The sequence below is a fragment of the Phragmites australis genome, chromosome 14, assembly GCF_958298935.1.
Source record: "Phragmites australis chromosome 14, lpPhrAust1.1, whole genome shotgun sequence".
Taxonomy (NCBI): Eukaryota; Viridiplantae; Streptophyta; class Magnoliopsida; order Poales; family Poaceae; genus Phragmites; species Phragmites australis.
In genome coordinates, this window is record NC_084934.1 from 6,417,469 (window position 1) to 6,489,557 (window position 72,089).

A 72,089-nucleotide genomic window follows, 5' to 3' on the forward strand; every position below is an offset into this window, starting at 1 on the left:
CGTCCACCCCTTCTCGCAGCACGAAATCTTGCTGTCGAGCCCTCTTTCTTCCTAGCAATTAATGGAGCTTTCGCTCGGGAACTACTAGGTTTGGATCTGTTCTTGTGCGTGTTCGTCCAGATCGCCCACACCTTCTGATTAGTTAGTGGGATGACCTTCGTTAGTGGGATCTACCCTAGACCTGCACTCTTCTCAAACTCCTGGTTCTCTCGGGGTGATCAAGGGGGAGACCTCGCACTCCTGCACTGATGAGTACTACTCCTCACCTCTGAAAACTAGAAGGCGCGATACTCAGTTGACACCCGGGGGTCAGAACAGTAGAGTTCCGAAGAAGCTCCTCAATGAGAAGAGCTCCGATCAGATGGTGCCCAGGAAGAGGAAACCTAGTAATCGCTCAATGGCTGGTGTCTCAGGCTCTGGTACGCCGGACCTGAATCTGCCGGCGGACGAGACACAAGATTTGGTCCCCGTGGGCCTGGTCACCTCGCGGATTAACCAACTGGTGGACTCTAATACTGGTAGGGAGATAAAGGAAGGCTCCAAGAAGCAGAAGATGATGACCCAAAACTTGAATGCGCAATCGGCGGAGGATGCCAGGGAGCAGCCCCGCCGGGCACAATGAATATCATATGTCTGAATGGCCGGGGCTACGGGAAGTTCGAGGCAGTTCGTGAGATCCGCAACTTGGTGGATCTATACAATCCCGTGATGTTATGTTCTTGTCAGAAACAAAGATGAGTGCAGTTAAATTGCAAGACTTGAGGTGGAGGTTATGTTTTCCTAACGCGGTGGGTGTGAACAAGCTCAGTGGGGGTCTAGCGCTGTTTTGGAAGAAAGAAATCTCAGTGACTCTCACAACCGGAAACGAGGTCTATGCTGAGTGCCTACGTGTATGCCGAGTGTATTATATCAGGTACTCGGCAAACAACCACCTACGCCGAGTTCCCAACGAAAGCACTCGGCAAATAATTAGGCACTTGGTAAATTCATCAAAAAACACTCGGCAAACAATAGCACTCGGCAAAAAGAGAAAAAATACTCGGCGAATTCGGGCACTCGGCAAACAACGCACCACGTGTCCCTCCGTTCGGCGGCTGACGGCGAGTCGCCCGAGTGTTGTCTAACGGCTGACGGCTAACGGACACTCGGTAAACATGTATGTTTGCCGAGTGCCCGATATTAGGCACTCGGCAAACTATTTTTTTTCTTTATTTTCTTTTTGGTTTCCTTTTATTCTCTTTTTTTTCTCGTATTAACAACCGACCAAGGGCCGCCACACATCGATTCCGGTATTACTGCAGTATGGTTTAAGGATGATATTGTTATGAACTTGGAGTTAGAATTCAGTCGTGCTTCAAGATTGAGATGCAGCAGATGTGGACTCCTGGGAGCTGCCCTTGGAATCAGTTGTGCTCTAAACATGTGTCAAAGATGCTACCGTATGATGATCTGAGCTCACAAACAAAGGAGAATGACAATTCTTCTTGCTTGCCTTAAAAAAGGAATTTCTCTGCTATATACTATCATTCCAGCTATCATCCAGACAAAGAAGGAATTTTCAATGCTTACCAAGTGGAAGAAGCAAAAGCTGTCGCGTACGATGCTTAGAAACCGAAGCATCTCCGAAAAAGAATCATGATTTCGAGAGGGAACGGATCAGGTTTGAAGCCAAAGTGACGGTTGAATCATCGTTTGACCTTGAAACTTTTTCTACACTCAACATACAACATAGAATATTCCATGTTAAACTTTGGTATTTTTCTGGGTCCGTTTACTATTTTTAATTTATTAAGTGCATTTTCTGGCTTTTAATGGATATAAGTCAAATTTGATATGCAAGTACATAAAATAATGAACAAAAATGGGTAGAAAAATCATATTCATGTTGTTGAGTCTATTTTTAGGCCTTACCCAAGAAATGAAAAGAAATTTGAAACATCTGGGCGGCAACACTCGACCACCAACATGTAGCTTATTGGTTTTCTAATTCTAAAAAAAACAAACGAAGTCTGAAAAACATGAGACTTGCCATAGTGTCATGATATGATACGTAGAGGCTGTGATAAAAATTTGAGAAGGTTTTGCAAAAGTTATCACGTACGATGCTTAGAAACTGAAGCATCTCCGAGGAAAATCGTTGTTTCGAGAGGGAACGGATCAGGTTTGAAGCCGAAGTGACGGTTCATTCGTCGTTTGACCTTGAAACTTTTTCTACACTCAACATACAGCATAGCATATTCGATGTTAAAATCTGGTATTTTTTTGGGTCCGTTTGCTATTTTTAATTCATTAAGTGCATTTGTAGCAAAAAAAAATTCAGGTGTTTGCCGAGTGTTCTTGCGTTTACACTCGGCAAAAACAGACACTTGGCAATTTCACGAATATAGGGTTTCCCATCCCCGGCCGCGCGCGGGGACAGATCTACTCCGATTTTATTTCCTTCTCCCCGGCCGCCGCCGCCTCCCGCGCCCCAATCCGCCGCTGCCGCCAGCGCCGCCCTCCCCCTCCTCCCAGATCCCCCTCCGCTGCTGCCGCCCCGCCTCGCGCCGCTGCCCGACGCCGCCTCGCGCCGGCCAGCACTGCCCCGCGCCGACCCGCGCCGACCCGCGCCGGCCAGGTCCCCCTCCTCCGCTGCCGCCCCGCCTCGCGCCGCCGCCCGACGCCGCCTGGCGCCGCCGCCCGACGCCGCCTCGCGCCGCCAAGCCCGCGCCGCCCCCCTCCGACCTCCTGCAAATCAGCAAGGTATGTGGCCTCTCCATGCACACCAATTGTTTGTTCAATTGCCAATTGTTTGTTCAATTGTTTGTTTGTTCAATTGCCAATTGTTTGTTCAATTGTTCAATTGTTTGTTCAATCTCCATGCACACCAATCGGACGGTGAGGCAGAGAAAGCCACAGTGGAGAAAAGGCAAGTGTGTTCGGTTAACTCAATGCATGCCTACCACGAGATATCATTGTATTATTTTCTTTAACTTTTTTGTTTGCCGTGAACCTTATCATTGTATTATTTTCTTTAACTTTTTTGTTTGCTAAATGTGGCTCCATATTATCTAATCTCCTCACACTTCACCCAGAACTATTAACAGTGTTGCAACGGGTGTGTTCATGCATGCTCATGAGTTAGAATGCGTGTGAATGATGACGATGAAAATAAACAATCCGATTAGCTATCATATTCTGATTAGGTAGCTAGCTGATGCCCGTGACTGATGTGGCAAAGGGGCTCGAGTACGAATTAATCAGGTGATCATTGAAAATAAGATAATATACTAAAAAGATTGGACTCATGTTTGTATTAAGCATACAAACAAGATAGTAATTTTGAGGTGGACTAAAGGGCACGTGCTTTCAACGATTGAGAAAACAGATGGGTGATGCAAATCTTAAACTACAGTACTAAGTTGGAGCAGTCTATATATTGTTTTATGTACTTGTATACCTTAATTAAAATTTTACTCCTAGCCAACTACATAAAATAAATTTTCAGCTAAAGTTCAATAAGATATGTCACTCTCGATGTTTCTGTTTGACTAGTATTGTAAATTTGAGAGGGGCCCGAGGTAGCTAGGAAGGAAGTTTCGTTAATTGGTCGGGAAGGAGAGGATCAGTCTGGGTTGTGGGTCATGCTAATCGAATAACTTTTCTATGTCAGTTTTGCTATTTATTACAAAAGAGGTGCCGCCGAAATTTTGAATTTTGGTTAATTTAGGGTTTAGGATGTGCATGTCGCGTAACCTATGCGTCTCCCGTTTGAAAGAGTTATGGTTATAAATATGCAAGTCTTTGCATATCTATAACCGTAACTGTTTCGAATTGTCCACATTTTTTGGACAGCCCGAGGATGTGTAGATTGGGTTCGTTTCAATGCTCTACTCCGATCCGAGACAGAGTTTCGGCAGCGTCTCCCCGTTGTTCTCCGGATACACATTGTCTTGGCTTGTTGCCGAGACGTGTATTTGGAGAACAGCGGGGAGGTGCTGCCGAAATTCTGTCTCGGATCGGAGTAGAGCATGGAAACGGCCCAATGTACACATCGTCGGGTGGGATTAGGACCTATCTTTACCTATTAGATAGTTTGATGCATGCCGATTCCCTCTTATGGTAAAACACAAATATTTGATGGAAATAATTAATTGTATAGGTAGATGAAATTGATTTTTATATTACTTGCTGAATAAAAAATATTATATGTGTATGTTTCCCAATATGTTAGAGGATGGATGATCGTGAGTGGATGTACACTGGCCGCTCTAGTCAGGGTTTTTTGACCGATCAATGGATCCAGAAGACCGATGCATTCTTGGAATTAGCATTTGCTAGGCCTAAGGGACCTCGTGGAACTTGGTGCCCCTGCAGTATTTGTGCAAACGCGCGTCAACAAACAAAGGAGGTCATGGGTCAACACCTTTGTAAGAATGGGTTTATGCCACACTATACCCGGTGGACCTACCATGGTGAGTCCGAACGTGCCAGAGAGGAGGTGGTGCGTCAACGCACCAACGACTATGATGTCGGGGTTGGAGACATGCTAGATGACTTTCATGACGCATATTTTAATGAAGCACGTATGGAGGAAGTGCCGGAGTCAACCGCAAAGGACTTTTATGATATGTTGTCTACGGTGCAGCAACCCCTTCACGGGCATTCCAAGGTTTCTCAATTGGATGCCATCGGACGCCTAATGGCTATCAAGTCCCAGTTTAGCTGCAGCCGAGAAACCTTCGACGCAATGCTGACAGTTGTTGGTAGCCTTCTCCCGGAAGGTCACATTCTGCCAAAGAGCATGTACGAGTCGAAGAAAGTCCTCCGTGCACTTAAGATGCCATATGAGTAGATACATGCTTGTCCAAAGGGATGCATCTTATTTAGGAAAGAACACGCGGACGCAAAGTACTGTGTGAAGTGCAATTCCTCTAGGTATCTTGAGGTAGACTCTGGTGATGGTCAGAAGAGGCAGCTCGCAATCCCCGTGAAGATCCTTCGGTATCTTCCATTCGTATCGAGAATCCAACGTCTGTATATGACTGTGGAATCTGCTAAACAGATGACATGGCACAAAGATGGGCGTCGATACAATCCTGACAAGCTGGTACATCCATCGAATGGTGAAGCATGGAAGAGGTTCGATCTGATTCATCGTGAAAAAGCTCTAGAGGCTTGTAATGTACGAATTGCGCTCGCAACTGATGGGTTCAATCCATATGGTATGACTTGTGCCTCATACAACTGTTGGCCCATGTTTGTTATTCCCCTCAATCTCCCCCCCCCCCGGCGTCATCTTTCAACGACAGAACATATTCCTGTTGCTGATAATTCCGGGGCCTGAATACCCGGGGAAGAATATGAGTGTGTACATGGAGCTGCTAATGGATGATTTGGTCCGTGCTTGGGAGGATGGGGTCTGGACATACGACCGAGCTACAAAGAAAAACTTCAAAATGCATGTTTGGTACCAGTACTCCCTGCATGACCTACCGGCGTATGGGATATTCTGTGGCTGGTGTGTGCATGGGAAGTTCCCATGCCCAGTATGCAGGGCGGCTCTGATGTTCATTTGGTTGACAAAGGGTGGCAAATATTCTTCCTTCGACAAGCATCGACAATTCCTTCCTCTTGACCATCCATTCAGACAAGCATGTTTTTTTTTAGTATGCTTCATTTATTTACATCAAGTCGTAACATCCGTACTAATTGGTTTACTCATTCTCATAGGAAGTGATTGAAGCATGGTGGGCGGTATGAGGAAGTTGACGTCGCTATACAAAAAGGCGACGGGGAAAGCCACGGATGCAGGTGACGGGTTCGGAAAGAGACCCCGGGGAAGACCTCCAGGAAGGCCGAGAGGCGGAGGCAGGGGTGGAGGAGGTCCTTCTATACCTGCTGTTGAGGAGGAGACTGAGTCGCCTCTAGGTGCGGCTGAGTCTGAGTCTGACTCGCCTATACCTACGGCTGCGACTCAGTCTGGGGATGAGGAGGAGCAGGTAGAGGAGGAGCAGGTTGACCAGGGGGGTACCTCTAGCTCTACTTCTTCTCGTGTGTGGCTGCGTGGTCCTTCTAGCCTCCCGAGGCGACCGGTGCCAATGGCTAGACGCCCGCTCATTCGACCAGATAGGGAGAAGTAAATGGCTCTCTCTACTCTCACTATTTTTTTGCCTTTGTATCTTCAATATTTCAACACATACTAATAAATTGCCTTTACACTTGTGCAGGAACTGGCTGAGGGTTGGAGAGGGTGACCACTCACGCCATGTAAACGACATCCTTGGACTTTTGATCAAGGAGAAGTTCCCTGGCATGGTTACTTTGGGCGGAGTAACCGAGCCGGCATACACATGGGCCCACTATGCAGCCGCGCCAGACGCCCGTGACCGGGAGGGAAGGGTGTTTCCCAATAGAGCCGAGCGGGTGAAGGCCGAGCTGTGGGTATGTTTCTTTCGCACTACATTAGTCAATACTAATCGCATGGAAATTATTTAACTAATGACTGGATCCGTCGCGTCTATATGCAGGATTTTTTTAGATGCGAGCCGGGCTTAGAGGCTAGGGCAGCTGCTGTCGTCGACAAAGCTGCTAAGAAGCTTGTTAAGGATATGCTGTCAGTGTATTCAGAACCAAGGGTCCCTAAGTCCCGAGACCAGGCCGGCCATCCGCCACATGTCACCACCCTGCAAGGTAAGAAGAAGCTAAGTCCCAGGAGAAGGTGCTCGGGGCCGCCGCCGCTGGTTCCCGAGCACCCGAGTTCCCCGATGATCCGCAGAGCCCAAATACCGGGAAGGAAGTGCTCGGGAGAGAGTGCTCGGGGCTGCACGTGGCAGCCCCCGAGGACTCGGTTCCCCGAAGGTCCCACCGAAGTGCTCGGGAGAGAGTGCTCGGGGCTGCACGTGGCAGCCCCCGAGGACTCGGTTCCCCGAAGGTCCCACCGAAGTGCTAGGGAGAGAGTGCTCGGGGCTGCACGTGGCAGCCCCCGAGGACTCGGTGTCCCGAAGGTCCCACCAAGTGCTCGGGAGAGAGTGCTCGGGGCTGCACGTGGCAGCCCCCGAGGACTCGGTGTCCCGAAGGTCCCACCAAGTGCTCGGGGCTGCACGTGGCAGCCCCCGAGGACTCGGTGCCCCGAAGGTCCCACCGAAGTGCTCGGGAGAGAGTGCTCGGGGCTGCACGTGGCAGCCCCCGAGGACTCGGTGCCCCGAAGGTCCCACCGAAGTGCCCGGGAGAGAGTGCTCGGGGCTGCACGTGGCAGCCCCCGAGGACTCGGTTCCCCGAAGGTTCGCGCAAGATCATTCGACGACCCGAAGGGTCCCGTCGTCAGGGTGTCATCCAGTCAAAGGCCCAATGCCGCATTTAATAGGCACGCGCGGCCTGACATCCTGACATCCTGACATTCTCAGCTGCCCACGCCCCAGTGTCAGACCCTGCCATGCACTGGCAGGGGGGGCGTGGGTCCATTAAATGCACGGGTCCCGTCCCGTTTCATCCGGGTGGCTCGGGATAACGTTGCCAGGATCGAAGCGCTCCGTCTGCCACCCTGCCATAGCAGAAGAACAAGACAGGGTGGGCACATCGGGCACCTCTGAGGCTGCTCGGTGGGCCCCTTTGATGGCACCCGGAGGCTTCCACAGCGGCTGGTGGTCGAATGCGCGCCGCATTTCTCCACCGCCCCTGTCACTTCGCCAAGATGAAATGATTACGCCTTTCTCCGTGGCACCTTGGCATTCGCATCCCCTCTTTCCCATTCAGGATATGTTGAGGTCGGCGCGCCTATAAAAGGAAAGGATGGAGAACACTAAAGAAGGGACCAAGGGAAAAGGGACAAAGGGACAAAGAGACCAGACAACCGACGATCCCCGAGGAACCAGACCGAAGACAGATCAACAGACATTCGAACCAGCTCAAGTCAAGCTAGAACACAAGAGCCTCAAGCTCTTTGTAAACAGTTCTCCCCTTAGAACCAGATACATCCTTGAAGAATTCCCTTCAAGGATAGATATAGCGCTCATACAGGAGTAGGGTGTTACGCCTCCGTGCGGCCCGAACCTGTCTAAACCCCTGTGCACCCACTTTTCTCGCATTAGGGCGAACGTCTCCCACCAGCCATCGCGTTTGTTTCCATTCCCGCTTATTTCCCAAACAAGCTTTTCCAGGATCATCCCCCCGGCCGAATCTCTAAAAAGGGGTCTCTCGGGATCCCTACGACAGGAGTTCACTCTCCGACAGCTGGCGCGCCAGGTAGGGGGGAATATCCCTGGATTGTTTGTTTCACTTTTTTCCACAGGAAAAGATGGCCGGTGGGCACCGTCTCCAGCGTTCCGGCTCCACTTCCAGTGACAGAGCGCTGCCCGACGACCAAGAAAGCCCCGTCGCTGCTGCGTGCCAGCGGCAGCCGCCATCCACGTGCGCGGTTTTTCCCGCCCAAGGGGATCAAGGCGCTGGGCCCATCAGGGCCGCCGCCACCGCTGCCGACGTACTTTCCAACCCCCAGCAGGTGGTCGGGACCCCGGCCGCTAGGTCCGCCTCTGGACCACGTCGGGTGCCGCCTCGGCGCAGGCTCGCTTTCAGCGAGGCCAGCCCAGGGAGCGCGCTGCTTGCAGCACATGCTCTCCTCAAGCACCCGCCCGTTCAGGCCACGCCAAACACTCCGGAAGGCCGGTGGATACAAGATGTCGTCGCTTTGGTCGGCACTGCTCGCCGCCAGGTGCAGGCCGGGAGTCCTCGCGCCACTTCTCAGCATGGTGCCGCCAGAGCCGGCTCCTCAACGGGCAACACCCGCACGGGCCGAGGGGTCTCCAGGCGGAGCGCCGTCCCCCTGGCCGTGTCTGAAGCCCGGGACCTTCGTTTGCACCTTGAGGAGCGGAGGGGCCACGAGGATGCCCGAGTTACTCTCGAACGTCAGCGGGAAACCCGGCAGGGGGTTGGGGCAGAGGACCAGGCTTCCTCTCTCCCAGCCCACGGCCACCGGGGATCCCCGGCTCGCCGCTTCTCGCCACCGAGGACCCCCGCTCGCGCTGCGGGATACGGCACCAGTTGCCGTGCCTTCACCTCCGAGCTCCGCCGGGTTAGGTGGCCTTCCAAGTTCCACCCCGAGCTGCCGGAGAAGTACGACGGGTCCATCGACCCCGTCGAGTTCCTCCAGATCTACACGACGGCCGTCCAAGCGGCCGGAGGCAGCGAAAAGGTGATGGTAAACTATTTTCATGTTGCCTTGAGGGGTTCCGCCCGCTCTTGGCTTATGAACTTACCCCCAGGGTCTATCGGCTCCTAGGATGACCTGTGCCACCAATTCGTGGCCAACTTTCAGGGCACGTTCACGCGTCCCGGTTTGGAGTGCGACTTCCACGCCATCCAACAGCAGGAAGGGGAGATGCTACGGCGATTTATACAGCGTTTCAGCCAGGTTCGTAACACTATTCCGCGAGTGGCCCCCCATGCTGTTATTGTTGCTTTCCGGCAGGGCATCCGTGATGAGCGGATGCTCGAGAAGCTAGGAACGCACGAGATCGAGACCACTGCGTAACTTTTCGCACTGGCCGATAAGTGCGCCAAGGCTGCGGAGGCCAGGGCGTGGCATGCTCCTCGCCCCGCTTCCGACCAGCCAAGTTCTTCCCGCTCTGATAAGCGGGAAAAGAAAAAGAGAAGGAAGCGCGAGGCCGCTCCCGTTGAGCCAGCCCAAGTCCCCGCTCACAGGGTGCCGCAAGAGCCCGATCACCGGCAAGAGCGTCGGCCGGGTGTCGATCGGCGCCCCGTCAGGGCCCCTGCTCGGGCTCCTCCTCGGGCCTCTGTGCCCGCGAGGGCCCCGGCACCGGCTAGGGCGCCAGCTCCAGCGAGAGCCCCGGCCCCTGGCCGAGCTCCTGTTCCAGCGAGGGCCCCCGCTCCCGCAGGGCCTGAGCCAGGTAAATGGTGTCCCATACACCTGACCAGATGGCACGACCTCACGGAGTGTCGTACGGTCAAAGGACTCGTGGAGCAGCGCCAGAGGGAGCGCGATGAGTCCCGCGGAGGAGGCGATACCGAGGTCGTCCCCAACAACACCGAGCTTGGCTTCCAGGAGCCCGAGCATGCCGTCACCTTCATCGACGGGGGCGCTTACACGCCCTGCTCGCGCCGTGGCATCAAGGTCATGCGACGCGAGGTGTGCTCGGCAACCCCGAGCGAGGAGGCCACAAGACCCCTGAGGTGGTCGGACGCTCTGATCACGTTCAGCATGGCTGATCACCCCGCCAGTACTGCAGCCGTGGGACGGCTACCTCTGGTAGTATCCCCCACTGTCTGCAATGTCAAGGTCGGCACAGTGCTGATCGATGGTGGTGCCGGCCTCAACCTCCTTTCCAAAGAGGCTTTTGAGAAGCTGCAAGTATCTTCCCGACGCCTAAAGCCGTCACTCCCCTTCTGTGGAGTAACCCCCGGGCACTCCCTGCCCCTCGGGCAGGTTGAGTTTCCTGTCACGTTCGGGAGCCGGGACAACTTCCGCACGGAGTGCGTCCTCTTCGATGTCGCGGAGCTCCCTTTCCCCTACAACGCCATCCTCGGGCGTCCGGCGCTTGCCAAGTTTATGATGGCCGTGCATTATGCATACCTTACGGTTAAGATGCCCGGCCCCGCAGGCTCTATCTCCGTGATCGCCGACTCCGGCGGCGCCGTCTCCTGCGCTGAACAATCATACATGGCTCTGGTCTCAGCGCAGGCCGAGGTTGATGGCTCTACAGGGGGCCCGGGACCCTCTTCATCCAGACCCCGACTCGCCGCCGACACCTCTGTTCCAACGAAGGAGGTCGAGGTGGGCGAAGACGCTACCCAGGTTGTCCGTATCGGCAGCGACCTGGGCAGCAAATAGGAAAGCGCGTTCGTCGCCTTCCTCCGGGCTAACGTAGATGTATTTGCCTGGCAACCGTCCGACATGCCCAGGATCCCTAGGGAGGTGATCGAGCATCACTTGGCCGTGCGTCCGGACGCCCGCCCGGTGAAGCAGAAGGTCCGGCGGCAGGCGCCAGAGCGCCAGGAGTTTATCCGCGAGCAGGTCAGCAAGCTCCTCGACGCCGGATTCATCCGAGAAATCCTCCACCCCGACTGGCTAGCAAACCCAGTCATCGTCCCGAAGGCCAACGGCAAGCTTCGCATGTGCGTGGACTACACCGACCTTAACAAGGCTTGTCCTAAAGATCACTTCCCCTTACCTCGCATTGATCAAATTATAGATTCAACTGCGGGATGTGATCTTTTATGCTTCCTAGATGCAAACTCTGGGTATCACCAGATTCGCATGGCCGTGGGGGACGAGGAAAAAACTGCTTTTACTACCCTGGTGGGGACTTATTGCTACATGTCGATGCCTTTCGGCCTGCGCAACGCTGGATCCTCTTTCCAGTGCGCTATCCGTATCACTCTTAACTCGCAGGTTGGCCGCAACGTCGAGGCTTACATCGACGATCTCGTGGTCAAAACCCGAGACCGCGCCACCCTGCTCGAGGACCTTGCCGAGACTTTCAACAGTCTCCGCTCTACCCGCCTCAAGCTCAACCCGGAGAAATGTGTCTTCGGGGTGCCGGCGGGCAAGCTCCTTGGTTTCTTGGTCTCGGGCCGAGGGATCGAGGTCAATCCAGAGAAGATCCGGGCCATCGAGCAGATGCGACCCCCGGTTCAACTCAAGGAAGTCCAGCGCCTCGCCGGCTGCATGGCAGCCCTCGGGCGCTTCATCTCTAAGCTCGGGGAGCGAGGGCTCCCCCTCTTCAAGCTTCTGAAGAAATCCGGTCATTTTGACTGGACACCGGAGGCCGAGCAGGCCTTCCGCGACTTAAAGAAGTACCTTACTTCGCCGCCCGTGTTGGTGGCTCCTTCTCAAGGTGAGCCCCTGCTGCTCTACGTTTCGGCCACTCCTCAGGTTGTGAGCGTAGTACTGGTGGTGGAGCGCGACGAGTGTTCGGGGCCAAGTGCTGGGTCCCAGCTCCCAGAGGCCCCCGACCACTCACCTGTCCTCGCGGCTCCCCCTGGGCATGGGGTCGAGCCCAAGCACACTGCTCTTCCCAGCCAAGGAATCGAGCCCGAGTGCCCGGCCAGCCCCGACCGTACTGCCGACCCTGGAGGCTGTGGCAGCCCCGCGGGTGGGGCCGCCATCCGAGCCCGCCGGGTACAGCGACCGGTGTACTTCGTCAGCGAGGTCCTCTGGGAGGCCAAGACAAGGTATCCCCAGGCGCAGAAGCTACTCTATGCCGTGCTCATCGCCTCCCGGAAGCTGCGCCACTACTTCCAGGCGCACAAGATCTCGGTGGTTACCACTTATCCACTGGGACCCATTCTCCGGAACCGGGAAGGCACCGGGCGCGTTGTCAAATGGGCGGTTGAGCTGGCGGAGTTCGACCTACACTTCGTCTGTCGCCAGGCAATCAAAAGCCAGGCGCTCTCCGACTTCTTGGCAGAGTGGACGCCCGTCCCCTGCGTCGTCCCAGAAGAGATCTCTGCCTATCCTAGGCACGACGCGCCCGGGTACTGGGTTATGCACTTCGATGGCTCCCTCTCGCTGAAAGGCGCAGGGGCCGGAGTGGTTCTCACCTCCCCAACGGGTGAAGAGCTCCGGTACGTCATACAGTTGCAGTTCCGCGCATCCAACAACATGGCGGAGTATGAAGGTCTCATCGCCGGCCTCCGGGCTGCGGTGGGGCTCGGGATTCGTCGCCTCCTGGTCAAAGGGGACTCCCAACTGGTCGTCAACCAGGTTTCCAAGGAATACCAGTGCACGGATCCTCAAATGGCGGCGTACATGGTTGCAGTCAGAAAGCTCGAGAGACGCTTCGACGGCCTCGAATTGCGGCATATCCCTCGCCGCGACAATGCTCCGGCCGACGAGCTCTCTCGCCTGGCCTCCTCACGTGCGCGCGTCCCTGCCGGAGTCTTTGAAGAAAGACTCGCACGGCCTTCCGTCCTGCCTGCCGAACAGGATGAAGGGGAAACCTCGAACTCAATTCAGGGGACCCCGGCGGTGCCCTCAGTGGGAAGCCCCGTCAGGGCGCTGCCGTTCGGCGAGTGCGCTGTGCTCGCCGAATGTTCTCAAGATGCCTCGTGGATGTCTGACATTCGAGGGTACTTGAAAGAAAAGTTCCTACCCGAGGATGAGGCGTCTGCCAAAAGAGTTGCTCGATAGTCCAGGCGTTATGCCATGGTAGATGGGGATCTCTACCGGCGTAGCGCAGGAGGTGTCCTCCTGAAATGCATCTCTCGGGCAGAAGGCGGCGATCTTCTCGCTGAGGTCCACGAGGGCGAGTGCGGTGGCCATTCATCGTTCCGCACGTTGGTCGGGAAAGCCTTCCGGCAAGGTTTCTACTGGCCTACAGCTCTCCAGGATGCTTCCGAGCTGGTTCGGCACTGCAGGGCGTGCCAGTTCCATGCAAAGCAGATTCACCAGCCAGCTCAAGCTCTCCATACCATTCCCCTGTCATGGCCTTTCGCGGTCTGGGGTTTGGACATTCTGGGTCCATTCCCCCGAGCAGTCGGGGGCTATGCGTACCTATATGTCACTATCGACAAATTCACCAAGTGGTCGGAGGCGGTCCCAGTTATCAAGGTGACCAAAAACACGGCGCTCCAGTTTATCCGCGGCATCACTAGCCGCTTTGGCGTCCCCAATCGGATCATCACCGATAACGGCACCCAGTTCACTAGTGCCTTGTTCGGGAACTATTGCAAAGATCTCGGCATCAAGCTTTGCTTCGCTTCCGTCGCTCATCCTCGGAGTAACGGGCAGGTCGAGCGCGCCAACGCGGAGATACTGAAGGGCCTCAAAACCCGGACCTATAACGTGCTCGCTAAGCACGGGAAGGGATGGGTAGACGAGCTGCCAGCCGTGCTGTGGGCCAATCGGACTACGCCAAGCCGCGCCACCGGGGAGACTCCGTTCTTCCTCGTCTATGGCGCCGAAGCAGTCCTCCCCTCCGAGCTCACTCTGGGCTCCCCTCGAGTGCATGCATACTCCGAGGGTGAGCAGGAGCATCAAAGGCGCGACGACGTGGACTACCTGGAAGAGCGCCGGCGGCGTGCTGCTGTCCGGGCGGCTCGGTACCAGCAGAGTCTGCGGCGTTATCATCTGCGCCATGTCCGGGCCCGGTCTCTCGAGGTGGGGGACCTAGTTCTCCGACGCATCCAGTCGCGCGAAGGAATGAATAAGTTGTCCCCTGTGTGGGAAGGTCCCTTCACCGTGATCGCGGTCCCCCGGGCAGGTTCTTTCAGGTTGGCGACGGAGGAAGGACAGCCACTCCCAAATCCGTGGAACATCGAGCATCTCCGACGCTTCTACCCGTAGAAGGTCGTGCTCGCGGCTCAGGTCAGCAAGGCCGGGGGCTTCTCCCCGCCCGAGCAGTCTGAAGGCTTCGCCCCGTGGGGTAAGTCGCTGTCGCCCAACCTTGTAAATATTGCACATTAAGTATTTCAATAAGCAATCGCTATGTCAAAATACTTTTTCTGGATTCCGTATGTTTAATCTGTCTGGTGAGGAGCTCGGTTGTGCGAGAAAAAGTTCGCTCTCTCTTTTTCCCCGCTGACAAAAGAATCCCGATCGGTATGCATGCAAGCAGTCGCCGCTGACTTACGTCCGCCATGGTAGGCTGTGGTGTTCGGTGTCGTGACAGGCTCCCGGGCACTACCGAGTTTCAGGGTGCTCCGGGTAATCCCATCGCTCGAGCTGCTCGAGTAGTCCGGAGCTCGGGCCCCCGGAGCGGGCTGTCGGTGCTCGGTCTGGTCTGTCATACCCGGGCGCCACCAAACCATAGGACCTCTGGGTTATGCCTCTGCCCACTCTTGTCCGCCGGTTTGGGTGTTCGAGAGGTCTCGGGTCGAAAACAAGAGTAGTCTATAACAAGTACCGCACTGGCAGAGCGCACCAGACAAAGAAATCCTATTTCTCTTTTAAAGTCACAGACTGACGATCACAAGCAGCTCGGCCGCAAAGGCTTCAATGCCCCGGTCTTTGGTTGGCCCCAAGGGTCCTCGGGTGGTCCTACCACTTAGGCATGGGTGGTCGAGATCACCCGACCCTAGGAGCCTCGTGCACCTCCAGGCGCTCGGGCGCCCCGTTAATAGAATTAAGTTCCCGACACCTGAACTCGGAAGCACATCCCTCCCGGATCGATGGGCCGGAAGGCCGACAGCTGTCCGGTGAGTGGTTATATTCAGACAAATCTACCTTCAGTAAATTTATGTTCCCGAGTCATTCTCGGGGGCTCTCGCGCCTTAATCTGTTCGGTGAGGTGGTTTCCTCGCACGCAAAAACCCTGCCGCGTGTCTACTTTTTCCCAGAACGACAGAGCGGTTTGCAGAAAAGAGTAGCGTACTTGCGATAATGTCTGACCGAAGCCCTTCGTGGTGGTCGTGGTGTTCGGTCCGCTTTTAAGGACCCCGAGCACTACCGAGTCCTCGGGTGCCCTGGGTAATCCTATCGCTCGAGCTACTCGGGTAGTCCGGAGCTCAGGTCTCGGGGGCGGGCTGTCAGTGCTCGGTCCGGCCCGTTTTAAGCCCGGGCACCACCGGACCGCGAGGACTCTTGGTCACATTCTCGCCCGCACGCGTCTCGCTTCTACTAACTGAGTGGTCGCAAAGTGAAAAAGTGTTCATTAGGCACGGCGTGTTCCGAGCGGGATCGATCTATCTCCCGGACAAGGGAGTCTGTGTCTTCATTTCTTAACCTAGGCAATGCGGACTCGCGAGAGCTCGAGGGCTAGCTGCGCCAACGTCAGCGATAGGAACAACTTCGTTTCTCGGGGATGGGAAGGTCAGGAACGGCCCGACTGAGTACTCCCCGGGACTTCCAGGCAGAACACCAGAAGAAACATCAAACACACAGAGAAATTGGAGTTGCGAGCCCAAGGAGAAGCTGCCATTATATTCACAAGACATATACAAGGCATTTTCTAAGGGTTCACTCCTAATATTTACATCCATTGAGACGGCAAAAGAAAGACAAAGGCTATAAAAGGTCTAGTCGGCGGCGGAGGCGTCGGCTGAATCCTCTGAGTCGTCCCCGGGGGCTGGCGGCGGCGGCACCTCTCGCCTGAAGCCGGCCGCCACCACGGAGGCGGTACTCCGGACCGCTGCCCGGGCGGCCTCCTCCTCAGCCTCGACCACTCCCTCCTGCGCCGGCTCCAATGGGAAGTTCGGGTCCCTGCTTCGGTAGCAGGCCAGGACGTGCTCGGCCACGGCACGTGCCAAGCCACGTCCCTCCCAGGCGGCAAGTTCCTGGACTGCCCAAGGCAGGGTCTCGAGCCGCTCGCAGACCTGCTGCAGCCCCAACACTTGTCGTGCGGGGCCGTCGCCCTTCTTGTCGTCAACAAGCCGTCCGAGACCACCCTTGTCCATGGCCCGTCGCATCCCCCGGAGTATGTCCTCCAGCATATGCTCGAGGTTGACCCGCGAGACAAAGGCGGTCTCGAGCTTCTCCTTGGCGGCCCGCAGCTGTGCCTCGAGTCCCTGGTCCCCGGCCGGACCGGAAGAACCGCCAGCTGCGGCGGGGGCGGCAGCCTGCTTCGCCTTGGCCACCATCTCAGACAAGGCGCGTTCACGGGCGGCCAATTCCGCCTCGTGCTTCGCATTCTCCTCCGCCCTGGTAGCCACGGCGGCCACCGCAGCAGCAGCTTCGCCCTCTCGGCGACTCAGTTCGCCTTCTCGGCGACTCAGCTCATTCTCCCGCCGGGCCAGCTCATCCTCCTGCTGGGCCACCGAATCCTCCCGGGCACCGAGATCCGACGCCGATAGCTCGTTATCCACTTCCCGGATGGAGACGTCCTCCTCCCAGCGCTTGATTTCTTCTCTAATCTTCCGGAGGTCGTCTTCCCAGCGCTGGAGGTCGGCGCGCGTCTTCTCGTCCGCGCCCTCCCGGCGGGCCAGCTCGGCTTGCCGCTCCTCCGCAGCCTGCTCCCGGGCTGCGACTGCCACCTCCCTCTCCTGTGCCTGCCCCATCCTGGCAAGGGCCTCGGCAGCTTGCTGCCTCGACGCCTCAGCCAAGCGGGCGGCGTCTTCTTGTTCCCGCGCGGCTTCTGCCCGCGCGGTCTTCAGAGTTTCTCGTTCCCGCGCGGCTTCGGCGCGGATGTCTTCTAGGAGCTTCTGCTCCCACGCGGCTGCCGCACGGGCCTCCTCCTGGGCGCCCGCCAGCTGCGCCTTCTCCAGTGCCAGGCGGGCGCGCTCGGCCTCGAGCTCCTCCGCCTTGGCGTCCACCACTGCACCCAGCCGCCCAACCGCTACTTGGACGCCTTCGATGGCGGCCAGGAAAGGATCGGCGGGCTGGCCGGGCACCGGTGGGGCCCAGGCTTCTCCGCAGAGTGCCTCCAGGGGGGCCGAGCTCTCCGCAGGGCCTTGCACCGCCATCCGCCCCGGGCTCTGCCTGCCGGGGGTAGGCTCCGCCGGAGCCAAGGTCTCGGACGGCGGCCGCATTCCTGCATCGGCCGCCCTGTCCGCCGGCCCCGGCAGAACATCCGCCTCCACCGTTATCCGCCCCGGGCTCTCCGCGCCCGGGGTAGGTTCCGTCGGTGCCCTTCTCTCGGCCGCCGCCTCCGCCTCTCTCCCAGGGGCCGCCACGTCAATTGGCGCCTCCGCCGTTCCTGTGCCGGCCTCCGTCGTCGCAGCGGGCGGGCTCGGCTCTGGCCCCGGCGCCTGTTCTCTCTCCGTCGCAGCAGCGCCTACGGCCGGCCTACGGGAGACAAGTGAAAATTGTCAAAACTTAGTTCGGGCCGAAAATACCCATGAAAAAGCAAGAAAGAAGACTCACCGATACCGCCATTTGGCCGCTGGGAGCCTGATGTCCGGGTCCGGCGCCGTTGGTCCGGACTCCTCCCGCCGCCTCTTCCGCTGGGGGCTCGGCTGAGCCGCTACGCGGGCCTCAGGCGCCGTCGCACGGGCCTCGGGTGCCGCCGCACGGGTCTTGGTCTCCGCCGTGCGGGTCGCGGGCGCCGATGCAGGCCCCATCCGCACCAGGCGCGGCTCCAGCACCGGAAAGGCCGCCGCTGCCGTCGGCGACGGCGGAGAGTCCGGCACTAGGATCAAGGCCCGGGGACACTTTCCCCGGTCTCCCGGCGCCAACTCCTCAACAACTTCAGTGGCGCCCTCCTCCCTGGCACGGCGGCTGCCGCCTGCGGCGACCCCTTCGCCAGCCTGCGCCGAACTGCGAGCAACCTCATCGCCAAGTAGTTCCTCCAGCCCGGGGAGTTCGGAGGCCTCAAGACTCCGGCTTCATGGCCGGTCCACGGGCCCCTGGGCATCGAACTCCGGCAGCCCCGCCATAATGGCCACCCGGCTGGGGTTGGCGCAGAGCGCCATCTCCGGCCACGGGAGCTCCGCCCGGCTCATGTCCTCCGTTCCGGTGATCACTCGGGTCATCCCCCGTAGCTCCGCCTGCCCCAGATCCCAGCTCGCGCCAATCTGGGTCCTAGTGATGTCCTCCGGCCCGGTGTAGAACCAGCTTGGTCGGGCCCGCTCTCGTAAGGGTACCAACCGACGGCGCAGAAAGTCCACAACCACCATGACTGAGGTCAGCCCGCCCTCACGCAATTCCAGGATGCGCTCCAGCACCGGCTTCAGTCTCGCATCTTCTGGTGGCGGCGCCTCCCACGTCGATCGCCGAGGTTCCGCCGCCTTCTCTGGCAATTCGAGGCGCTCGTGGGGGTCGATGTCGACGAAGAACCAGTCCCGTCGCCATTCCTCCCACTTGCTGCGCAGCACCTGGGGAATGTAGTGGTCCCCCAGGCCTTCCCGGAGCCGAAGGTTGCAGCACCCCGCGACGTCCGCCGTGGAGTGCCCCCTCTTCTTCCCCACCGGATGAAGGACGAAGAAATGGCGAAGCAGCGTCGCCGACGGCATCACCCCCACGAACATTTCGCAGAGATACGCGAAGACCGCCAACGCCACCACAGAATTGGGGCTTAGGTGCACCAGTTGAATGCCGTACGTCTCCAGCACTTGCAGGAAGAAGGCGGAGAACGGCGGCACCAACCCCGCCGCCACGAAGGAAGTAAATAGGACGGTACGCCCAGGGACGGTCGTCGCCGGCGTCAGAGTCGCCGGCCTCACCACCACAGCACCTTCCTGACCCTCCGGTACCAGCAGCTTCCTAATCTTATCCGCCGCCTCCTCGTTCCTCAGACGAGCCTCCGGCAAGATGCTGTCCGAAGTCTTGTCCCGGCGTCCTCCTCCGACCCTCGTCATCTCGACAGGATGGAGGGTGTTTTTGGTGGTGAAGAGAGAGAGAAGGGAGAACGCTCCGGTCGCCTGGGAGTTTCCTGAGGGCTTCGGAGCACAAAGAAGACAGGAGCGCAAGTGCGAGAGAGCGTAAAAAGGGGAACGGACCGATCTATTCCCCCTTTTATAGCTCAAAATTCAAAAACTGCCGCCCAAACGGTTCGCTCGGCGAAGCGTCGCTTTGATCGACGCAACTACCAGGCGAATCTCCCGCCGATCGCGCGATGTCAGCGGCTGCCAGGCGTATTTTCCTCGATTTGCGCGGCAACCACGCGTGCCGCCCGTATGGTCATCATACCCTTCGGAAGTTGTGTGGACACGCGTCCACTCATTTTCCCGTTGGGGCGTTCTTGAGGTCTAGGTCCGCAAGGGCCACCTCTCGAAAGCTTGCCACATGGCATCCGCACCAGCCTCGGCCTCGGTCGCGACGAAGGGCCCATTCGCAGTCTCCATCCCGTCGGCTACCAACGGGCCCGGGGGCTACTGTCGGTGTATTCAGAACCAGGGGTCCCTAAGTCCCGAGACCAGGCCGGCCATCCGCCACATGTCACCACCCTGCAAGGTAAGAAGAAGCTAAGTCCCAGGAGAAGGTGCTCGGGGCCGCCGCCGCTGGTTCCCGAGCACCCGAGTTCCCCGATGATCCGCAGAGCCCAAATACCGGGAAGGAAGTGCTCGGGAGAGAGTGCTCGGGGCTGCACGTGGCAGCCCCCGAGGACTCGGTTCCCCGAAGGTCCCACCGAAGTGCTCAGGAGAGAGTGCTCGGGGCTGCACGTGGCAGCCCCCGAGGACTCGGTGTCCCGAAGGTCCCACCAAGTGCTCGGGAGAGAGTGCTCGGGGCTGCACGTGGCAGCCCCCGAGGACTCGGTGTCCCGAAGGTCCCACCAAGTGCTCGGGAGAGAGTGCTCGGGGCTGCACGTGGCAGCCCCTGAGGACTCGGTGCCCCGAAGGTCCCACCGAAGTGCTCGGGAGAGAATGCTCGGGGCTGCACGTGGCAGCCCCCGATGACTCGGTGCCCCGAAGGTCCCACCGAAGTGCCCGGGAGAGAGTGCTCGGGGTTGCACGTGGCAGCCCCTGAGGACTCGGTGCCCCGAAGGTCCCACCGAAGTGCCCGGGAGAGAGTGCTCGGGGCTGCACGTGGCAGCCCCCGAGGACTCGGTGCCCCGAAGGTCCCGACTCGGTTCCCCGAAGGTTCGCGCAATATCATTCGATGACCCGAAGGGTCCCGTTGTCAGGGTGTCATCCAGTCAAAGGCCCAATGCCGCATTTAATAGGCACGCGCGGCCTGACATCCTGACATCCTGACATTCTCAGCTGCCCACGCCCCAGTGTCAGACCCTGCCATGCACTGGCAGGGGGGGCGTGGGTCCATTAAATGCACGGGTCCCGTCCCGTTTCATCCGGGTGGCTCGGGATAACGTTGCCAGGATCGAAGCGCTCCGTCTGCCACCCTGCCATAGCAGAAGAACAAGACAGGGTGGGCACATCGGGCACCTCTGAGGCTGCTCGGTGGGCCCCTTTGATGGCACCCGGAGGCTTCCACAGCGGCTGGTGGTCGAATGCGCGCCGCATTTCTCCACCGCCCCTGTCACTTCGCCAAGATGAAATTATTACGCCTTTCTCCGTGGCACCTTGGCATTCGCATCCCCTCTTTCCCATTCAGGATATGTTGAGGTCGGCGCGCCTATAAAAGGAAAGGATGGAGAACACTAAAGAAGGGACCAAGGGAAAAGGGACAAAGGGACAAAGAGACCAGACAACCGACGATCCCCGAGGAACCAGACCGAAGACAGATCAACAGACATTCGAACCAGCTCAAGTCAAGCTAGAACACAAGAGCCTCAAGCTCTTTGTAAACAGTTCTCCCCTTAGAACCAGATACATCCTTGAAGAATTCCCTTCAAGGATAGATATAGCGCTCATACAGGAGTAGGGTGTTACGCCTCCGTGCGGCCCGAACCTGTCTAAACCCCTGTGCACCCACTTTTCTCGCATTAGGGCGAACGTCTCCCACCAGCCATCGCGTTTGTTTCCATTCCCGCTTATTTCCCAAACAAGCTTTTCCAGGATCATCCCCCCGGCCGAATCTCTAAAAAGGGGTCTCTCGGGATCCCTGCGACAGGAGTTCACTCTCCGACATATGCACTACGAGGCGCGCGTCCAGGCCATGATCAAATTTCACGCGGAACACCTTGGAGCGAAGGTGACAAAAAAAGACGCTACGACCATATCTCTGACCCGGGAGCAGTACCTGCAGGTAAAGTACATTAAAGCTTATTATTCCTTAGATTACTAACACTTAATTTCTTCTTCTTATATATCATGTACTTGATTATTTAGGTGCCTCCGGGGTGGTGCGCAGGAGACCTTCCGTGCTGGACGGTGATCGTGGAGAAGTGGTGCGCTCCCGAGTGGGAGGAGAGTCACCATCAAGGCAACCTGAGCCTGACTAGTTTCGCGGCTAGATGGGTATGCAATAGCATCTGTTGTTCCCAAGCTCAGTTCTCCTTAATTTTTGTGCGGGCGTCCCCTTTATGAATGTTATTGCTTTTCTGTTGCAGTCGGCAAAAAATGATGGTCAGCCTCTCTCCCAGTTCAAGGCTTATGCTTTGGCCCATAAGTCAAAGGCGATGCACGGGGTTGCATATGACCCGAATGACCCGGCCTCAGCGTACAGCAACGAGAACGTCAAGGCTCGCCTGGATGGATACACATCGATGGCAAAGGAGGTCCACGGCCCAGACTTTGATCCGAGCGAGCATGATCTTGATGGGGAAGTGGTTATGAGGGCGGGAGGAGGCAAGAAACATGGCCGGTTCTGGATTGGCGACGGTACACTCGATACGGCCACCACTCCCTCTCTCTCTCTCAGCTTAGAGCTCAGAGCATGAGCTCAGGTCCGGGTATACGTCCTCGCCCAGAGCCTACACGGATTGCGATGAACGAAATCCAGGTTAGTTCTATTTCATTCATCCTCCACGATCTTTACATGCTTTGCATTGGAACGATGATGAGATTGCGATGACATACTGTAGGCCCAGCTGGATGAAGAAAGGAGGCTCCGGCACGAATTAGAGAGATCGTTCGAGGAGAGGATGGCGGTAGAACGATCCCAGTGGTATGCGATGATGACACCCCTTTATGCTGCAATGGGCCAAACTCCGCCACCGATGCCAACCCCTTCTCGTCCACTTGCTCCACAGGCTCCACACACTCCTGTGAGTTAGTTTATAACCTTGTAATCACCATTATTGCCATTCCTACAACCATAGAGTGTTGTGCTAACTATCTCCTCCTTTGTGCAGTATCCATCAGAGGGATCGAATACGCCTGGAGCTGGAGGTTCGCACATTTGTACTCCACCTCACTTTGGTTTGTTCTCCTCACTTTGAAAACTTACTTTTGTAACTCCATATCCATACTTAGCATTTCTGTTTACTTTCAAATGCATACTTCTTACTTAGTGTTTTTGCTCCTTGATTGATGCAGGTTAAGGTGGTAATCAAGTGTGGAGTTTGTTACAGCCTGCAACATTTTCTTTTTGTTTGGACTATATTTTGCTATCTTGTCGCGACAATTTGTGATGTTTGTGTCACTTGCGATGTTTATGCGACGGTTTATGTGATGTTTATGCAACGGTTTATGTGATGTTTATGCGACGGTTTATGTGATGTTTATGCGACGGTTTATGTGATGTTTATGTGAATGTGGTAATCTGTGAGACATATATAAATTGTTTTGAATTGCAGCGACAGTTTTGAATCTGGTATGGATCAATTGGCCGTCTGGTATAGAACAGTTTGCCGAGTGTTACACTCGGCAAACCAGGATATGCCGAGTGTTACACTCGACAAACGTGACACGTGTCGCAAGGCTGTTTAATCTGGCATTTTGGATGCCAGTTTGCCGAGTGTATACACTCGGCAAAGAGTGCTATCTCGGCGCTATTCTGTACTCACTTTGCCGAGTACCCTCCAATACACTCGGCAAACGTGATGTGATTTGCCGAGTGTATTCCACGGACACTCGGCAAAGTCGCGAGCGCCACGTGTCCTCGGGTTTGCCGAGTGTATACATTAGACACTCGGCAAAGAGGCTGTTAAGGCCCTGGCGCCGTTAGGTCACTTTTTTTGGCCGAGTGTCGTATTTGGCTCTCGGCAAATATGTTTGCCGAGTGCTCGTCATAAAACACTCGGCAAACAGCTGTTTGCCGGCACTGTGTATGCCGACAGTGTTATGCCGAGTGTTACACTCGGCAAACACTTTGCCGAGTGTTTTTAGCGCTTTGTCGTGTGCCCTGGGCACACGGCAAAGTATCAAAATCCGGTAGTGTCTGATGAAGCTGTCGAAGAACCATATTGATGTTTGGGTGAATGATGAAAATAATGATGACCATAGTTGGCATTTTACCAGCTTTTACGGTGATCCACGCCGGCAACACCGCAAAGATTCTTGGCACTTGATGAAATTTCTACGGCACACATCCTCTCTTCCAAGGATTTGTGCCGATGATTTTAGTGAAATCTTGTGTGACTCTGAGCAAATTGGGGCAAAAATACAAAAATAGACAACATACGTCGGCGTATTTACCAAAATAGATAACAGATCAACGTATTTGCAAATCTAGCACCTGTATTCGATACTCAAAATCCGAAAACCCGATTTTGGTACCTCAAATAACGAAAACGGGCCGGCCCCACTGTTTTCGGCTACTGAGGTGCAGAATACAATATTGTTCACCGTATTCGGCACCTCAATTGCCGAAATCTCTGTGTATTCGGCAACTGAGCTACCGAATACGGTGAATCCGGCAGCTCAGTTGCTGAATACGCCCTCTGCTGTCCGCAAAGCCAGAGGTGTATTCGGCACCTCAGTTGTCGAAAAGGTAGGGCGGTCCGTTTTCGGTGTTTGAGGTACCGAAATCGGGTTTTCGTATTCTGAGTGCTTAATACAGGTGCTAGATTTGCAAATACGCTAATCTGTTGTCTATTTTGGCAAATACGTCAGCATATGTCGTCTATTTTTGCATTTTGGCCGGGAAATGAAGGAGAAGAATGGAAGATGGAAGGATTTCGAGACACAGTGCAATACTGCGGCTTCATGGATCTGGGCTTCGCTGGTTTACCATACACCTGGGATAATCGGCAGGAAGGCACTGATAATATAAAAGTGTGCCTTGATAGAGTGCTTGAAGATGAGAAGCTGATCGCCATGTTTGGAGGTACAAGGGTGACCCACGTTCAAACTACCGCCTCTGACCACTGTGCGCTCCTCATCAATCTGAAAGACACCTTGTCCACAGGTGGTCGGCAGGGGGATCATCCGTTCCGGTACGAAAACATGTGGCGGTGACACGAGAACTATGAGAAGGTGGTTGCTGACAATTGGTCCTCGGATCTAGCAAGCTTAGAAGGCCTTCAAAATAGTTTGTCAGACATTAAGACATCCCTGCAAGCCTGGGATCGTGATCAATTTGGATCCGTGAAAAAGGAACTGAAACGCTTACGCAAGAGGCTGGACTAGATCCGACGCTATACACTTCACTCTGGACCCTCCCGAGAAGAAAGAGAAGTGATGCGTCGTATTGCTGAGATGCTAGCCCGGCAAGAGGCTATGGAGCGCCAGCACTCAAGGAGTGGCTTCAAGAAGGGGAACGGAAAATGAGTTTTTTCCAAGCTAAGGCCAAGGAACGAAATCATCATAATAAGATCACATCTCTAAAGAAAATTGACGGTACCTTCTGTATAGAGCAAGATAAATTGGAAGCTTTGGCTACTAACTTTTATGTGAATTTATTTACAGCCCAGGAGAACACCCTTCCGGATTTGGTGACTCAGTTTGTCCCACCAAAGGTGACAGCGGCCATGAACAATGTTCTTTGCGCCCCATTCTTGCCGGAGGAGATTGAAAAGGCTCTTTTTATGATGGGACCAAACAAGTCTCCAGGACCGGATGGTTTTATAGCGGGTTTCTACCAGAGGCAATGGAACCTTAATTATCAAAGATGATGTATGTGCAGCTGTGCTTGACTTCCTAAATGGAGGCGATATGCCCCTGATGGTCAACAATATGGTACTTGTCCTCATTCCAAAGGTGAAGAACCTGCAAAAAATGTCTCAGTTCAAGCCAATCTCCCTTTGCAATGTCTTGTATAAGTTATGCTCGAAGGTTCTTGCAAATAGACTGAGAATGATCCTTGATGATATTATATCAGAAGAACAAAGTGCCTTTGTGCCTGGACGACTGATAACGGATAATGTCCTAGTGGGATATGAGAGTATTCATTACCTCAAGAGGAAGAAGGGTAAATCTGGGGCGTGTGCCATTAAACTGGATATGACTAAGGCGTATGATAGGGTTGAATGGGCCTATCTACGTAATGTGATGCTGAAACTGGGCTTTGATCAAAGGTGGGTTCAGTTAGTGATGAGATGTGTCGAAACGGTGTCCTTCTCGGTGCGGGTTAATGGAACTTTCTCCGAGATTTTTACTCCAACGAGGGGGATACGTCAAGGTGATCCCATTAGTCCTTATATATTTCTGCTTTGTGCTGAGGGTTTGTCATGCCTGCTAAAATTCTCAAGGCCGCAATACTTAGCTAAAGGTATCCGAGGTTGTGTGCATGCTCCTTGGATCTCCCATCTCTTGTTTGCGGATGACTGCCTCCTTTTCACTCAAGCTAGCATCGAGGGGCACCCGACTGGTTGAGTTTCTTCAGCGATATCAGAATCACTACGTGAAAAATAGACAAAGAAGACATGAATTAATGACGGGTCATTATACAACTCGTCACTTATATAGTGAAGGACCGGAACAGTGACTAGAGGGGTGAATAGGAGCCCTTAAAAATTCTTAATCAAGTAATAAGGCATATGTCCAATTCGAACCCAACCCTCCACAAGAACTAAACACAACTGAGAGCAACACAAAGCACAACAGAAACAACACGAAAGTGCGCTCACAATGAACAACAAAAGTTCTCCGACCAGTACCGATAAACAGTACTCCGATCGGTACTGATGAATAGTAACTCCGACCAGATGAACAATGCTCCGAGCAGTACTGATTAATAGTAACTCCGACTAGCAGGAAGGTCCGAAAAAGATTTGGTTGCAAACTAAACACTGTTCATGGATGTTCTGGATAGGAACCGGAAGTTACGAACTGATTGCAGTACTAAAAACTGCATCTCAGAACACAAGATCCAAACAAGAAATCCAATTAACGTGGTCCAAATCCAACAAAATTTTAGCCATAGCTTCTCACGAACACTGTGAGTCTTTATCCAAAAGATCTCCTCAAAGAGATCAAAATTTCCATATCTATTTTGTGGATTTGACCAAAAACAAGTGGAGAGAAAAATGTTTAGAAAAAGGACTTCAAGTTGCTCATGTGAGGGAGATTATATGGGATCACCCTAGATATTCTCACACAAGTCCTAGCAACCTTTTGACCCAACAAAATCACTTGAAATCGCTATCACAAGTGAGGAGTGAAAAATCAACTAAACCTTCAAGAACAAGAGATAAACAGGAGGGAGATCAAAAGCATCACAAGTTTGCTAAGCAACTGATGAATAGAAATATGAACTTAGCAAAATTCATAGATACATGGCTTGGAAGCCGTCCTTCATCCTCTCACCCTTGATGAGATAAAGTTCAGAGCTATAAACTCTAACTACTCTCTCTTGAAATCCTAACTAAGCCTAAGAAAATATCCAAAAGAAGATAGGTCCTGGAGAGGTGTTGACGTGCTCTGGTTATCCTTAGAGCCCTCTTTGCACCAGTATATATATATATATAGGCAAATGGACAATTCTCAATATGCCTCTAAAGACTAGTACACAGATATTATCCCCAAAGGGAAAAATAGTCCAATTATTTTGTTGTCCATCGGATGGACCCGACGCCTTCACCACTCTGCTTCGTCTCCAAGCAAGCTTTGTGATGGTGTCACGCATCCTCCGCCCCTAGTTTTGAGGAAAAACCGGCAAAACCACCTTGCATGCTTCTCCAAGCATGACTCCTCAATGTCGATGCGTGTCCGACCTCCGCCATGACCTTTGACGCCTTCAAGCCTTCACGCTCCCGCCATTGGGCCACCTCTCAACTTGACATCGCCTTTCCGCTTTGACTTGGTCGACGCCATCTTCATCACCTTCTCTTCCCACCATGTTTTCTTGCGCCCTCCATGTGAGCGATGCAGATCGCCCATGGCTCCACCCAGCCTAGCATGGTCTGTCGGCACCAAGCCTATACTTGCCCTTCACCGCCTTGCCGTCGACCGCCATGTCGCATCCATACACCTACACATCATGAGCCTAGAAACATGTATCTCCGCCATCCTCTTTTTTCACCCCCGGTTAGCCATAAACATAATCAAACACAATTAAAACATGCTATGCAAACTGAAGGCTCCAAATCAACAATTACATCAATCACTCATTATCAAAACCACAAATCTCCCTTGTGTTCTCAATCTCCCCCTTGATGAGTGCATTGACAACACTAAAACACAAAGATATCAATTTGATAATAAAAAAAGAAAAGAAATTCATCTAAGTGACCAAAAGCCAAAGAAAAGCAAACAGAAGGTCACTTAAATGAGCAAAACAAGAAAAGCTGGAGAAAAGCAAAGAAGAATTTCTTGATTCCCAAAGAATTAGGCAATGACTCAACACAACCGAGAATTCATATGGCCCTAAAGAATTGGGTAAAAGCTTAACGCGGCCATAGAATTTCAAAACTCACAAAAAGCATCAGTTTCCAAGATAGTTCATATATAACTGCAACCGTGCAAAATGAGTACAAGCTCCCCCTCAATTTTGAGGATCACATTGGCTCAATTTAATGCACACTCCCCTTTTCTTGTTCATCTTCTCACTGTTTCCCCCTTTTTGACCATCTCTCCCTTACTATGCAATCTCTCCCCTCTCCCCCTTTCTTCACTCTGCCCCTATTTTTGTAAACTCTCCCCCTTTTTGGCAATGCAAACATCAAGCTCACAAGTAAGCATGCCATGAAATGGGGGTGCATATGAGGTGCAAGCCTACAAAACTTCACATATAGATTACAAAGCACTTGAATGGACTAGACATGTCAAAGCATTACGAGGAGTAAACAATATAGATGAAAGGCGCACAAAGTCTCAAAGTGATACTATGTCACAAGCACCGGGAGCAAAAGCAAGTTTTGATCATGTCTTTCAAATTTCAAAAGATGTCACCACAGAAGCATCCACAATTACATGATCAGTACAAGGATTAAGAAAAACTAGTGTATGTCAAGCTCAAACCAGTCAACTAAGTTCTACCCGACAGGCTTTGCAAACACCCACATATCGATCCAAGCCTTAGTTTGACAAGGTGAAATAAAACATACTTAGCACATTTTAACTAGTACAAATTGCCTTTTTTTCATTCTTTGATAAAATACTTTGGCCAATCTATAGATCCCAGTCAAGCACATACGAGCGAGCACTGCTCGGAGGAGCTGCTCGACCATCCAGCGACTACTCACGAGCCACCTACGACCGCACACAGGATATCCACGAGCACATACAGGTCACACACGACCATGTACAAGACATCCATGACCATTGTCAAAGAACACCGGAGACTATAGACGAGTACATGCGACCATTCACATGAACATGCTGTGCTGAGCACTACTGACCACAGACTAGTACACGGTGGACACAGAGATTTTTCTCAGATCAATTTTAGCCATCATGAATTTTTCTCAATGCTTGATCATTCATTTAGATTGACTTAACATGTGATTCCAAATATGCAAAATTTCACAAGACCAAAGCAAGTTGTGCATTTGCAACACAAAAGAGCATAAGCTTTCCCAAGGGTTAATCATGGGCTAAACATTTACAAAGATAAAGAACATAGTGCAATGTTCCCCAATCCGTTGAGCTGAACAAGGAGGGCTAGCACAAGCTTTTCACAGAAGTAGCCCTAATTCAAGCACTAATCCAGTTAAAGCAAACACTCAAGGGTGACAAGTGATTAAGTTCAATATTCATATTTCAGATTCATCCTTAGAAAAGGCAAGTTTACTCAACAGATTTTCTAGCATATCTAAAAAAGAGCCTAAGCTTGCACAAATTGGTATAAATCCACTACACTTAGCACAAATTCATAACTAATACCAGCAAGTGCTATGAACATATAAGAGAAACTCGCTAAAATGCATTTTGCACATGATGAGCAAATGATACATGATGAGATGCAATGCATAAACAAAGTATCTCATAAGGTGTACATAAAAGAGCAAAGGAAAACAAAAATGTACACAATATTACAAGAGAACCAAAAACTCTCCAACTCAGAAAGGAAAGCACACACCAAGTTCCCCTTGCAAGTGAGCAAAGGTGGATTGATCAAGCGGTTTGGTGAATATATCTCCAAGTTGATTATGGGTATCCACATAACAAAGATCAATATCACCCTTTTCATAGTGGTCTCTCAAGAAATGGAACCTCACATCTATGTGTTTTGTCTTTGAGTAAAGCATGGGGTTTTTTTTGGCAACGCATATAGCATTGGTGCTGTCACATAAAAGTGGCACGCTCTGAAAGCTCAACCCAAAATCCTTTAAAGTAGCAATCATCCACAATAGCTGGGAGCAACAACTAGCAGCTGCTACATATTCAGCTTCACTGGTGGATTGGGCCACACTGGATTGCTTGCAGGAAGACCAACACACAAGAGAAGATCCAAGGAACTGACATGTTCCAGAAGTGGACTAGCGATCAATACAACATCCAGCAAAATCCGCATCAGAGTAACCGCGAAGTGTGAGTGTCGCTGATGCAGAGTACCACAGACCATGCTCGGGAGTAAAGCGGAGATATCTCATAATCTGCTTGACTGCATGGCGATGTGAGGTTCTCAGAGAAGCTTGAAAACGAGTGCACAGACACACGACGAATTGTATGTCCGGCCTCGTAGCAGTCGGGTACAAAAGGGAGCCAATCATGCTCTGGTACTCCTTTTGATCCACTGCTTCTCCATTTTCATCCGCATCCAGAGCTACCGACACAGGCATGGGAGTTGACATGGGTTTGGCATCCGTCATGTCAAACTTCCGGAGCACATATTTGGTGTTTTACAAAGGTACCTTCCTTGGTTTATTTGATTTGAAGTCCAAGGAAGAAATTCAGCTCACCCATCATGGACATTTCAAATTCTCTACTCATAGACTCTTGACCGTGTAGTTTGTTCATGCAAACCACCAATCATTTGTTGTGAGGGGTGTCGGCACTGAATGTGCCAAGGGGCTTCTCTTTATAAAGTAGCCTCCCCCTCAACGACAGCTGGAGCTTCTGCTTGATCATGTAATGGTGCAGCAAATGTGGAAGCAGTAGTAGCATCAGGACCTTCTGTTGATGTAGTGGAAGCAGAAGGCAGCTCTTGTGCAGCTAGTGATGGATGGAAACTAGCATCATCATCATCAACAATTAGAGCTAGAAAGTCCTCATCAACAAAGATACTCTCACTCAATTCTTGTTCACCTGCAGTCTCAAAAGCAAGGGTTGTGCATGGTATAGTTTCATCAAAAGTAACCTCACATATTTCCATGATTTTGTTAGTTTCTAGATTAAGCACACGATAAGCACGACTATGCAAGGCATAACCAAGAAATTTGCTATCAGATGAGCGGGACTCAAATTTATCCAAATTACTTTGCTTGAGAATGAAGCACCTGCATCCAAACACACTAAAGTGATTTACCTTGGGTGCCCTTCCAAATCTCAGTTCATAGGAAGTTCTGTTTAAGATCGAATGCAAGAAAATTCGACTTGAAACATGGCAAGCGGTGTTGATTGCCTTGACCTAACACTTTCTAGGAGACCTATGCTCATCGAGGATCATCCTAGCCATCTCAACAAGGGTCCAATTCTTTATTTCAACCACACCGTTCTGTTGAGGCACATAAGGTGAAGAAAATTGATGCTCTAGTCCATGTTCAGCACAAAAAGTCTGAAAATGAGCATTTTTTAATTCCTTGCCATTGTCACTACGAATAGCTCTCATGGCATTGCGAGAAAATTCATTCTTCAACCTTAAAATCAAATCTCGAAAATGAGAAAATGCCTCATCTTTTGCTTCCATGAAAAATACCCAAGAGTACCTCAAAAAATCGTCAACGATCAAAAGAATATACTACTTTCCACTAGTCAAACGCACACGGTATGGAGCAATAGTGTCCATATGCAAAAGCTCTCCCGGGTGGTCAGTCATCACCTGTTTGATAGGTGGATGAGAAGCAACAATCATCTTCCCATGACGACAAGGGGCACAAACCAAATCTTTTTTAAACTTAAGATTGGGCAATCCTTGGATAAGGTCAAGAGCACTCAAACGAGAGAGTAAATCAAAGCTCGTGTGACCAAGTCTCGTATGCCACTTCCAAAGCTTAGAGGTCGAGCTGGCCAATAAGCAACGAGAAGAACCAAAAGACTTTGAAAAATCCATTTTGAACACTCGACCAGCTGGAGAAACACCACACACAAGATCACCAAAAGAATCAATAACACGGGAAACATTTCTCTTAAAGCGCACTTCAAAGCCATCCTCAAGAAGTTGCAAAACTGATAGTAAATTGTACTTCAAGTTGTCGACCAAAACGACCTCCTTGAGTACAAAGAAATCATTTACATTGATGCCACCAACTGATATTACCTTTCCTCTGCTGTCATCCCGAAAAGTGATGTACTCTCTCTATATCACTAGGGTAAGGCTGGAGAACCATTTGGGATTTCTGGTCATGTGGTGTGAATAGCCAGAATCCATGATCCACATGTTCTCCAAACCTCCGTCCTCCTGCTAATAAGAGGAGAAATTATGAGTGAATGATTCAACACTAGGGTTAGTGAAATATGAAGCATTCCAGTGTCGAGCCACTCGTCCAAAAAAAGGATTAGCACAAGGGTATTTATTCTTTCTCATAGGCGGGGAGCGAGCATCACGATGGGGAAAACGTGGTATGCCAAAGCCTTGAGACTCAAAGCCATGAGCACGTGAGCTGTAGCCATATAGAGCACGACCAGGTCCACAACCGGCAAAAGAACCACCTGCAACCATGCGACCAGTTCCACCATGACGAGAGCGAGTAGCTTGATTGTGGCTAACCTAATGAAAAGGCTCATGTACACCATGGGTAGGGTAGTACATGTCCTGATTGTTCCACTCAAGCTCACGTCTCTCATTTCTCTTCCGCCTAAAACAAAACTCAACTAGATGACCCTCACGGTGACAATACTCATAGTGATATCTAACTCCTCTCTTGGGTTTAGGGTTCACTCTAGGACGCTCTATTGGTTGTTTACGCTTGCCTTTCGTGGGGATTGGTGGAATGGTGTCAAGCCAGTTTCGGTACTCGTTGGGCTTGGGTATCCATATCTATTTCTTGGGAGGAATTTTGGGTGGCTCAACTGGGATAACTTCACATTTGCTTTGGAAGTTGATGGCAATAGATTTCTCACAAGCACTCACTCCAGAGGTACTGCACTCTCCAAGTTTCCCATATTCATAAGGCACTCTGTTGTAGTCATGCCCGACACCAGCCCTATCCTCTCTCTTGAATTGTTCCACAATCATACCCAATTGTGGTTCACTAGTAGACACCCAACTCAACATAGACCTATGCAGCTTGTTCTCATCTTCCAATCTAAGCATTTCCGCCTGACAAGTATGTAATTCATTTAACAAGGAAGCACATGTATCACAAGCTGAAATAATAGCCTTAGAGCTAGAAGCATTAGCTAGTTTCTTCTCAAAATCCTTAAGCTTAGCACAGTTCGTAAAAAGCTCAGATTTTAAGATTGAGTAATTTTTGCAAGCTCCTAGCAAAAAAATCTATATTTAAGCTCTTCTAAAGCAAGCTTAGCTTTCCCAAGCTCATCTACCATAGAAGCATGTCTAGTATGCAGATCAGACATTTGAATCATGTAAACACCACATGCATCACACTCCGTCTCATCTACAACTGTGGGAGCAAATTTTAGCGATTCAAGTTCTATGGTAGCATTTTCAAATTTCTTTTTGTATTATCTAAGCTTGCACACAGCTAACTTGAGATTGCGATCTTGAGCTACCAAAGCATCTTCTAATTCATCTACTTTCACAGAGAGCTCATCGGCAGAAAGCTGTACCTCCGAGTCAAGCTCGGCATCACTGTTGTCATTGGCCATAAAGCACAAGATGTTGAGGTTATCGATGATCTTCTTCTTCTTATTGTCCCTACCCTCACTTGAGCTTGAGGAATCATCATCGCTGGAGTCGACGTCAAAGTCGCTGAGGGAGGCTAGGAAGTCACGTTCCTTTGCCTTGAACTTCTTGCGGAAGTCCTTCTTCAAAGCCTCACGATCAAAGTACTTCTTCTTTTTGTAATTAGGCTTGTCGGCCTCAACCTTCTTCTTCTTCTTGGGGCAGTCGATGATGAAGTGGTTCAGATCGCTGCACTCAAAACAGCCCTTGGAGGTGCCTCTCCTTCGATTTCTTCTGTTGTCATAGAAGCAGTTGGACTTCTTTGTGATTAGCGCTAGCTCCTCATCTCCAGGAGCATCCACCTGTTCTTCTGTGACAGAAACTAGATGATAAAGAAAAACCAAAATGTGAGGTGTTAGTAAAACCAGAATTGTCACTCGACTGCCACCTCCCAAAATCAAGGCTATACTCTGAGGGTTTGACGGATTCACATATTTGGCTCTAGTCTCATTGTCAATCTCAATAGATCTAACCTTGCTATACAACTCATCCACAGTGAGTGTTTCACAGTTGGGGGACTCAATGATAGCAGCGACTTTGACCTCCCAAACCTTACGATCTAGACTGTATAGTAGTTCTATAGCTCTCTCATGATCATCATAGGGAAGTCTACCATTCGCTCTCATCTTGTTCACTATCCCCTGAAACCTGCTAAACATGGACTCTACACTCTCACCAGGCAATTGTCTAAAGTTCTCATACTCTCTTCGGTATGTGTCGAACAACCTGGCCTTGACCTGTGTAGTTCCCTCATGGAAGTTTTGCAATCGTGTCCAAATAGCATGAGTAGTAGTAAGATCAAAGACACGATCAAACTCAGAGTGACTCAAGCTAGAGAATAGAATGTTTCTCGCCTTGCTATTAGCTTCAAACTCTTCAACTTGAGCTTGGCTAATACGAACATCAAGAACCACAAATTGAGCGCTCTGAACTACGCTCCACACTGCAGACCCTTGACTTTCAAGGTAGGATCTCATGCGAGTTTTCCAGTAAGCATAGTCAGAACCATCAAAATACGAAACATTGCTTCCTCGTTCCATTGTCGCCTTCTTGGATCACAAAGCCGATAAAGGTGTGGTGATCCTTGACCAGGCTCTGACACCAATTGAAGGACCAGAATAGTGACTAGAGGGGATCAATAGGAGCCCTTAAAAATTCTTAACCAAGGAACAAGGCCTATATCCAATTTGATCCCAACCCTCCACAAGAACTAAACATAACTGAGAGCAACACAAAAGCACAATGAAAACAACACGAAAGTGCACTCACAGTCAAACGACAAAAGTTCTCCGACCAGTACAAATGAACAATACACCGATCAATACTAATGAACAGTACCTCTGACCATATGAACAGTACTTCGACCAGTACTGATGAACAGCAACTTTGACCAGCAGGCAGGTCTGAAGAAGATCTGGTTGCAAACTAAAGATGTTCTGGATAGGAACCAGAAGTTACGAATTGGTTGCAGTACTAAAAACTGCAGCTCAGAACATGAGATCCAAACAAAAAATCCAACTAAACATGATCCAAATCCAACAAAATTTTAGCCATAGCTTCTCACAAACACTGTGAGTCTTTATCCAAAAGATCTCAAAGAGATCATGATTTCAACCTCTATTTTGTGGATTTGACCAAAAACAAGTGGAGATGAAAATGTTTAGAAAAAGGACTTCAATTTGCTCGTGTGAGGGAGATTATATGGGATCACCCAAGATGTTCTCACACAAGTCCTAGCAACCTTTTGACCCAACAAAATCACTTGAAATCGCTGCCATGAGCGAGGAGTGAAAAATCAACTAAAACTTCAAGAACAAGAGATAAACAGGAGGGAGATCAAAAGCATCACAAGTTTGCTAAGCAACTGATGACTAGAAATATGAACTTAGCAAGATTCATAGATACATGGCTTAGAAGCCGCCCTTCATCCTCCCACTTTTGATGAGATAAAGTTTAGAGCTCTGAACTCTAACTACTCTCTCTTGAAATCCTAACCAAGCCTAAGAAAATATCCAAAAGAAGATAGGTCCTGGAGAGGTGTTGACGTGCTCTGGTTTTTCTCTCAGAACCCTCTTTGCACCAGCCCTCTCCCATATATATATATATATAGGCAAATGGACAATTCTCAATATGCCCCTAAATACTAATACATAGATATTATCCTCGAAGGGCAAAATGGTCCAATTATTTTGTTGTCCATCAGACGGATCTGGCGCCTTCACCACTCTGCTTTGTCTCCAGGAAAGCTTTGTGATGGTGCCACACATCCTACGCCCCCGATTTTGAGGAAAAACCGGCAAACCCGTCTTGCATGCTTCTCCAAGTAGGACTCCTCGATGTCGATGCGTGTCCGACCTCAGCCATGATCTTTGACGCCTTCAAGCCTTCATGCTCCCGCCATGGGGCCACCTCTCGACTTGCCATCACCTTCCCACCTTGACTTGGTCAACACCATCTTCGTCACCTTCTCTTCCCAACATGTTTTCTTGCACCCTCCATGTGAGCGATGCGGATCGCCCATGGCTCCACCCAGCCTAGCACAGTCCGTTCCGTCGGCAGTAAGCCTCCACTTTTCCTTCACTGCCTTGCCATCGATCGCCATGTCGCATCCATACACCTACACATCATAAGCCAAGAAACATGTCTCTCAGTCATCCTCTGTTTTCACCCCCGGTTAGCCATAAACATAAACAAACACAATTGAAACATGCTATGCAAACCGAAGGCTCCAAATCAACAATTACATCAATCACTCATCATCAACAACACAAATCTCCCTTGTGTTCTCATGTAGCTTCGGGTCAGGACCGGACATAGACCCATCACTGATTGTAAGTCATAGGTGATGGGTTATAATACAGCCCGTCACTTATGATATAAGTGATGGGTTGTAACTACACCCGTCACTTATGATCCGGTCCTAGATGACAGGTCTTCCTGCATCAGTCATAAGTGATGGGTCGTGTTACGACCCATCACTTGTAACTTGGCATAGGTGACGGGTCTCCCAGGGCCAGTCATAAGTGACGGGCCGTAATATGACCCGTCACTTATGACAAGTTATAAGTGACAAGTAATTTATTACCCATCACTTATGATTTAGCTCTGTTATAAGAGCTGGCCCACTACTGTGCGCGGCCAACAGTACTGCACGCACAGTAGCGGGTGATTTTCAGGCAATTTTCACTGACTCCGCTAGACATTTTGTAATATCTTGTTGATTTGAAGTTTGAATTGGTGCTAGGTCTTTGAAGGTTTGCATCTCCCCCTTTCCTCCTCCTCTAGTCCCTATTTGGTAGATTTGTTATGCTTTGAGTTGTAATCGGCCATTTTAATTCTTTATCCATAATCTTAGTACAAGTGAGTTGTATTTATGTTAGATTTGATACTAGGTTTGCCCGATTTATCGTGAGATGCCAAATTTTAGGTTTCAAGTTATTTGAAATTTTAATATTAATGTCAAATTTGAATTTGTAATATTAATGTCAAATTTATATTAATATCAAATATGTAATATTAATGTCAAATTTGCAAAATCTTTCAATAAACAGTGACAGGTGGTACTATTTGCCCATCACATATTAAAAGTAAAAGGTGAAGGTTGATACACATAGGTGACGGGTGACATTCATCACCCGTCAGCTATGACTTATATGTATATAGGCTGATCGGTTCATTCCGAATGTTCAAGCGAAATACAAAAGCAGTCAAATTTGAGGAATTTTCACTTTGCACTAAGTCATTTTGCTCGCACGCGCTAGGGTTCGTCGTCGCCCTCCGCCCTCCACCAAGCCAGTTGCCCTCGCCGTCGAGCCCATCGTCGTCGCAGCCGTCCGAGCCCATCGCCGCCCCCACCAACGACATCCTCTCCACCGCCCTTGGGTCCCCGTCCACGTTAGAGCCCCACCGCACTCGGAGCACCGCCGTCGCCCGGATCCCACCCTAACGTCGTTCGCCACCGCATCTGCCCCGTGCAAGTGGGACTTGGTGTTCTACCTAGACTCGTCAAGACCAATAGGACCAAAAGGCAAACTTAGACAGTGTGATTACACCGCTGTAAAAGGAATCCTTGACGTATAAGTTCTGGCTGACTTAGTTTATATATTTAACTTCTCTAACATTCAAATGCTCCCTAATCGATCCCTCTTTATGCAAAGCTTTTGACAAGTACCTTCGAGCTCAGCCTGAGTACAATGCGAAAGACGGCCGCAGACTGACACACACTACTACAAAACAGCTCTTCACTGCCGATTCCAAACTAACTTTCACTCCTGGTTTTGGAACTGGCAGTACGCAATGGGTAATGATAGTTCGATTGCTATCACTGTTGGTTGTTCTCAACCGGCTGTATTGCCATTTTCCAAAAACAAAAAAATAAAAAATCCCTCTCGCTCGCTGGCCCCCGCGCCTGCTCCGGCGACCACCACTGCCACCGGTTTCATCCATGAGTGCAACAAGATCAAACATTCACATCATCGAGCTCAGTGCACATCAAACATTCACATTCACATCCACATAAAATATTTACATCCAAATAAAGAAATCAACAACCTGATTCACATCCACATAAAGAAATCAACAATCTCAGCTTGTCAGGAGCCGAACCGATCATCTGCAGCCACGGGTGGCTTGCGAGCAAGAAACTGAGGAGCTTAGCCATGGCACACACATCAGCGATGATCACCACCGGCGCAGTGCGGTAAAGAAAATGCTACTCACAGAGGACTTGGTGCGCAGTGAGGCGTTTCTTGGGGTCCCTGACGAGCACTTCCGGAGCAGGTCCTTGGCAGTCTCCGACATGCTCGGCCACGGGTCCGACTCAAAGTCTAGCGAGCCGTTTAGGACCTACTCGAAGATGCCTTGCTCTGTCCCCACCCAGAACGGCAGCACGCCGTAGAACAGGATGTCGATGATGACACCGGTGCTCCACACGTCAGCCTCCTGCCCGTAGTGCTTCTTCAACACCTCCGGCGCCACGTAGTATGGGCTCCCCACCACGTCCATGAACATCGAGAGAGAGTGAGCTGAGATCGAGAGAGAGTGAGCTAAGATTGTGGTGGTGCTGCTGTTGCTCATGGAAGAGAGGAGAGATTGAGAGAGAGGAGAGAGCGAGAGAGAGAGCTGAGATCGAGATAAGGTTGAGTGTGGAGAGACTGGATAAGGGATAAGGGAGAGAGAGAGTACGGGGCAGATGCGAGACTTAATTGGATTGAAGGTAAAATTTGGGTCCGACACTTACATCACTACTCTAATTATAAACCGGCAGTGATAGGTATCACTGCCGGTTCACAAGTTATGATGGTTGATTTTTTCGTGTGACTTATGAAACTGCAGTAATGCCCCATCACTAACGGTCTATTAGGAACCGGCAGTGATGGGCCGGTATATAAGATCAGTTTTGTAGTAGTGACACAAGACTAGCTTCGCGATAAGTGCTACCAAACAGATTACTAAATACTCTCTGTTGTTGTTTTTTCCTTTTGATCTAACACTAAATTTTCTAAACAACAATGCCACCAACAACCACTGGGTAACACATGTGGATTCTATATTGTGTGGAACATGCTCCTCACGCTCCGCATGAAGGATATCAAATCCGCCGATGTAAGTTCAATATGAAAGTATTCGTAATCAATTTCAGTAATTAGTTTAATTCCATGATAATATGATATTGGTTACGCGTCAAATTATACATAAATTTGACGCTCTTTTTTTCGACGACAGTGCACTTCCGAAGATTTGACGACGGATCGCTGAGTTTTTGGTGTCTGAAGTCATCAGCCCACACGACGAGTTCTACTATAGAACCCATAAGTTGTGACGTCTTATGCAATATGAGTTGATCGGAACTTTGTAACATTTGTGATTCTGTAATGAATTGATTGGAACTTTGTAACCTTTGCGATTCTATGATCAATATTATTCGAGCTAGTATTTGTCGATATAGATTTTGATGCGTTGCTGTTGTTTGCAGGGAGAAGACGACTGCTAAATCCTGGCTACGCGCCAGGATGCAGCCAGAAAGCAGGTCAATTCAATAGGATAACCTAAGCATAAGTGACGAGTAACCTGGTAACCCATCACTTATATTAATTATAAGTGACGGGTAACTAGATTACCCATCACTTATGTTAAGATATAAATGACGGATGAAGAAATTACCTGTCACTTATTTCTGCCACCCGAGCACATGAGACGCTCATAGATCACAAGTCGAGGTTGTGACCCATCACCGATTACCTCATTAGTGATGGGTACTAACTAGTCATCAGTGTCACGTTTGGGGTGACGGATGCGGTTATTACCCGTCACCCATGAACTTTTTTCATGTAGTGAATGCTTCGGGTCAAATGGTGAATATGTCCAAATCTGCTATATTCTTCAGTGCTAACTGCCAAGATCACATCAAAGATGAGATGATGCAGATAACTGGTATACATACGGAAGCTTTGGGTGAAAATACCTTGGCCTTCCAACGGCAGTTGGTCGCAGTACAAAAGAAGTTTTTGAGCACATCCCAGGGAAAATCTAGGGCTTGATGGGTGGATGGTGTGAGAAGAAACTCAGCTGTGCAGCAAGGGAAGTTTTGATAAAATCCGTTGCTCAAGCTATACTGACGTATTCTATGAGCTGCTTTTTACTATCACGAGTGCCATTTCAAATTATTGGTGGGGTAGTAATGTGGACAGCATAAGTATCCACTGGAGGAAATGGTCAGATTTGACTAGATAGACCTAAGTGTAGTAGAGGATTGGGTTTTCGGGACATCAAACTGTTCAATGTTGCCATGCTTGGGAAGCAGGGTTGGAGACTTATGATAAAGCAGGATTCCTTGTGTGGCAGAGTTCTAAAGGGGAGGTACTTCCCAAATGGCAATTTCATGTCAGCCCGTAAGAAGAAGCACTCATTACATACCCGGAGGGCGATCCTTGCTGGACGCAAAGCACTGAATCTGGCTTACTCAAACGGATTGGCGATGGAACTGTTATTAATTAATGTGTGTACAGATCAATGGATTCCTGGGGTGATCGGTTGTAAACCAGTTTGTAGTGTTGAGGGAGCAACCGCAACTAAGGTAAGCGATCTGATCAATTCGGATAGTAGGACTTGGAATATGGAATCCCTAGCCGAAAATCTTGTAGAAGCAGATGTTGCGGCTGTGAGAAGAATCCCGCTGGGAAGGGCGGATCAAGATTGTTGGGCGCGGGCCTCAGAAAGAAACGGCTTGTACTAAGTTAGATCGGCCTACAGGTTGCTGTCTAATGCTGATGCACAAGCTAGAGATCATGCTGACAGTCGTTCATCTTGTTCGGTAAATGGTAGAAATCCGGTGTGGAAAACGCTCGAGTCTCAAAGCTCCCCCAAAACTACGTGTCTTCTGGTGGCGTGTGATAAATGAGTTCATACCAACAAGATATAATCTCCAGCGGAGGCATATTGACCAGCTTGGCATATGTGAAACCTGTGGAGCCCGGGATGAGACGACATATCATGCACTGGTGGAATACGGTCCTGCTAAGTGCTTCTAGTTACAACTAAAAGACCTTACTCAAGTAAAGCTTCCTTCTCTTCACCCTCCGTCATGGGCGGTGGATCTGTTGGATACAAATTTCTGTAGAAAGGAGAATGCTTGTATTATCTTGTGTGGTATGCGGTCACTCTGGTGCTCCAGGAATGATCGACGACATGGGAAAGCAACTATCCCGGTCCACAAAGTTGTTGAGTGGGAATAGATACTACATCTCACCTGATCCACGTCTCTGGTCCGACAACAGAGAGTGGCAAAATGGAGTCCACCGCCATCCGGTTCCCTGAAGGTTAATATTGATGGAGCTTTCTCAGCCTATGATCATAGTGGGGCTACAGGTGCTATCGTTCGTGATGAAAGGGGTCTCTTTCTGGCTGCAAGCTCTCGGTGGCTCCCTTCTGTCTCCTCGCCATGGTCTTCGGCTAATTTCCGGATGGGGTCCCATTCATATCATTGTTGAAACTGATTCGAAGATCCTGGTGGACCTGTGGCAAGGCAGGGCTTCGCAACATTCGGAAATCATGGCAATTCTGGTCGACATCCAAGAGCTGAGCTTAAATTTCTCCTCTTTTTCACTTGTCTATGTAAATCGTGTGGCTCACCTTGCGGCTCACCTGTGTGCCAAGGAAGCCATTCTAGCTAGGTATTTACAGACTTGGGCTACTCATGCCCCTCCCTTCCTGTTGCACTGTTTGCAGGAAGATTGTAGTCCCAATGACTAAATAAAGAGGAGTTGCTCTTGGTCTAAAAAAGAGCTCTTTTATGGTGGTCCATACTACCTAGAGGTAGCAGGTAGTATAAATTTAATCCGACGATCCATATAATTGGATATTTTGGTAATTATGGTAATTTTATTAAAATTACCCACCATACTTTTGCTAATAGAAAAATCGACGTCGCAAACATCGGATCGCTAACCCTAGCCGATGGGTAGCAAATGAACTCTCATGCCGAATGCAGATTAAAATATTAAAATAATAATAAAATATTACTTTATTTATAGACATATAACTGCAGTTAATTAGTTTCATGCAACGTATTTTTCCCCCCAAAATAACCCTAATACTACCATACTACTCACATATACTACCTATACTACTGGTGGAAAATGAGTAGTATTCTGACTAATCTGAACCGTTGGACTCTAAAAATAGATGGCTCATATTAATTTTGGACCACCGTAAAAATGCACATGCGCTTTGTGTCAAGAACAATCCATGCAGTTTGTTAGTTAAGAATTGCAATTCGTACAAATATAATGAGATGCAACCATGGGGAATGAGAACATGAGACAGAAAATCCTTTCCGAAGACCAAGGATAACTACTCAATAATCATGACTTACAAATAAGCAACATCTAGTCTTAGAGACCACTGGAAGCAAAATTACAGTTATCATGAAAGCCAAATCGACTTGATCGTAGATCCTGGACTAGTTATGCGATTTGCATGGTGCTAAATTTGGTTATTTTACTCAAAGAACAAAAAGGTAAACTTGGTAGTTACTGGACTTGGCATAGAACAATGGTTATCTCTAGCAACCAGCTTAGTGCCACTTCTTGGCTCTAATTAACAAATGTAAGCTACCTAGCTCTTATAACAACATTACTTGGTATGAAACATTGAAAAGCTTACTAATATGTGAACAAATTTCTTACACTTTCTTTAAGGTGATATTATCAAGAGAAGAGAGAAGCCACACCTCGAACATCCATGCATAAGATGTCAATGCAACCCCGCTTTTCTGTGCTTAAGTCGGGTCACAACTTTCGGGAAAATGACAGAGCAGTATGTAACATAGTCAAGGAAGCATCCCATTTCACAAAGCATGAAACCAATCCTCTGTAAACAGGACCCCTTTGCCCGTGCAAGCACGTAGACCACCGCACCCACGACCTCGACACGATCGCCACTTCCCAGATACGCTTAACGGGACCAATGAGCAGTTCATCCAGATGGCCACGTGCTCCAGTGCTCTCAGGGCGACATCGCTGCGCCGCGGGCCTACTGGCGTCTCCACCTCCACCAATCTGACATGCATACCAAAATATCTCCTACAAAATTCACAAGTTCAAGGCTCAGAAATGCTAATGAAGAACGAATTAGAGCTATCAATTTACAGATAAGTGATGGGAAGTGGGTCGAAATCATGCACGCGGAGATACCTCTCGGCCCAGCAACAGATCGGCCAGGTAGAAGAGCAGCCCCGTATGTCAGATCCCAGAACGGATTGGACTAGATCGACAAGAAAACAACCTGAAAATCGATAACTTTACAGCCGGAAGCAGAGACATATTGAACTGATAGGTGAAGTTCAGAGAATGAGTAGCTGCAGACTACTTCTAATCTATCATTCACCAATCTTTCAAGAGGTCCTTCATTGACTGGCACCTCTCAAGTCATAGTGAAGTCCTCTGTTTTTTATGACAATGCTGGCTGGCACCTCCCAAGGTCGCAGCAGAGTTAAATCCTTTTCAACAATACTAGCTGGCGCCTCCCAAGGCCGCAATAGAGTTGGGTTTTTTTTCCTTTGGGGAGTGGTGCGTCTGTCCGCCACAAGTCAAAAAATGATCATCGTTGGCTGGCTCCGCAAAGCGAACACAGCGAAAAGCTCCGAGGTGACACTCAATAGCTGTTCTTTGCTTCAAGTTTAGGGGCACCAACTCAAGCCCTCGCTCCTAGCTCTCGTGCGAGCTCAACTTGGTGGGGGCATTTGTACGATTGCATTTTGACGTACAATGCCCATTTCACGGTTAACATGTTTCTAAATGCATATGCGGGTGTATACGTATATCGTACATATACCTATACATACGTATATATGTGTATAAAAAAGAGAGCTGCCTTCTCCTCCCCTCTCTTTTCTCTTTTCAGCCCAAGCCGACCCATGTTTTCTCTTTTTTTCTCTTTGCGTCGGCCCAAGCCCAAGCCAGCCTTTTCTTTTCTCCTCTTTTGGCCCGAGCCGGCCCGGCCGCCTCCTTCATCTCTCCTCCTCTCTCCCTTATCCAGACGCACCGGGCAGCTCCTATTCTTCTCCTCCCCAAGCCGCCGTCTCTCTCACCCCGCCACCGCCTGGCCCCTGAGCCTGGGATCGGCCGCGCTGCACCTCCTTCATCTCCACCCGACTTGGTCACTTCCCGCACCCATTGCTTACTCCCTCACCTCTCTCACTCACACCGTGCCTCTCCTGCATTTGGCTCGCGCCACTGCGCCGCCGTCGACTGGGGCTGGGCCCATGCCGTTGCGCCGCTAGTGGCTGGGGTCACACCAAGCTGCCTCTCCCCATCTCCGACTCGCCTCAAGCCGAGCCACTGGGCTGCACTTATCTCTTCCCCGTCTTGATCCCTTCCCCAAATCCAAACGGAATCAATCCGATTTCTCCGCGAGGGAACCCTAGCCACCAGCTATAAGGGGCAGGGAAGGGGTGCTCGTGAAAAAAAAAGGAGGGAGGAGGGGAAGCTCGGTGAAGCCTTGCTGCGCCAAAGTTGTGCCACCGAGTCTGTCCGCTGAGCAGTTGCGCCTCTCACTCCCGGCTAGCCAAGCCTCACCGCTGGCGAGGAGAAATCGGCCGAAGCCCTGCTACTGCTCTTGTGCCTTCATCCCGTGGGACGCACCGCCGATCCGTCGCCTCCATCGCTATGTCTCTGATCCAAGGTGAGCTGTGGCATGATTGCTTTTACCTCTTTGTGTTCATGCACGACCATGCCGTCGTAGCCGGTGCTCTGACCACGCCGTTGCGCTGCTCCCTCTCTGCTGCTCTGTGACAGCCCAGCCTTCGTGCCGTCGTGCTCGCCACGGGCCGGTGACGACAAAACTGAGGCCCCGATTACTCCGTTTGTCCTATGTGCATGCCATCGTGCCGCCTTGAGCTCACTGTGCCCCGGCCGATATAACTCGCCTTATGTGACCAGCCTTTGTGCCGTGGACGTTCAAGCTCAGGCTACGTTGCCATAAGAATCTTTGGGTTCCAGACGTGCGCCGTTGAAGTCTTGTACTCCGGCTACACACTAGTGAAATCCGGGCTTTGGCTGCGTGTCATGATAACCTTGTTGTCTCTCTGTCTGTGTGTGCCGTCATGCCGCCTTGTGCTTGCTGGCCGGTGATGCTAAAACTGAGGCCCAGCTGTGACTCTCCCTTATGCTCTATGTCGGCCACGCACCGCCCGAGCATGTCGTCGTGCTGTTTGAGCCCCGACCACGCTTTACTCTCTATGCCATGCACTGTTGAAGCACTAGACTTCAACCGTTGAAGCTTCGCGCTTCTGGCCATACATTATAGCAATTTCGGGCTTAAATTATCCCATAAGTCTTGCCATTACCTGTTACTGATGCCACCTGGTGGATGCTTATGAATGAGACCCCCTTCTGTTGTCAGTTGATCTCAAGCAAGTTAGGTCTTGCTTCTGTTTCTGGTTGATGTGGAGGTGGCTAGTGATAGTGTTTGCCCCCATGCCATCTGCTACTCGGTGTTGGTTGGAGTTTCTACCTTGTGACTGCTAGTCTGTGCGGATGCTATCCTATTTGTTGGCCTGATTTGGTCCAAGTAGTTCTTATTATTACACTTTGAGTTGCTATTGTCGGATGGCGCTGTTATTGTGCTGCTAGGTGTGTGGGATTTGTTATTGATTCCATCACCCTATTGTTATTATTCTCCCTTTTGCTATTTGTGATATGAAACAAATACAATGATGGCTTGCTGGTGTGTTGCTGGGCAGAGATGGTTTGGTGTAGGGAGGGAGAGTTGGCTTTGATTACCTATCAAAAAGGAGCTAATGATGCTACTTTCATAGATGTGGCTCTCTGCTGTACCGAGCCCTCTTGCTACCTATTGCCTTTGTGGCTTGATACTCTAGTGATTGCTCTCCGCCTATGTGGCATAGTGCCTGTGTGGCATAGAATAAATGTGCCGTTGTGGCTGGAGCCTGCGTGGCCAACTGTCATAACCCTCGCCTTTGTGGCTATGCCTGTGTGGCTTTGCCTCTTTGGCATGTTGCCTGTTGCCTTTGGGGAGGGCCGATGAGGACAAATCTGAGGCCCGAAGAGCGAGTTAGTGAGTCAAGCACGACGTCGAAACTCCTGGTTGTGGCCATACCGTCGCTTTCGGTAGAAGCTACGCGTTGTGCCGCGCTCCTAGCTCACCTATTCGTAGAACACACACAATTCTGAGGCCTACATGGCCGATGATGACCCGGGATACATAAACAGTCCAAAAAGCTCATGCTAGACTGTTATCCCGTTCTCTACCGCTTTTTGATTTCTAACGCTTATGTTGCTTGATCTTTGTTGCGTGTGAATACAGCCTTGCAGACTTGGAGACGATCTCAATACGACGACCGACAATGCAGTTCAATCGGAGGTGACCCGAGGATGGGCGTAATTAACTGGAGAGCTTCATAAAGTCTCGGAAACCAAGACAAAGTAATCGCCAAATCATGAATACAGTAAAATATGTACTTTATGAATTCAATATGAATGAATAAAGTTTACAATTTCATTACATCATCTCCTGTCTCTTGTATACTCTGTATACTGACACACTCGTATATATTCATGCCCAAAGTTATACAATTCGAACGCTAGTTTCGAATCTGTGAAACACTCCTACTCCAAGACGGTCCAGCATATATAACGATTACATAATCTATGATTACTTAAGGTAAGCAGTCATTAAGAGCCTAAGCTTGATTACATGATAGTAATAGTAAATGAGCTACTAAGTTAGCTACTTAAACTCCCATACATGGGAGGGGTGATGCATCCAGCAGTTGACGCCCGCCGAAGGGGTATGAAGCCATCGCAGCCGTCCATTCCTCGCCACTGCTTCCCTGTGCGTCTTCAAACAATAGCTCTTCTTTCTTCAGCTTCCTTAGTTAACCACGGTAGCCTGACACTGTAGCTACGGGGTTACTGTAGCCGCGAAACCATATAATCTCGTGGTACTGTATCAATCGATTTAGTACCATCCTCCAAGTTGAGATTGAGTTGAACTAACTTTAATAGCCGGGCTGCAGAAACAAAGTAAGACTACCCCCAATCATATTCCCTTCATTTCGTTCCTTTCCTGATTCCTTTTCCCGTTCCTATTCCCTTTATTTTCTCTTATCTCCAACAGCTTCCCTTCGAGGGGAATCGCGAAGGGAACGGAGAGAGAATTCCGTCCTGAAGGGAATGACCCTTGGAATCCCGTCGTAAAGGGAACCGTGAAGGAAATTCATTGGAAGCGCTGAAGGGAACGAGAATCCCTTCACGACGGAAATCTGGACCGCGAAGGGAACCTGTTGGCTTTCATCCTCCAGTTAACTGTTTTATGTGAAGCGAGGATGAAAGCGAGAGCAGGTTGCTACGTACGTAGGTGCGGTCCACCAGCGTGTGCGTAGATCTGAGTTGTTTTCTTGGCCCGGAATGGTACAGTGCAGGAGTTCTCACTGAAAGCCTAGCGCGTAGCGTAGAGTGGCGGTGCCGGCTATAAGCACCCACATCGCACTGAGGAAGCAAGGAGCCCACGCTGAGTTGTCGTGGCCGCCCCCGCGGCATCCTTGGGACCCTTGGTAGAGCCGTTGCTACCCTAATGTACGCTATGGCCAGAAGTGCAACTGCCCTAGGCCCTCTAGCCTGAGGGCAGAAATGAGAAGTGAGGTGGGTTGGTAAGTTTGGACGTACTGAGGAAGATGAGGGGGTCGAGGCTTTTCCAGGACACGTGTCGAGTATTGGTGCGCACCGTTAAACGCCGGGTGGTTGGGTTCTTATCGGGTTTGGGAGATGACGTCTGCTCCCGAGTAAAAACAGTTCAAAAACAATGGTAAAAGGCTAAATCACTTTCAGTTTTATATTTTCTCTTGGAAGCAAAATCGATCACGATAATAAATACGGCGTTAATATTATGAAAATATTGAAAATGATATTGTCAAGAACGGGAACATGCTGATATAGGTCAAAAATAGGTAATTCAGAATTCGAAAACACCAAACTGCAGTCGCTAGAACCATGCATAGGATTATAGGATGAACATCTCACAAGTCTTCCACTACTTATAACAATTATTTTTTAAGACAGGTAGTAACTCGTTTTTACAGGCGTTTAGTGCACCCGCCTACGATCGAAGGCTTATAGAAGTGAATGATTTCCACATGCGCAAAAGTTACCGCCTGTGGAAATCTATTACCATAGGCGGTTCACTTAAGCGGACCGCCTGCGATAATCGGTCCCTCAATCGATATTTTTTGAACCGAAAAAAAGTAAAAAATTTTTTGGATCAATCAGGAACCCCACGCGATCGCGACGTCACAAGTCACGCATTTTTTCGCACGAAATACACGCGCTACGCGGTTTTTGGCACTCGAACTTGAAACTTGTCGGGTCGCGCGAACCCTCCCCACCATCACACTAGAGAACGACTACTGAACATATGAGCATATGTAATTCTTTCGATATCTGCAATCTGAAACTTTAAATGATTATTTGGGCATATAAATGACTTCAAATGAAAAACTTTTCAACCACAAAGTTGTAGATCTCATCGAGGGTTACAATTTTCATATAAACTTTATCCTCATCCGACTTCGTATGAAAATGTTATGAATTTTTAAATATAAGTTGCCACTTATTTTCACAAGCGGTTCCTTAAACGGACCGCCTGCGATAATATGATCATTTCTACATTCGGTTCACATAAGGAACCGTCTGTAGAAATAGATGACAGCTTATCTTCAAAAATTTATAATTTTTTTCATACGAAGTCGGATGAGGATAAAGTTTATATGAAAATTGTACCCTCGACGAGATCTACAACTTTGTAGTTGAAAAGTTTTTCATTTGAAATCATTTAAATGCCTAAATAATCATTTGAAACTTCAAATGATTATTTGGATATCTAAATGATTTCAAATAAAAAAAATGTCAACTACAAAGTTGTAGATCTCATCAAGAGCTCCAATTTTTATATAGATATTTTTCTCATCCGACTTCATATACAAAAGTTATTAATTTTTTAATGGATGATCATTTTCAGACGCGGTTCATATAAGAAACCGTCTATGAAAATAACTATTTTTACAGACGGTTCCTTATATGAACCACCTGTAATAATAATCTATTATCACATGCGGTTCACATAAGAAACCGCCTGTGAAAATATATTTCCACAGGCGATCCGTAACCGTAGGAAACCCTCTCTAATTGTTCAGGCGGTTTTTCAAATAAACCGCCTGTAGAACATTAACCTAAGTGTCTCGAAAAATAATTTTTATAGTAGTGTTCTATGAGTACATGCCTCTTCCATCGGTGCCAATATAGGAGGAGGTCGCGTCGGGAGGTGGCAGCGATGGCCCGCCGCCTATGGACCTATGGAGGCATGAAGGCCAGAGGGAGGCGGTGCTGACAACCCTAGCCCCTAGGGTTTGGATGAGCCGATGAGGTGTGGGGCATGACAGCATATTGCGACTAGCAAGGAGGGGAAGCAGAGAGGGTAAGTGAGGTGGAAGGATGAAGCACTAGCCGTTGGGCTCAGGCCTTGTATGTTGACAGACATGCGCTTATAGCTCGTGGAGGCTCGAAAAAAAAAAGGGTAATTACCGGTCTAAAACAGAAAAACTCGAAAATAATTGATAAAACATGAAATTATTTCTGCCATTTTTGCTCATTTTCAGTTATGTTCTTCTCACAATATTGTTTCCGGCTGCTTCGGTCGGAATTTTTTTAAAATGAGCTCCAGTATATTGGGAATTACCGTTTTCTTTTGGAGACCGCATTCGCGGTACTATGATCAAATTACGGATCAGAAGTGACAAAGGAGTTCATGACTTCAGCTCCCGTTGGCTAGACTCTGCAACCTTTCTCACACGTGTTCCTCCCGTTGGCTCCACGTCAGTCATTGAAACCAAACCGATCATCCATTGTTACCACTTGAAGAAGAAACTGTTCGTTTGGTTCAACTGTTAAACTAAAAAAATAGCAAGCATAAATGATTTTTTTGGTTAGATTGGCTAGCATGGGTTTTTTCTAGCCTCATATTTAAATACCATAACAGTATGCCATTCAAGCCTTAGCCGTGATTTTTTTTTATTGACCATTGGCGGGCCCAATCTCAATAGCACTCCCAACGTGCATGTTGTCCCTCGCAGCTATCTTGCGTCATCGCTAGTGCTGATTGTATGTCCGCACCACCGAACCTCAAATGATTTTCCGCAGCTCTGCTTCGGTGCTTCCTGCACCTCCCTTGTCCACCTTCACATTTGGCCACCTGCTATACTTCTACAAGCATTCCAAACTTCTAAGCATTATTGCATTATCTCCCTCGAGGGCTCCTTGCTCATCATTTTGAGTTCTAAGCTTTAATTTCCTCTGCCGGAAAAAAAGTGTATAAAAATTCTGAAAAGCGCTATCACATTTCAAAGCTCAAATTCTCATGAAATTCGAGTAATGGCACCAAAAGATACAGGGTATTGGTGTCCAGTACCAAGAAGAGCGCTTGCTTTTTTTTTGGCATTTTCTATAGAAATCCATTGCCTTATCATCTAACAACAACAATGTTAACAACAACAAAGCCTTTATATTCCAAACAAGTTAGGGTAGATTAGATATGAAACCGACCACAAGAAAAAGGACGCAAGAAAAGAAAGATGAAAGGAAAAAAGGAAATTAGTAATAGTAAAGGAGACCACCAGCCCTAATTCAAGGTTCTGGAACATTGATTGCCAATTTCCAGTGCTCCTTATTGTCTAACAAATTGGTAATATTTCCGTTATAGAATACATGCAGTTAACTTCAGAAACATTTCTCACTCAAAAGTCTTAGCTAGATGCTAGGAAAGCAACATCAGTTCGAGCTTCCACCATTATACATTCTAAACTAAAATATTGCGACCAGACTTGATCACTTCCCTGTTCGCGAATTCACCCCGGGCAAGGAAAAGCCCAACCTGTTTCGAGCTTGGCTGCTACGCCTCCCCACCAGGAAGCTGGCAGACTAGCTCACCCTTGGCACCAGCAGACGCTGCGGCGGGCTATAGCCCCAAGCAGTGCCATGCTCGCATCAGGCGTCACAACTCAGAACCATATCCAACAAAACTGGCAATACTTATGCACACAATACCCAAACTAGGAGTTAAAAGTTGATCAACCATTATAAATAGAGTGAATTATACAAAACTACAAGTATTATGCCAGTTATAATACAAAACTATAAGTATTGTGCCTACTAACACAAAACTACAAGTATTGTGCACTAATTTCACACAAAATCATATTTTAATTAGATTCACTCAAAAAATAGTCTTATGTTTCTTCAAAAATCCTAGAACTTTTTATATGTGTTTTATAATCTATGTGCAATCCATTTTAATTAGATTCACCAAAAACCCTGTGTAGAATTTAAACTAAAATTCTCCAAAAAGACTACTTTTATAACTCATAACAATTGTTAGGACCTAAAATAAAATCCCAAAAATATTAAAAAATTCACTAATATTCTTTTTATATGATGAAATAATTTCTAAAATTATTTACAGCCCTAGATTATATGGTGAAAAAGTGAGTTACTTTGTAATGCTCGATTTATATGCTCCATTTATATACTTACAAAGTAACTCATTTTTTCACCATATAACCTAGTGCTGGAAATAATTTTAAAAATTATTCTATCATATAAGAAGAATATTAATGAATTTTTCTAGAATTTTAGAATTTTATTTGAGGTCCTAACAATTGTTAGGAGTTATAAAAGTAATCTTTTTGGAGAATTTTACTTTAATTTCTACATAGTCTTTTTGGGTGAATACAATTAAAATGGGTTGGACATGAATTATGGAACACGTACAAAAAAAATCGATGATTTTTGGAGAAATATAAGACCATTTTTTGGATGAATTCAATTAAAATCGGGTTTTATGTGAAATTAATGCACAATACTTATAGTTTTATGTTACTAGGCACAATACTTATAGTTTTGTGTTACAAATACCACAATACTTATAGTTTAGTGCAATTCACTCTTATAAATATATCGTCCAAGGAAGATACTTCCCAACCAGGCAATAAGAACAGCTATTGGTAGACTTTGTCACAAGCACTAAGGTACTTAACAATGGCATAAGAGCTGCCTAATAGAACATGAACAGAAAAGTTTCCAGGATGGCTGCAGCCAAGTGTGTTCATAAAACATGTCAAGAGTGCTTCCGAAATGATGAACAGTACACACTACTCAGTTAGCAATCCTCTCGTTACTTCCATAACACCTATCCACATTGTTGATGACAAGATTTGATATCTATAGTGTTCATTGCAGCGATCAGTACTTCCGGCTATATAAACAGTACTTTCTGCCAAATAAACAGTAGCATGAACAGTACCCGACCAGTGAACGGTTGCCACGATCGTGACCAGACGATATGGACAGATGTTCGAATAAAAAATATAGTCAAATAAAAAAAGATTGAACTATAATAAAAGATATTTAGTAGATATATGAGAATTTACGTGGTTAAATATGAAAGATATGTTAGTTATATAAAGTTTAGACTCATGTTTAATAGCTGAATCATATCTGTAAGTCTTGTTCAGTTTAAATTAGAAGTCTTAATCTTGTACGGTTAAGACCTACCGCTCTTCAAATATGAGAGAGTTATGGCCAATTGAAACATCCAACAATTGATCAAAAACCAATATGCATCTACTATTTTTCTACCTAGCTCCTATAGTCTTGTTCCTCCTTCTTCCTCCTCCTCCTGCTACTCATTCTTGATCTCGATGACCAAGGACAAGCCACCGGCTGACCATGCCCTGACAGGGTCCCTCCCGAGTGCGATTTGCTGATGAAGGTCCATCACTGTAGTGCCAGACTGGGTTTCTCAGGTGCTGCTCGCCGGGTTAGTTATTCTTTGTCAGTTTGCTCGTAAATTGATCGCTTGTTGCCGTGAAAGCGCAATAGTTATCTCAGTTGCTGAACACCCTACGCGTTGTGCTACAGATTGCACATGATGTGCTCAGTGTTTGGCGTGGCAACTTTTTTGCGCTTCAGCCATGGCGCAATATGGACTCGAGATCAACTCCAACAGCTTCATTACGCCATCCATCTACGCTAAGTCTGAGGTACAATCTGCAAGTACACTAAATAAATCTATAAATGTTGCTATGCTTGTGTTCTCTAGTCATGTAAGTACTGTGCAAAGACTATATGGTAGTAATTACATGTAATATTCCATGTTAAATAATGACAGTACTTCAAATTTTAAAGTTAGTAGCATGCAGCGAGAATTTGTACCACCTAATTTATTGGCAATATTTGCATCGCCTGGTGTATCACAAACTAGCATACCGATGAACAATCATTACAGCCGAATCTATATAATAGGTTCGACCAATTATTATGAGCCATTATATGATAATAGTTCTAGTAGTGTACAACAAGAAATTGTACATCTTAATACACCGGCAATGATTTCGCAACCTATGGTTACACCATAAGTTATGTGGATGAGTGATAGGTATGACCACGGTAATGTTAATCATTCAGCTAATTATTTTGAACCACCATATGCAACACCTAATACATATAGTTCGGCTACATACATCATTGATGATTATGGCCGAATAGATAAGAATTCAGCAAGTATGCATGTACCTCCATACAACAATGTGGCATATAGTGTATCTCCCACACTACCCTAAAGTTCTGGTATTCCTTCTAGTTTTTACCGGAAACTTATTTTAGTATCCCTCAACAAGATACACCATATGTGCAGCCCACAATATCATATTCTTGTGATACCTTAAAGCCATGTATTTTTAGCTCGAAACGACAAGCATCTACTCGACTTATAGCCAAGTGTCATATAGGGTCTAAAAGTATTTGGGGGCAATCTGATATGAAAAAAGAACAAGGACCGATCTCTATTGAATGGTCAGACACGGTTGAGGCTATAGCATTGCCACTTGAATTCTACGCTAAAACAACTAGCGATCAATTTTATGTGAGAAAAGGAATTCAGAACTCATCGTATGGGGAGTCAAATTCAAGCTTAAAGGAACAGAGGTCTAAAACAATTGATGAATATTTTGAGGAAGAATATAGCACAATTAAGATAGAATTGCAAAAGAAATTCCTTTCATGTTATCGGAAGACAAAGCAAGGCGTCATTAAGATAAAGGAGATTCTATCTATTGATGCCCTACTAAAAGAGGTACGATCTAAAATTACGTTATCTACTTCCCAATCTAATATTATAGACTCTATGCTTTATGATTCCGAAAGATTGGGTAAAGAGGATAATGTAAGCAAACAATTAGGTTCGAGTATGAATATCGAAAACCAACTACTATTGCATACAAACAGTCGGATAATGAATAAGGAAAAATATTAGTAAATACGAGGAAAAAAGAAATACCCTTGCTTCTTGAAGTCAAACCTTGCATAGAATGTAGGGATGCTAATAAACAAATTGATAATGTGTTGCAAGGGAAATTTGAAATAGAATTTTATAATGCAATACCTATACACAGAAGACCGTATTCTAATTTTGATAATGCAGTCCCATACTCACTGGATTTTAAAGTGCTAGAGCTTGCAAAATTCATGAATAAGGATAGTAGGATCATTACGGGATTTGTCAGCCGAGTTGTCATGTCATATGGGAAGGCCAGCAATAGTAATATATTAAAGTTAGGATCATTCCCATCATCTTTGTTAGCATTGCAATCATATGGGTTATTTTACTTGTTCTAAACTCGGTCTACACTTGCTCACAAATGGGGTATAAGTTTTGTGATTATTTCGGGTTTAGAGATACAAGGCCGAGGTTTAAATAATTTGAAGAGATCGATATTAATATAGTGGAAAATAATTCTAACATATCGAATAAAAAAAGTACGAGTAAATGTGTAGCCGATGGGTTAATATCAAATCTGAACCATTTGTTTATTTAGTTTTGAAACCATCTCTGCAAAAGAATCAGCTAAGAAAGAAAATGTATACATTTGATTTTACCAAGTGTGATCAGATTTTTAATATTTTATTACAAAAGAAACATATTAGATTATCTTATCATCGTGTTATACCTTCATGTGAAGAGTTAAAAGGGCATTCATATTGCAAGTGGTATAATTTGTTTACTCATAGTACTAATGATTGCAATATGTTTATCCAGCAAATACAATTGGCTATTAATGAAGGTCGATTGAAGTTTGTAATTCATCTAGAAACAGGGGGCATAGAGTAGAACAATCTCTCCCTATAAGTATGTTGAATTGTGAAGACAAGAAGGTGTGGATTCGATCAAAACAGGCTGATGCAACCAAATGCAAGAAAGTGGCAATAGCTAGCAAAATTAATAATGATGGAACTAGTAAAGCTAGCAATATTGTAGACAAAAATAAGAAGATGGTTTGGGTCTTTAAAGGTAGTCAAAATATTAAAGCTAAGGTTAATGTTCAAGCATCAACTGGTAGAGCTGTACCAAATGCAAAGCCGAAGGTGACATTCAAACAACATCTAGTTAAGTATGAGAGGGAGAAAGCTGGCCTAAGTACTGGTGGTTGGTTTGGTAATTTCAAGCAACCGAGATCACCTCCAAAGCATGAGTTTGTTGGTCGGGATCGCTGATGGGAAAGTTTTCATGCAGCAGCGTCGTATCGTCCTTTTGGGCCACCAATGACCATGCCGTGGGGGTCTCTTCCTATGATATTTCCTCCTTATCCGCCGTGGAGCTGGTATGGTCCATAGACGCCACTTCCGATGCCTTTTGAGTCATTCTATCTAGGGCGAACAACACCTAGGCCACCAGTGTTTGATAGAGTATCTCATCTTAGAGATAACCGTTTTGATCAAAGGAATCGGTCCGAAGATCAAAGGAAGAGGAAAGTGATCAAACAAGTTTATCGTGTTAAAAGAGATGGTAACAAGGATAAAAGCTCAGCTTTGCCTTCAAGAGATGAGAAGCTAACTATTGTACCCAAGGAATTGATAAGTGTGAATTCACTTGAAGGAGCTATGTCGGCAACTGATAAACATGCACATGCTTCACGTGATCAAGCCAAACACACATCTGGTTCGGGCTTCAGGCTCCTGTATTAGTATGCGACAAGAAAAAGCAACACATAGAAGAAGAATTATTAATGTCAGGCTTAGCAAAAAGGAAAGGTCCAACAGCTCAATGGTAAATGATGTAGCCGAATACGTGTGTTCCAGTTAAGGTTCAAAGCAAGAAAGTGAGAAGGCAACTGATGTGACTAATCGAAAGCATGGCCTTGATGTGGTTAGTTACAAGAAGAAGATGTGGGTTCCTAAAGGTAGCACACAAGTTCAGACTAAGGGTAGAATCCATTGCTAGAACTACACCGAAGGTAAATTTGAAGACGAAGGAATCCAGGAAAAAACTACAAAATCATAGGTTTGCACATGATCATCATGGAAACTATGCCCAAGTATGTTTGATTATTCTCTATGGTTTTAGTGTGATCCTTAGATGCTGTTTTACTAATCTTTACAGTTTAGTCAGGCATTGCCAAGGCAATGTACATAGGATCGGCTGTTATGACTGTATTAGAAACATTATTAGAAAAATATAAGATATATGACCGATGTTTATTTATCATCGCCCTAAGAGCATTCATAGCCAGCACATCGCTTATCATCATCCTAAATGATGGCTGAAAATAGATAACATGTTGTTCATGATTATTGCGCATGAAAGTGTTTTTGGTACACAAGCTTGAAAAAAATAGTGGGGCATGTGTTGATGACAAGATTTGGTATCTATAGTGGTCATTGCGGCGATCAATACTTCTGACCAGATGAACAGTAGTCACGACCTAGACCAAGCGATACGGACAGGTGTTCGAATAAAAAATGTAGTCGAATCAAAGAAGACCAAACTGCATTAAAGGATACTCGGATAGATATATGAAAATTTATGTGGTTGAATAGGAAAGATATGTTAGTTATAGAAATTTTAGACTCATGTGTTATAGCCGAATCATATCTATAAATCTGTTCGATTTGAATTAGGAGTCTTAATCTTGTACAACTAAGACATACCACCCTTTAAATATGAGAGGGTCATAGCCGATCAAAACATCCAACAATCGATTAAATACCAATATGCAACTACTATTTTTCTACCTAGCTCCTGTAGTCATGTTCCTCTTTCTTCCTCCTACTGCTACTCGTTCTTAATCTCGACGACCAAGGACAATCCGCCGGCTGACCGTGCCCTGACGGGATCCCTCCCGGGTGCGATTTACTGACGAAAGTCCATGCCGTAGTGCCAGACTGGGTTTCCCAGGTGCTGCTCACCGGGTTAGTTATTCTTTGCCAGTTTGCTCGTAAATCAGTCGCTCGTTGCCGCAAAAGCGTAATAGTTATCTCCGTTGCTGAAAGCCCTACGCATGGTGCTACGGATTGCACACGAGGTGCTCAATGTTTGGCGTGGCAACTTTTTGCATCAACACACATTTGTTCATGTGCATAGATAAGATTGAAGCTGCAAATGCCAAAGAAGAAAAGATCAGATGTTTTTTCCATAGAGGAATTATCAACGACAAAAATACACTACTACAAAAACTACTTTTTGGACACCTATGGTGCCTTTCCACAGGCGGTTGATATGACAAATCGCCTAAACGATTTTCAGAAACGGGCAACATAAGAAACTGCTTATGTAAATGTCATTTTCAGATACGGTTCTTTATGTGAACCGTCTGTGATAATATACAATTTTCAGAGGCGAATGATATAAGGAACTGCCGGTGTAAAATATCATTTTTAGATACGGTTACTTATGTGAACCGTCTCTAATAATTGGATGATTACCACAGACGGTTCATATAAGTAACCGCATATGTAAAAGTTTGTTTCTAGAAAATTTTTCTTATATGAACAGCCTCTGGTAATAAGATAATTATCAGAGATGATTCACATAAAGAACCATCTGTGTAAAAAGTTATTTTCAGAGACGGTTCATTATGTGAACTGCCTCTGATAGTGAGATATTATTTTCAAAGATAGTTCTTTATAGTAATAGATGATAGTTTATCTTAAAAAAATTATAATTTTTTCATACGAAATCGTATAGTGACAAACTTTATATAAACATTGTAGCCCTCTACAAGATCTACAACTTTATAGTTGAAAACATTTTTATTTAAAGTTATTTGGATATCTAAATAATCGTTTTAAATTTTAGACATAAAAGATCAAAATGGCACATTTCTGGTAACAGTTCACATAAAGTACCATATTCGGTAATAGATGATAACTTATCTTAAAAAATTCATAAATTTTTCATACAAAGTCATATGGATGACAAACTTTATATAAAAACTATAGTCCTCAACGAGATCTACAAATTTGTAGTTATAAAGTTTTTCATTGAAAGTCATTATATGTCCAAATGATCATCTAAAGTTTCAATAAATAAAGAACAAAACTAAAACATATCCTATTACCATCAACAAACACACTATGATGGGATTGCAAGGCAGCTTCGCGCAAGAGAGCAGGTTCCGAGTTTGATTCTCAACAACCGCACGCACGCGTATTTCACGCAAAAAATCACGTGATTTGTGACGGCGTGGCCGCAATGGTTCCTCATGTGCTAAAAAAAGTCATTTTTAAAAGAAAAAAACATGAATTCGGGAACTGACTACTACAAACGGTCCGCTTAAAGAACAACCTGTAGTAATCAGTTTCCACATACAGTCTGCTTAAGGACACGTCTGTAGTAATAAGTTTTCACATACGATCTCTTTTACGCTTATAAAAATTGTTCATTTTCATAGATCTTTGACTAGAGACGGGTAACTAAACACCTCTATAAATAGATTACTACCCGCCTCCAAAAACTGTTTATTATAGTGATAGTTCAGATCAAAATGACAGCCCATTACATATCGTACATCAGCATTCAGCAAGCGACACAATTATACATCACGTACTTACGTATTGCTCCCATAAAGTTTTTTTGCTTTCTGAAAATAGTGAAATACAAGAAAACTATAAACAAACATGTGGGCGTAAGCACAAGATGCTAATTCAAATCTCCCGAGGTTATCCACCAGTTTCCAGAAGTAATACATAACAGGACCATCCGATCTAAAACAGAACTGGCTATTTATAGCTGCTGCTACTACGCGCCGACAGAACAAGTGAAACTGGAGTTCCCTAAAACAACTGGGAGTCTGGGATGGGACTAACTAGAATAGGGGAATCTCACATGCACTACAAGGAAATGCTCATTGCATCAGTAAAATTTCATAAGAGAACTACTTTTTTGTGAGGAAGAGACGAAGAGTCAAAGAGAACTACAGTATATGAGAACAATAGCTCACATGAACCAAATGAAAGAGCATTTCCTTACCTAGCTTAATAATTCATCTATGTCTTTAAATATGAAATTTCCAATCAATATTAAATTTTCTAGAAAAACTAAAAAATAACTGAAAGATCCCAAAGCCCACAAAGTCTAGCAAAATAGCCTAGCTTCTTATCCCATATTCTTACTATAGAGAGAAACTTCACATCAAACTTTCAAAGTTGGGTGAAGTATTTACGTCTGGTGCAGAATGACATCTTAGCACAACACAAGTTCAACACACTCGAGCTATATAGACCCGCAATTCATAGTTGCCAGCCTGACCATGTATAGAGACTTGGGGTCTCTTTGTTTCCCCTGAATGGCAGACTGAATCTGCCATTGTAGATTATGGATTATATAAGCTAGATCGTAAAAAGCTGAATTGTAAAGTTAATGCTGTTTGGCAAGCTGGATTCTGTGAAGGTTGGATTGCTGTTTTTCTATGTCAAAAGTTTATAATACCCCTAGATGTTTAGGGTGGCATGTTTATCCTTTTGTCGCTACGTTTCACCTTCGATCGGACTTGCAGCTTATTTCAGAAATATGAATATGCATAAATAAAATAGCAAAAGATACATCATCCATACAAACTTGAATTTTTATCCATACAAATAACCTCTCGAAAACAATCTACTCTCTCGTAGCAAACAACACATTAGCAAAGTTACCACAGAAGTCATTCACGTATAGGAGGAACCTGTACAAAAAAAATTCCCCCTCTATTTTGTGTTGCTACAATAAAGCATAGGAATCACACATCAGTCAAACGATTCAATTAGCTAGAATCCCACATCAGTCAACCATTCAATTGAACTTGTACCTAGAAATCACACTACATGCATATGCACTTGTAGCTACAAATCACACGTTAGGCACAGATTACAACCATGCACAAAATTGCCATTGGTTTGTTTACCTCAGATGAAGCATGAGCTGCACTTGCACCTTTGCCACGACTGCGGGAGCCAACAGGGTAGGCCGCGGTGCCTGGAGGGGCAACGGGACAAGCCTCTACGGATAGAGGTGCGCGAGGCCAGGCTGCCACGCTTGGAGACGCGGCGGGAGGCGCGCCAAACCGGGACGCCGTGCCAAGGATCACGTCCCTGAAGGCAATGGCAACCACACTCGGGTAGGTCAACGCGGCAATGACAGAGCCGAAGGACGAGCTCACGCCACGAGTTGTGCCAGGAATGAGTTGACGAGTGCCGGGAGCCAAGCTATGCGCCAGCGTGTCGACCTCCTCCACCAGATCCCATTCCACCATGCCAGGGAGGCCCTCCATCTCAAGGTGGAAGTGCCAGGGTTTCATGAGAGAGCGAGTCGGGAGAGCGAGCGAGAGGAGTCAGGAGAGAGACTGAGCGAGCAAGAAGCTAGGGAAAAAAATGATTCGATCGGATGACTTGCCGATGGCACATGCGGGTAAATACAGGTCAACTTGAGGGCTAGTCTCGTTTCCGCCCTCCATACAATCCATAGAAGCTCCTTCAAGCTGGATTGTGGATTGGACCACAATCCGGGCCTGCATTATGGCAACCAATTTCTAGATTCAAGTCGTTTGTTTGCACAATCCACAATTCACAATCTGAAACAAATAGGCCCTTATTGACACTAGCATGTTATTGATTTCTTCTATGAGAATGGAATTCCACTTAATGCCATTAACTCAAAAAGCTTAGAGGTCATGTTGGAGTCCATAGGGCAATATGGTCTTGGGTACCGGTCGCCTTCATATCATGAGTTGAGGAATCCACTGCTTGATAGAGCAGTGAAGAAGGCAATGGAATTGAGAACTAAGCGTGAGCAAGCTTGGAAGGAGTATGGTTGCACACTCATGGACTAACACGAGCCACCGCCATCTCATAAACTTTCTTGCCAACAGTCAGTCCAGCAAGAACCTTCTTCCTAGGCTCAGTGGGTGCTTCAGGTAAGATAGCAGATGCAACTATGCTAGCAGATTTATTGGTGAAACAAATAGAGAGATTGGGAAGGAATATGTGGTCCAGGTTGTCACAGACAATATATCTAACTTCAAGGTAGTGGGCATATTTTAATGGAGAGGATCCCAACTTTATTTTAGACCCCTTGTGCTGCCCACTGCTTCGATTTGATGCTAGAGGACATTGGAAAGATAAAGGATTTCAACACTTGCCTTAATAATGCAAAGAAGGCGTGCGGATTTATCTACAAGCATGGGAGGGTGTTTGATCAAATGAGAGATAAGATAGGTGGAGATCTTGTGAGGCCGTCTGTTACTCACTTTGCAACTTCATTTCTCACATTGGCAAGTATGCAAAGGCACAAGCAAGATCTAAGGAGTCTATTTGTTAGTGAAGAGTGGCATGGCAACAACTTGTCTACTTCTCATGAAGGGAAGAATGTTGAGAATTATAATGTCCATACCATTTTGGGCTACTTTGGAATATTGTTTGAGAACTTCACAACCACTTCTTATTGATTTGAGGATAGCAGATGGTGATGAGACACCAGCAATTCTTGAGATCATGGCAGCCATGGATATTGCAAAGAAGACTATCAAGGATTCTTTGAAAGAGAAACCACAATTACTCAAAGAAGTGTTAGTCTACTAAGAGCAAAAGCTATATGGAGCAGCCCTGTTCTTGAATCCAGCCAGGTTCTTTGCCATAAAGGAAGACAACATAAGAGAAGCTTCAAGGCTAAGGTCAATATTCAATGATGTGCTATAAAAGATGGTGACTGATGATGATAAGCAAAGCAAGATAAGCAAGCAAGCTAATGACTATGATATATGAGAGGTCAGAAGGTAGCAATAAAATATAGAGATAGAAAGAATCCTAGCAAGTATAAGTTACCTTCAGCAATTTCTGTTATTTGCTCCCTATGTGATGATGATCATTGTGTTTTGCAGTACTTTGGTGGAATGTATATGGTGACCTTGCATATGAGCTTCAAAGTTTAGCAAAGAGAATAATTAGTCTTTGTTGTTCGGCATCAGGATGTGAGCGTAATTGGAGTGTGCTTGCAGATTGCAGCCACCTTTCACATGTGAATTTGCATTTTTCTTTTTCAGGTCCATACAAAAAAGAGGAATTGGTTGGAGCACAAGAGGTTGAACAAATTGGTGTTCGTTAGCTACAATCGGAATGTGACAATTAGGTTTCTCAAGCTGCGAGAGCTTGGTTCCAAAGGAACTAAATACAACCAATTGGTCCTTGAAGAATTTCAGTGGGAGAATGAGTGGGTTGATGCCAATTGTGAACCAGTTCATGAAGGAGCTGCCAATGATCTAACTTGGGCTCATGTTGATCAAGTTATTGGTGCATCTCAAGGCCTAAGAGGCTGCAATTTGCCTAGGGCTGCTGCTGCTCATGCCAGGAAGTCTTGCAAGAATACTTATTCAAGGAAAAGAAAGCATCCTAGGTCAGCTATAGATGAAGAAATCCTTGAAGTCGAAGATGAAGATAGCAGTGAGCATGATGGGGAAGATGATCCCACTTCTCTGCAGCCACAACATGAAACTGAATCTGAAGCAATGGAGGAGGATGAGGATGATGGTGGACCTGCAGCAAGAAGTGGAGATGGAGGGGGCTTCCAATTGGATGACCCTCTACTTTAGAAATTCAGATGGCTGATTGCTTGCTCATGTGAAATGGATATGTTGTGTTCAGCTTTTGAGACTTGTGCCTTTACCTTTCAGTTTGAGACTTGAGAAACTGTTTTATATAGTGTGAACTGTAACAGGCAGCACTCTTGTTTAGTGCTTACCTGCATGGTTTATTTATGTAGTATGTATTATGTACTGCTTGGACGCGGGTGTCGGAATCCGACTCGGATTCGGGTGTCCGATTCGGCAAAGAAAATTTAGACACGCAAAATACAACTTGAAATCCGACACGGGTGTCAAAATCCGACTTGGATTCAGGTATCCGATTCGGCAAAAAAAATTGGACATGAATGTCCAGGTAACACTGCCATATCCTATGTACTGCTAATTTGTACACAGATTACATAACTAATTTGTACAGTTATTTACTTCTTTCTTTGTCTTTATGTTGCAGGAGCCAGCAATTCAGCAAGAAACCAGGGTTTTGGGCAAGTGAGTTACTGAAATACTGAATTATAGTCTGTTTGTGCATCTTTAGTCTCTTTGTTCACTTGTGCATATATATTATATAGTATAAACATTGAACATTATAAATTATATAGTATAATACTATAATATATAGTATACTACTACTATACTAGAAGTACTACTGTACTAGTCAGTCCTTGAGTGCCAGGACGATTTGGTGACCTATTCTACCCACTAGGCACCGACTACTCGGGACTAGTCGGACATCTAGATTCGACTTAATCGCCTGATCAGTGCCATGACGTCTAGATTCGACTTAACGACTTATAAACATGGCAACTATGCCAACAGAGTATTAAACATACAACCACCTAGGCACATACAATGGGTGTGCTCCATGGTAGGCTTCTATAGTGGAGATCTTTTGCAAATTCCACCCATTGTTGGCTAATTTTTGTAACCATCTTTTTGTTTGAATTATGCTTTAAACTCATTTGAACTTTAAAAAGTATAGAATCAAGTAGAGATGGAAACAAACCTAAACAGATAAGGGAAAAGATCTACCCATTTTACCTCAAGAATATGGACTTGTTCAACACCACTTTTAACAAATAACAAAATGCAACAGATGACACAACACCTCATTAGCGAAAAGGTAACAAGGAAAAGATACCAGGCATCAAAACCTACATCTGATATAAATAAAATGCAGCATTAATAATACAGTTTGATGATGCCATAAATAAGTTAGTCATGTAAATACTAGTTAAACTTCCTTCATGAAAAGCAATAAATAAAAAAAATTACTTTTACTTGATGAGGACTCTTATCAACTACTAATACTAATGAGCATAAAAAGCACCATTTATGGAGGGAAAAACACCATTTATGAGAAAGCGTACTTAAATGTCGAGTCCTGAAAAAGGAATCAACATTTAAGTACTATTTCTCATTAAATGCACACGCATATGTGCCAAGAACATTCTACAGAGCCAGATTTGTCATTTGTCACAATGGTTTGTTACCAATTGCAAGCCATAAGACTACAGTAATATACTGCCATAGGAAACAGGAGACTGAGATGCGCTAAGGATCAATAACTATGACTAACAAGCAACATCAGGCCTGGATTTGTTACCCCTTTACATGCTTTGAAAAATTCAGTTACTTTCATCATAGAACAAACAGGATTATATATAAAAGGTGGATCAAAGGTTATACCTAACTAAAATTCTTACAATGGCAAAATTAATGACGCTTCAATAAGCAGCGATGGCAAAATTTCTTTCATAGACGGCAATAAATGAAAATTTTCACTTGCACTTCAACGGGACTCTTATCATTTGCTAAATACTATTTAGCAACATTTATGGATAGAACATTAGGAAGTATAACAAATATAGTTCTATTAAAAAGAATAGACAATTAAGCACCACCTATTGTTAAACATCGGTGTCAAGAATAATCTACGGATGGAGCTAGTTTTGAAATAATGATTTGTTAACAACTGCAACCTACAAGAACACAGTAAGATGCTACCAAGGGAAACAGGGGCATAAAATGGAAGATCTATTTCTAAGGCCAAGGATCAATAATTATGACTAACATGCAGCATCAAGTCTTGGACACCCATTGGAGTCAAAACAACAGTTATCAGTCATTCAATTATCATGGCGTCAGTTCCACCTGATCAGCAGCCCTGAATTTCGTTATGCATTTATATGCTTTGAAATATTCATCATGGAACAAGCAGGACGAATTCACTATCTTTTGGATTTAAAAGGTAGATAAAAGGAAATATCTAACTAGAAACTGCGAAATTAGTGACATTTTACTAGCTAATGACCCACGAGTTGTTTTACAGGTGCAAGCTATGGAATGTTGCTTGTGCTGAAGAAAGCCCTTTGAATTTCTTTGAGGTCACACAGTCATAATTTCATGGCATAGCAAAAGTAATGAAATTACAGCAAAGAGTTATGGCACAGAATGAAAGGAAAAAAAAAGAGCAGGGGACCATGGCAACATAATATAGAAGCAAGTTAACAGGAACTATACCAAGACACACATTGATCTTATACAAATGGATTTTACATGTGTACAACGGAACAAGTCTTAACTGTTGAGCGCCCAGCCTCTTGCCAACTACTACATTTCACTATTTCATTTTCAAACTGATTTTTTAACAGAACAGAAAGGGACTATTAACACAAATCTCAACAATTGTGAAGAATGATTATCGCATGGGATTAAAAGCAGAGATGCATTTTAGTGACAATGAAAAGCATATCAATCGTAAAGGTGCACGTCAAAGAGTAAATACCTCGTGCAAACTACTGTTTCAACACATGCCCATCCTTCGCTCTGTGAACCGTCACTAGGATCACCATGTTTGGTACAGCAACAAAGCCTACTAAACAGCAGAAACCAGCCATGCAGCGTCAAAGAGTACAGAACCCACGCTCCACATGAGAGATTGTTTTCCATGAAAGCGTTTCATCGCACTAGCAAAGCGCCTAAAAACAGGTAGGCTGATGTCAAGTACTTGACGCCTTTGGGTAGCAGGGTCTCTCCTCCGATCCTTTCTGGGGGTTGTTCACTGGCCGATGCCACCATGATGATATTGGTGCTTGCCAGCTATCACAACCATCACATATTCACATGCAAATCATACGAGTAGGCGCAGATGGGTGTTATATAGATGCTATGGAATCAGATTTCTGTTCTGAACTAAAAAAAAAAACTGCTGAACATGAATAGAGGGCTGATATTCCAATTAAGAGCTGCAGATCATATGCCTCCTATTAGCTCAAACACAAAAGATAAATTGTAAAATATTGCAATCTAATACTGAGGTTCCTTGATGGAAGAAAAGAAAACCACTGGATGACTAGATTATGAATCAGTTTAGAGAATGATGAAGTAGAAATTAGACCAATTTGAGAAGGCAGACACTGGTACTAGGGAGCTAATGTGGAACAAGAATTTTCTAAAGAGTTTTTAAAACGAAGCTACTATAATAAAGCGCTGCCATGGAACCACATTCCTGCTATGAGTTATAAATCAGTTAAAATGCAAGAGAGAAATGGTAGACAATTGTAATTTTTTCTCATGCTACGTTCAATTTGGAGGGGAGCAAAAGCCAAAAGGAAAACTAGATTATGACGCCATTTCAAACAAGGTCAAGCGAACTTCCATTTCTCGAACACGCAGCGAACTTCCATTTCAAGTACGACCCAGCAAACTACACAAGATTAAATTATTAAATAGCTGATTCTCACACTCACATAGTATGAACTGCGCAATACAGCACATAGATTGCGCTAATCAAAAGAAAAGGAAGTTACCCTCTTCGTCGCCTTGTCGAACTCGAATTCGGCATGCTGGCGAGTGCGAATCATGAACAGCGGGACGAAAGCCGGGAGGAGCCGAACCATGACGAACCCGGAGCCCGCGACGAGGGACTTGCCGGCGGCCTCCACGGCGGTGCCCTCGCCACAGACCCATCACCCGAGGACATCGAGGACGGGGGCGCCGAAGCCGGCCGCCCAGGCCGTGGCCAGGGAGCAGGAGACCACGGCGTCGGCGCCCAGCTGGAGGACGACGCGCAGAGCCCCCGCAGCCGCCTTGAGGAGCGAGCGCCAGCAGCGCGGTGCCCTCGCGGCGTAGCTGCCACGGCGGCGGCGGGCGGCATGGGAACCCTAACCTCTCGAAGCATCTCTCTCTCTCTCAACGCGAGTGGAGGGACGAGGAGGGGAGTGGTTGGTGGGCGCGAGTGTGGAGTAGAGGCTTATGGGAGAAGCTTCGGACAATCGGACCTGGAAGGAGGCTTACGGCCGGGTGGTCGGGTGGTTATAAGGTTTGGGGGATGGCGTCTGCGCCCGAATCCGGTTTGTCAGGATATGTGTTTGCTAGATGCACCCACGACTATACCAGTTTCTAACAAATCGAAGCAATTCGCCACCGATACTTTTGCGAATGACATTGTACTATAATATTATGAGTATTTTGCGCGTATTAGACATATAATTGTGCAATGTAACATAACTATTTTTGTTTTAGTAACACTGCTTTGAGTAACTACCCCTTGCTATAATTTTGCATCATCACTAGTGATGACTATAGGCTTCTATCCGTGATGTGCCATTCCCTCCTCCCCACTCCCATGGGCTTCCTCAAAGAAGCTTCCTCAAAGAACAACCGACCACCATCGCAATTTTTGATGGTGTCTCCTTGCCCCTTGTTGAAGAAAGCACCAAGCAGTTTTAAGCCCAAATTTATCTTAAAAGATCTTTCTTTCTTGTACTTAAAATAAAAGAACTATTAAAACTTTTAAAATTTAAGTTGAAACTTTGGAATTTCTAATGATACTATTGAAATTTCAAGTTAAAATGCAAAAAAAATGGTGGTGGCACGGAGCATGTGGACGCCAAGCTCATCTTTAACATCTTTAGCATCGATATTGGGATAGGAGGCCTTGAATGAGGGTGGTGTCCACTACCAAGGCAAAGAAAAGTGGTGTGACGCCAATACCTTCCCTATAATTTTTGTTTTGCCTAGACATTAGTTAGCATATCTTCAACAGATAGCCATATTTTGAATTAATCATGAAAGATTACGTATTGCATACAGTAGCTTTAGGAGGCAAGAGATGTATGAATCCCTTAAATGTAATTTCTATGCTTTCATGTTCGTCCAATTAGAGCACGAACATGCTGCGATGATACGATAATGGCGTGCCTTGGAGCCCAGCTTTAAACAAGTTCACGACACTCTCCCACTACCACATAATAGGTTATTAGTGTCAATTTAAAATCATCATCAGTGACGATTCTCGAATCAACACTGATTACTTGATATTGATAGTCACCGACTATAAGTGTCGGTTTTGGAACCGGCACTGAAAGTTCCATCGGTGCCAGAATGTCGAAAACTTTATCATGATTATTTTGATATTTAAATCACTTTAAAGAAAAAGTTGTCAACTACAAAGTTATAGATCTCATTGATAGCTATAATTTTTATATAAATATTTTTCTCATCCGAATATTATATGAATATTTTAAAATCTAACTATATATATGCAAACCGATATTTTTTCCCGGCTTCAACATAAAAAACTTTAGGGTGCATGTCTTATCATTTCAGCATGTACTTATTACTATTAGAGATTAATATTTATCTAACTTATATTTTCCATCATTGCTTATGTCATATAATTTGGAAATGGTTCCCGCGTGAAAATCACACAAGAACTTCAATCAATACATTTCATATAAAGTATATGTTAAAAATGTATTGGTGGTTAACATTGCATATATTATCATTTTAATATTGTGTTACTAGTTTCATTTGTAGTTTATAAGTGCTAGGTATATTCCTACGAGTGAATCACGACAAAAAAAACTCGAGCTCGATAAGTTACATGTGCTAAATTGTGTGTAACTCAGATATGATATCAAATAAAAATATTATCAACTACAAAGTTGTAGATTGCACCGAGTGCTATAATTTTCATACAAAATTTATCTCTATCAGACACCGTATAAAAAAGTTATGAATTTTAAAAAATCGATTATCATCGACTATCAGTGACGGTTCGTGACACGAAGCAGCACGAATAGTCCCTTCGTTATCAGTGCTGATTCGTGACTAGAACCGGCACTGATACTCACTTTCACTGCCAGTTCGTGACTAGAACTAGCACTGATACTCACTTTTCGATATCAATGATGTGTTACAAACCATAGTTGAGGCGGTAAGAATCAGTACCGATACCCACTTTCAGTACTGGTTCTTAAACCGTCACTAATAAGCCGATACATATGATATATTCTGTGATAGTACCCGCTTTTCGCAGGCCGGTTGTAGTTCGCATCCTACGGCCAAGTACGGTTGAGTATCTGGGATGCTGAACCCCAGAGGCAGGTCACAAGAATGTGTGAATCATTTACACAAACCTGAAGCACTTCAACCGTCAGAACCAAACAACCAATAGAATTCGCAATATTTACGCACACAATACCAAATCAGCTGTTGAATCCTGATTGACCATCAAAATTAAACATATTGTCCAGGAGTGATAAACGTCTCTACCAGGCAATAAGAATAGGGCATCGGTGCCACTCGTCGTGTCGTTTAAGGCTCTTAACAACAACATTTTGAGGTGCCTAATAAGAGAACATAAACAGAAAAGCTTCCCCAGTTCGCTGGCAGCTAGGTGGAGTTATAGATATCATACCAAGAGTGGTTCAGAAATGAAGAACAGTATACAAAGGTAATTGTTAGCTATATACGTGCATACCACGTTAGGACGCCGTATTCCGGCTGTACGCATGTCCACCCGAGCCCTTCGTATCCGACCTGGACTTGTGTATCCATGAACCGGTTGTGACATGCTAGGGCATTGGCAATGGCAGACGCAGATTAAAATTATAGGAGGGGCTGCTCCTTCAGACTCCAGGTTTGACAGTCGTCCGCTCAGACTCAGCAGGGACTGGCCGTCTTGGAGCCTTGGGGTGTTGAAGGGGGGCGCTCAACTACTCAAGTGTGCCGGCCATGTAGGGGGGCTCGAGCCCCCCCTGCTGCACCGTTGAATCCGCCCCTGGGCATTGGGCTTATATGTACTCGCATACGTGCATGTAATCGATCATTTGCGTAGTCCTCCAAACTCACGTACACTCTCATGGTATCAAATAAGGCTCGCTCCTGCGACCTATAGCCTTCCACAAAACCCTAGGCCGCCGTCGATCCTACAGCAGTCGCCGTCGCCGGTCCTGTCCACCGGAGGCCTGCTCCTTCGCCGGCCTCGACGACCGTAGCGCCTGCTTCCGCTCCTCCCCTCTTCCAGATGGCCAACGAAGACGATGAACAACGTCGCCAACAAGAAGCATGCGCCGCTGAAGAAGCTCGCTGCCTCAAGGCTGAGCAAGACGCCCTCACCGCCGAGCAGCGATCTCTCGCGCTCGCCGCCCAGGAAGCCACCCTCGCTGCACTTCATGCTCAGGCTGTCTCCGTCCTCAACATCAAAGCCCTCGTGCCCGTGGTCTTGGACCTCGCTGCATCCAACTACAGCCGGTGGCGCGACTTGTTCCTTGTCACCCTTGGCAAGTACGCACTATCCGACCATGTCCTCTCCAACGCCGGTCGTCCCGACCGTGAGGACTGGGTTCGCATGGACTGCACTGTCTTGACATGGATCTATAGCACTATCTCCATCGATCTGTTGGAGTCCGTCATGACACACAACACCACCGCTCGTGTCGCATGGTTGAACCTTGAAGACCAGTTTCTTGGGCAATGTGAGAGCCAAACTTTGATCATGGAGGCCGAGTTCCGCAATTTCGCCCAAGGTAATCTTTCGATCACTGATTACTGCCGCAAGTTGAAGACCATGGCCACGGCTCTCTATGATTTTGGCGACCAGATCGGTGATCACACCCTCTTGCTCTCTTTGCTTCGTGGTCTTAACGACCAATACGCCCACATGGTGTCACTCTTGAAGATGCAGAAGTCGTTCCCCACGTTCGACGAAGCACGTGCTCATCTTCACTTGAAGAAATCACTATCAAGAACCGGCCTGGCCCCTCCACAGCGCTCCTTGCGAGCGTGCCATCTGGTGGTGTGCGCTCCTCTGCATCCAACGCCGGGCCCGACTCTGGATCCGACAACTCCTCCACGACCGAGCGCAACAACAACCGTCATCGCGGCCGTGGGGGTCTCAACAACTCCTCGGCCGGCGATGGTGAGAGCAGGCTTGGCACCAACACCAAATTGGCCTCCACCAACAATTCGCCTACTGCTACCGCGGGTCCTCCTGTTTCCTACCCATCCTTTTTCAATCCGTGGACAGGGACAGTACAGGTGTGGCCACACGTGCACCCAGCTGCAGGACATCATTCAATACCATGACCCTCAACCCACCGCCATCAAGTGTTGATTGGGTCATGGATTCCAAAGCCTCCTCCCACATGACATCGGATCCCGGTACACTCTCCTCTCTCCACCCTTCCTCTCATTATACCCCTTCATCTATCATTGTTGGCAATGGGTCAATGCTACCAGTTACCACCACCAGCTCCCATTCTTTTTCTTCTGCTCATGGTCCGCTTTTTCTTCACAATGTATTGGTCACACCTAACATCATTAAAAACCTCATCTTTGTACATCAATTTACTATTAACAATAAGTGTTCTGTTGAATTTGACCCATACAGTTTACCTGTGAAGGATCTTTGCACCAAGAGTGTGATCGCCAGGTGTAATAGTTTCGGCAACCTATACCCCTTCCCGTCATCCTCCAGCAGCACCCCCTTCGCCGCCGTCGCTACATCCACTACGCTTTGGCATCGTCATCTTGGCCATATTGGTCATGAAGCTCTTGCTAAGCTTGTTAGTTCTAGTACTATTTTGTGTAATAAAGGTGCCGCCGAACCTTTATGTCATGCTTGCCAGCTTGGACACCATGTGCGGCTTCCCTTTAGTTCATCGAATTCTAGAGCCAATCATAATTTTGATTTAATACATTATGATATTTGGACATCTCATGTTTCTAGTGTGTCTGATTATATTATCTTGTAATTTCAGATGATTGCTCGCATTTTATTTGTACTTTTCCACTTCAGTTGAAGTCTGACACATTCCCTGCTATTGGAATCTAAGTCACTGAACAACAGGGAAGTCCTTCGCTTAAGAT

The 72,089-nt window shown here is 47.1% G+C and overlaps 2 protein-coding genes and 1 long non-coding RNA gene across 3 annotated transcripts; 1 reads left to right on the forward strand and 2 right to left on the reverse strand.

Moving 5' to 3' along the window:
* Positions 1-15,059: 15,059 nt before the first annotated feature.
* On the reverse strand, positions 15,060-18,019 carry LOC133890192 (vegetative cell wall protein gp1-like). Its single transcript, XM_062330651.1, has 3 exons — positions 17,735-18,019; positions 17,158-17,656; positions 15,060-15,125 (listed from the first exon to the last, which is right to left on the reverse strand). Exons 1-3 carry the CDS (start codon positions 17,929-17,931, stop codon positions 15,060-15,062), a joined length of 762 nt encoding a protein of 253 aa, XP_062186635.1. The 5' UTR covers positions 17,932-18,019.
* A 3,620-nt stretch (positions 18,020-21,639) lies between these two features.
* On the forward strand, positions 21,640-22,590 carry LOC133891553 (uncharacterized). Its single transcript, XR_009904243.1, has 4 exons — positions 21,640-21,666; positions 21,759-22,150; positions 22,233-22,415; positions 22,503-22,590. It is a non-coding gene; the product is annotated as an uncharacterized LOC133891553 (long non-coding RNA).
* A 7,903-nt stretch (positions 22,591-30,493) lies between these two features.
* LOC133890193 (uncharacterized) lies at positions 30,494-34,518 on the reverse strand. The gene is made up of 3 exons (XM_062330652.1): positions 33,888-34,518; positions 33,284-33,800; positions 30,494-30,911 (listed from the first exon to the last, which is right to left on the reverse strand). Exons 1-3 carry the CDS (start codon positions 34,516-34,518, stop codon positions 30,494-30,496), a joined length of 1,566 nt encoding a protein of 521 aa, XP_062186636.1.
* Between the last annotated feature and the right edge of the window lie 37,571 nt (positions 34,519-72,089).

Excerpts from the sequence above, each read along its gene's own strand:
- LOC133890192 (XM_062330651.1), bottom strand. The coding sequence starts at position 17,931 with ATGGGGCCTGCATCGGCGCCCGCGACCCGCACGGCGGAGACCAAGACC. Across the intron at positions 17,657-17,734 it reads GCGGCCAAATGGCGGTATCG|GCCGGCCGTAGGCGCTGCTG; the intron begins GTGAGTCTTCTT and ends TGTCTCCCGTAG. Across the intron at positions 15,126-17,157 it reads CCAAGGCGGAGGAGCTCGAG|CTGTCGGCCTTCCGGCCCAT; the intron begins GCCGAGCGCGCC and ends CTCACCGGACAG.
- LOC133890193 (XM_062330652.1), bottom strand. The coding sequence starts at position 34,518 with ATGGAACGAGGAAGCAATGTTTCGTATTTTGATGGTTCTGACTATGCT. Across the intron at positions 33,801-33,887 it reads GAATCCGTCAAACCCTCAGA|TTTCTGTCACAGAAGAACAG; the intron begins GTATAGCCTTGA and ends TTTATCATCTAG. Across the intron at positions 30,912-33,283 it reads GCTCAAGATCGCAATCTCAA|GTGCTTCATTCTCAAGCAAA; the intron begins GTTAGCTGTGTG and ends GTTTGGATGCAG.